This window comes from Rattus rattus, chromosome 2, assembly GCF_011064425.1.
Source record: "Rattus rattus isolate New Zealand chromosome 2, Rrattus_CSIRO_v1, whole genome shotgun sequence".
NCBI lineage: Eukaryota > Metazoa > Chordata > Mammalia > Rodentia > Muridae > Rattus > Rattus rattus.
In genome coordinates, this window is record NC_046155.1 from 208,160,797 (window position 1) to 208,232,885 (window position 72,089).

General features: G+C 42.7%; 1 protein-coding gene across 2 annotated transcripts; it reads left to right on the forward strand.

Annotated features, from left to right (window-relative positions):
- The first annotated feature begins 2,227 nt into the window (after nt 1–2,227).
- On the forward strand, nt 2,228–35,190 carry LOC116894656 (zinc finger protein 773-like). Of its 2 annotated transcripts, none has more exons than XM_032896361.1 (2): nt 2,228–2,411; nt 35,111–35,190. In XM_032896361.1, exons 1-2 carry the CDS (start codon nt 2,228–2,230, stop codon nt 35,188–35,190), a joined length of 264 nt encoding a protein of 87 aa, XP_032752252.1. The 2 variants fall into 2 exon arrangements, 1 of the variants encoding a protein (XP_032752252.1); XR_004387035.1 differs by lacking the exon at nt 35,111–35,190 and adding an exon at nt 10,386–10,593 and having other exon boundaries at nt 2,245–2,411.
- The last annotated feature ends 36,899 nt before the right edge of the window (nt 35,191–72,089 follow it).

A 72,089-nucleotide genomic window follows, 5' to 3' on the forward strand; every position in this document is an offset into this window, starting at 1 on the left:
CTCAATTCACTGATGGTACAGTTTGAATACTCAGCCATTAAAAAAAAAAACTATTCCACTTGTAGGAAAATGATTAGAATTGAAAATTATCATCTAAATACATATAAGCTAAAACGGAAAGATACATTTGCTCTCACATGCAGAATCTGGGCATCATGATGATGATGATGGTGATGATGATGATGGTGATGATGATAGTGATGATGATGATAATGATAACAATGGTGGTGGTGGTGGTGGTGGTGGTGGTGGTGGTGGTGGTGGTGGTAATGGCAGTAGAAGGGAGACTATTTGGGAAGAGGAAAGGAACCACAATTGTAGGGGACCGTGGTGGTTTGAATACGAAGAATAGCCCCCACAGGCTTATATAGTTGAATGCTTGATCATCAGGGAATACTAGTACTTAGAAGGGATTAGGAGGTGTGGCCTTGTTGAAGTAGGTGGGGCCTGGTTGGAGGAAGTGTGTTACTAGGGCTGGGCTTTTGGGGTTTCAAAAGCCCAAGCCAATCCAATGGTCTACCGTCCCTGCTGTTGGCAAATCAGCATGCAGAGCTCTCAGCTCCTATTCCAGCACTGAGTTAGCCTGGGTATTGTCACGTTCCCAGCCATGAAAACAATGGCCTAAACCTCTGAAACTGCAAGCAAGCTCTAATTAAATGCTTTCTTTTGTAAGAGTTTCTGTGGTCGAGGTGTCTCTTCACAGCAATAGAACACTATTACAGGGACAAAAGATAGTAATGGAAGGATATGTTTAAAATATATCACAACATATACAGGAACGAAACCGCCAATGAGACCCATTATTCTAAAGATTTATCTAAAATAATGCCTAAAGTGAGAAAAATAAGATTAACCGAATTGGTGTCAACAAACTGCTCAGTAGTATCAGGCAACTAATTATCATTTTAAAAGCCAGCCTGGTGTTGAAGGGACTGAGGTAGCAGAATATACTCCATTTTCTTCTTAAGACTCCATTCTGAGTTAACTTGCCCTTTAAAAGGCGTGGCCAATAAAGAGGCAAAAAACAAAAACAAACAAAAAACCCAAAACAACAAAACAGTTTGTCCTCCAAACTCTATTTTAAACTACTGTCCTTGGAGAAAGCTACTGTCTAGAAAGCTACTGTCTGCTGTCCTTGGAAGTGATATGGCCCCCACCCTTGGGCTCTGAAAAAGAGACTAACATTCCTTTACCCTTTCATGTAATGTCAAGGCTTAGAAACCCCCACTTACGGGTTTTTTTCCTTTATAAATCCCTTTCACCTAGGCCTGGGGGGTGGGGGGTGTCACTCTCTTTCCTGTTCCATCAGGAAGGTTTGTAGCCCAAGCTTGAGCTTAAATAAAGACGCATATATTTGCATTGGATTTGGGGACCCTGGGGGTCCCATGAACTGGGTATTACAGTGTGAACAGCTCACACCATTAATCTGCACTTAGGAGGCTGACGCAGGAGAATTGCAGTAAGTCGGAGGTGAGTTTGGGCTACCAAGTGAGTCCTTGCTTAGAAGTGATAAATCTTCCCGAATGTAATTTTCATAAGCATAACAGATACCTATAGTAAGTAGAATAAGGCCGGAGTTTTAATATGTCCCTGTGTGTATGGAAATTCCACATTAACCTATAAGGTCAATGAAAGGAAGAAATAAAAAAACAGAAAACTCTCGTATTCTCCATATTAATGAACAGTATCCTAAAAGTTTGAGACACTGCAATACGTTTTCTAAAAAAGTGGATAGTTTCTGATATTTGCAATGTATGACACATTGCTTGCAGATTAAGTATGATTATACATATCAACTGTCTCAGATAACCAACAATTAGAATGGACCCGCCTAGAACTGAGGCTGAGACCTATGGGTTTTGTAATGTCTCCAGTGGTTCTTCACTGAAGCCTCATGCAAGGACGCCTGCTGCTCCGGGGTTTGCAGCACGCTATGGCAGGGGTAGGGTGGGATTTCCGGTGACGTCACCACAGAATGTCCGTTAAAGCGAGGGTTTTGGTGAGGGTTCTGGAAGTGGGGGCTAAGGTGGGTGGCCTCTGCAGCGTGTGGCTGTGTGACCCGACACAGGTGGCCTCCCAGGTGAGTCCTCCGTGTCCCTCGGTGATGTTCAGTGTGTCCTCCTGAGATGTAGTGTCATGGATACCCGGTGTGTCATCTGTGCTTATCTCTTCCAGCTGAGGTTGAGAACCTATTGAGAGGCTAGGCCTCCACGTATGCACTGACCCAATGGCAGAAGCACCTGTGAACCAAGGCGAGAGCTATGTGAGCCTGGAGGATGTGTGCCTGCGCTTCACTGCAGAGGAGTGGGGTCTCCTTGATGACGCTCAGAAGCTCCTGTACCACAACGTGATGCTGGAGAACTTCTCGCTTGTGCTGTCCCTGGGACTTCCGATTTCCAAATCCTTCCCAGGTACCCCAGTGACAGATGCCAATAGGGATTCCTGATTAACCAAAGCTTTGGTCAAGGGCGTGGTGGTGGAGATCTAAGCTTGCTCCTGTGGTGGTCGTGGAGGATAAAGGGTGTGAGCTGAGCATCTTCAACAGATCCTCCACACCCCTGGAGCTTACCTCCGTAACATTGTTAGACAGAAAATTTTAAAAAAAATTAACCAGTTATCTAGCCTGGAGAACCCCCTGGGCAATGACCATGTAAAATGTCTAATACACAGGAGATGCTTGTTAAGTTAGCAGTAGACTCATAAGACAACATTTGGAAGGGGAAAAAGACCAGCCTTCATTTGTGGAGAGCTGTAGTCCCACATATCAGAGAAGTTCCAGAAGGGCTCAGTCAGCTCCGTGCTTGTCCACTATAATGTAACCACAGAAGTTCAAGAGACCTTTTACACTAGACAAATGTAGAATAATTTTCAATCACAAAAACGAATTTGTTTAGTATGAGCACTTTCACAGCAAAGAAAAGCCTGTGTGTGTGTGTGTGTGTGTGTACATGAAATTATTTAGCACACCTCCAGGCTTCTAAACCTGAGATTTCACACAGGATCAAGGTCTTCTAAATGTGATGGGTATAGGAAAACCTTCTGTTGCAAATACATTACCTGCCAGACTCCTGTAACTTCACAGTGGAAAAAGGTCTCAAATATGCAAGAGTTCTAGTAAAAGTTTAATCTCTAAAACATCCATTGTTGAATATGAGGAAAAAGCCACACCACAGGAATGTGTTTAAGTGATGAATTTGGGGGATCAACTCGTTTTTATAACACTAGGAAACTGACAACAGAATGAAAACCTCCATCAGTCCATCCTACCTCAACACAAGAAAGACCAAATGGGTGAATTTTCAATTGGGTGACTGAAAAATACTTCGGTGGTCACTTCCCTAATAACAGATTTCACATAGCAGTAATGCCTTAAGTACTTGACAAGTGTCAAGTACTCTAGAGAAGATTCAATGTACTTAGCATGTGAAAGTTCACCTGGAGTAAATACCTTGAAAGTATAGGACTTTTAGTGACCTTAGTGACCTTTGAGTTGAATCTTCCAAGCCCATTTAATACCAGAGATTTCACAGTGCAAGAGAGAGAGATTTAGAGTTTGGAAAATGCTTGCTTTGCTTGACATCTCATTAATCACAAAATAGTTACTAGTAGTAATAACTTTCCTGTTGAAGCTGGTGATTAGAAGTTGAACTCTGTATCTTGGTTGTCTGCTGAGGAGAAGTGTCCTACTTGAGTCATGTGATGCAGAATGGTTTCAGGAGGACTCTGGTCCCCAGGGTATGGGTCATCTGTCACTACTTAACTCTCTTTTGTTTTTTTGTTTGTTTGTTTGTTTGGGTTTATGTTTGTTTTGTTTTTTCAGAAACTGACTTCTACCTGCATTCAGTTCTGCAGTTTACCTCAGCCCCTCCAAAATACCCAGGGAAGGTAGACTCTACACTTCCTCCTGATTCCTGGGAAGGAACTGAGGGGTCTGAGTTTGCTGGAAGTCCTCACTCCCTCCTCCTGATTTCTTTAGTGAATATATGACATAGCTTCTAAAAGAAACCTTTGAGCTGGGATCTACTGCAAGTGTCTAAAGGTTTTTCATTGTCAAGGTTTCTTGACTGTGTGTGACTGCTGGAATGGATTCCTCAGGCTCCAAACCATCTACCCTTGGAATTTCTGGCCTTGATTGACCTGTTGATGCAGTGACTTAATGTAATTATTTGTGTCCTACCTAAACCTTTGTACTGTTCTTTTCAGTACATGAGAGTGACTTAGGAAAAGAGTTGACCTTTACCACCGTGCAGGAAGGGTCCCCTTTTGTGGGGAACTCAAAGTTAATCTTAGCTAGAACAGTAATATGGCAGACAATACTCCATCATCTAATTTGGCCTAATTGACACTGCTGCCTAAGGGGTTTGGTAGAACCAATTTTGTGACCTAGCGGCTGGCTGTTGGTTTCTCAAAAGCCTCTCCCAAGTTTATCCCAGTGAAGGGGATTGTTGGTATGACAACATCTAATGCTTTAGTCCCTTAATTTAGGGAATAATCAGCATTCCCAGTCTTAGTCAGTGTTCTATTGCTGTGAAGAGACACCATGAGCATGGCAACTCTTATAAAGGAAAGCATTTAACTGAAACTTATATTTAGAGATTTGGTCCATTTTCATCATGGCGGGAGCATAGCAGCACACACAGCAATGGAACAGTAGCTGAGAGTTACATCCTGATTGAAAGTCTGAGAGAGTGAGACACTGGCCTTGGCATAAGTCCATGCCTAGTGACATACATTCTCCAGCAAGGCCACATCTTCTAACCTTTCAAATAGTGCTACTTTCTAGTGACTAAGCCTTCCAATATATAGCTTATGGGGGCCATTCTTACATAGGCCACTACAGACATTTAGCACATATGCACATGTGATAGACACCATTATAGAATTGGGGCAATGAACACATCCTCACCCATCTTATGCCACTTCATATCTCCCCCTCTTACTCCTGTGTGATTCCTATTCTATTTAAATTGCTCTGTTTTATGTCACTGTACACTGATTTTGCCTCTGCTGAATTTTATATAAATGTTAGAGTACATGCCTGGTTTTGTTAACTTTGGTTTGTAAACATAACTTTTAATCAACTTTGTTGAAAATATCAGTAAATGATTCCTTTAAATTCCCAAGTCATATTTCACTCTATTGATAGGCTACAAAGTTTTATCACATTAATTATTTAAGAAAGTCTATGGAGCGGATAGGTATGGAGAAACTCTAGAACCTAGGTCACAGTATGGAGCTTACTGTGTCAGTCTGGGGACACTAGAGACAACTAACTGCCAACCTACTATGCACTCTGTCCCTGAACTGAATTCTACTTTTCCACCATGATTCCTTCTTACCCCTCCTTCTGTGCATGACATAGAGAAAAAGAGGCCCCATGAGCCCCAAGGATGAATCCACTTTACAATGGAGCCATAACCCATTTCTAACCAGTGAGATATAATGGTAGCCTTTTAGGGACCCTTTAGGAAGTGTCCTCTCCATTTGAAAAAGAAACTTGAAGAGAGGTGGTCTTTTCTGCTAAAATTGGTTGTCTCCAGGCAACACTTGACATCTTCATACCAGCCTTCTGCCATTGTAAGAGGAACTGCTCTGTGGCAAAGCTGCCATCCAAGAGTCTGATTCCTTGGTGTAACGGAGAGTGCTTGCTTTCAGACATCTGGTCTATGAGAAAGAAATATTCCTATCCATGCCACAGGACTTAGCATTTTCTAATATCGGTGGCATGAAATAAACCATGTTAAATCAAGAAGTAGTCAGATTTTGAATTACACCTAAAGTGGAAGGGATATAGTGGATAAATATGAGATCAGACACAGATTTGCTGAGGTGGAATCTATAAGACTAGACAAAAGGGGGAAAAAATCTGAGGTTCTTGGACTCCTCGGTTTCCAGAGAGAGAGAGGTAAAAAACACAGAAAACAGGAAGCACTTGGGGAAGAAACTGTTTAGTTAGAATTTGATTATTAGTTAGCTAGAAACATATGTATTTGTTTTGAGTGTGAGAGAATATTTACAAAGTTTAGGGTTGGCGTGCTTTAAGAAATGAGGCCATTTCTTAAATGGAGGGATACATCAGTACGTAAGAGTGGTTTACGCAAGAGCATGAGGACCTGAGTTTAAATACCTAGCATCATGTAAAAGGATAGGTATGGCGCCTGGACCTGTAACCCCAGCCCCGGGGAGGATGGAGACAGGGTGATCGCTGGAGTGCACTGGATGCTGTCCTAGCTCCCGGTGGGCAACAGAGCCTGTCCAAAATGAATGAGGCAGAGGACAGAATGAGACACGTGTGCTCTGGCCTCCACAACACTCTGTGCCTACACAACACACACACACACACACACACACACACACACACACACACACACAGAGGAAAAGAAGGCCAATAAACAACTCTTTCTTGCTGTAGGTGTAGGGGTTTTCCTTCCATTGTGAATGCTTGCTCCTTACTGTATCTTCCCGTTAATTATTCATGTTTTCATAAGCACAATTAATGCAATTTATATCAGTAAAGGAGAACACATCATGCAATGTGCTTGGGAAATTCCATTAAGGCTTTCCCAATACTGATTTTGGCAAAGTGTTCTGACTTGGTTTTACTTCACAGACATGCACGTGTGAAGTGTGGGGGAGAAAGAGCACAACCTTGAGCTACTCCTACACTGGGTTGCTGTTTGGCAAGTGACTTAATTGCTCTAGACCTCAGTTTGATTGCATTTTAAGTAGGCTTCATAAAACAGACTCCGCAAAGCTTCTGCTTGGCAATTGTCTTTCCTGTACTTGCCCAAATTCTCAAAATTGCCATTTATGTTTGTATCTCAAAGTACCCGTAAGTTGTGGATTGTGAGTATCTGGATTGGGTGTAAAGTGGATTGAATTCCACTTTAGTTGCCCCTCTATCGTAGTTATTGCTATCTTAAAAACCTTTGAGGAGAGGGGGCCCAAAGGTCTGATACACATAGGAATGGTCACTGCATTGGAAGTGCAGACTCAGCCGTATAGCTTTCCCTCCTACTGTGGGAGTAAATGTCAGTGTTCTTGAGACTGTCTTTTCAGACTCTGTAATTAGTGTGTCCAGAAGACGCCTTAGAGTACGGGATCCCCCTCCCCCACCCATGGAACCTACAGTAAGGCATCAGCCAGAGGGATTGCTAGTGAGACACCCACCGGAGTCTGGGTATTTTCAGCTTGTTTGTTGTGTTTGTTTCACCTATCTATAGTTCCCCTAGGAAACTTCCTAGGGGGGATTAATTACACCACTATAGGGTTTGAGCCCTCCTTGTGATATTGACTAATCTCACAATAAGATTTACCAAGAACTTTAATATTTGTACATTCTCACTTTAGATTTTTACCAGTCTTGTTTGTTTTGCTTAAGTGGAGTCTTGTGCTTTGAGAAGGCAAGATGCTGATGTGTTTGGGGCACATTTAGCACATCAGAAAGTTTTCAACTGTTGGATTCTCAACAAGGCTAAATCTAAGTTCTAGGCGTGTCTGTGCACTGTTTGTGAGTTCAGCATTGTAAGCATCAGTGTAAGGTAAAGCCCATCCCTCTGTGACGTCAGCGATTAAAGAACCTAAAGAAAAAGGTTATACCTGGTTTGCTCTTAACTCCACGTGAGCCCTGCAACCCAGCCGTCTCAGCCACACCCTGGTTTCCAATGATTCAGATGCAGCCAGGTCTTTGCCTTGGTTGTGATGTTCATGTCTCAGCGACTGATTGAGTTGGGATTAGACTAAGCACAATCTCGACAGTGTTCCTGGATAATGTTAAATGCATAAGCAAAGTGTCCCTCCCAATATTTAAAATTGAAGTTTCACACATAACTTTGAGTCAATACTCCCTGCCCCTCCCACCATCTCCGTCTGTCTGTGCTTGTATCCTTCTGTCATGTTCTTCATCCACACTCATCCCATCTAGCTATGTCTATAGAAAAGTTAGAGCTAGGATCTGCATATGAGAACAAGTTGTATTTGGCTTTTAGGCCATTAAGTGATTTGGTACAATCTTAGTATTTCATTGAGAAGGGAGAAAACCTATGTCCAGCTTCTTCTTCTAGAAGTAGCCCAAGAAAAAATTTTATTTATACTTGATAGACTCATAAGGTAAGAGGGGCTAACTGTAATATTTTATCTCCTAGATCATACATACACATTGCAGGTGTACTTGGACTCCCTTCAGTATCAGTTACTTTCCTGTCACTTTGATAAAACACCTTGACCAAGGCCACTTAAAGAAGGAAGGGTTAGTTATGGGGTTGCAGTTCCAGAGACATCATTATTAGTGTGGAGAATCGTGGCAGCAGGCAGCCATAACTGGGGCAGCAGCCAGGAGCTCACATCTTGAACCACAAACAAGAACTAGAGACAGCAAACTGGGGATGCTGAGAGGCTCTTAAACCTCACAACCCTCTGCCCCCAGTGATGAACTTTCTTCTCCTTGACCACACCTCCTAAGCCTCCGCAAACAGTCAGTCCCAATTGGGAATCAGGCATTCAAATTCCTAAGATCATGAGGGACTTCTCATTTAAGCCACCAGTGTCGGTGATACTGTTTGGACAGGCTTAAGAAGTGTGGCCAAGATGGGGGATGTCTGTCCTCAGGGGCTGGGCTTAAATAATGCATCTTCCAGTTTAAAGCTTCATTGGCATAGAGATATTCTAGGTGAATTGTGCTGAGGTATTTTATAAGAGAGTCCATGTTGAATACTGAATTTTGCATACCTACCCAGAAGCAAATCTGCTTCTGCAGCTTGTGGTCATAACAGCTAAAGCTCTGAGTGAGCAGACTCCTTACCTCAGGGCCTCTCTCTTCAGCTGCCTCTGCTCCATCTGTCCAGGCACGCTATTCCCCCCACCCCACCCCCTCTTCAAGCCATTCCACTTCCGGTTCTTTACAAATGATCCTTTTTTTTTTCTTTTTTCTTTTTTTTCCGGAGCTGGGGACCAAACCCAGGGCCTTGCGCTTGCTAGGCAAGCACTCTACCACTGAGCAAATCCCCAACCCCCTTTACAAATGATCTTACCCATGAAGGTCTCCTAGACCGTCACATGACCATTCTCTTCTCATGTGTTCTCACCTCCACATGTAGTGCTTCCTGGTTATGCTGTCATCTAATGTATAAGGTGGGTCTCACGAGTGGGCTTTATGTAGCAACATTAGCATTCTTAAAAGATAATTCAGTAATATTTTGGCTTAGTCCAATATATCTAAAATAGTATTCTCTCAAAAGTTGAGTATGAAATTGCGTGCATGATAAGCTCACAGGTGCATGCACATGTGTGTGCCCATTTGCAGTCACATGAATGCCAGAGGAGGACATCACATATCCTTTTGCACATCTTTCTTACTTTTTGAGACAGGGTCTCTCACTGCTTTAGCTAGCAGCGAATTCTAGGTACCTACCTGTCTCCACTCCCTAATACTGGTGGTGTAGGCATGCACAGCCATGCTGGGCTTTTATGTGGATGCAGTGGTCTCAAATATAGGCCTTTGTGCTTGAATAGCAGATGCTCTTCTCCACTGAACCATCCCCCCTGCCTTGTTAAAGACACTATTAGGAGATACTTTGTATTCTTTTGTTTTGCACAGTAAGTCTAACCATCTCTTAAAGCAAGCACAGTTCAATCTGGACTAGTGATGGGAAATCTTTAGGTTTTATTAATGTGTATAAATGTTTTGCCTGCGTGTGTTATGTCCGCAGTGTATGCCCTGGTACCTGCAGAGGTCAGCAGAGTGTGTCAGATCCCGGGAACTGGAGCTGCACATTGGCGTGTCCTGAAAACCGAACCTGGATTCTCCACAAGAACAAATGTTTTTAACCACTGAACTACCTTTCCAGCCCCCACTAGCAACATTTTAAATGTGCTAAGTCACATGTAGCTCATGGCTACTGCAGGAGACAGCACAGATCTGAAACCACCATCTACTCACTCTGTCCCGCTACTCCATCCCTACAGAACTTGTTAGGCTTTGGAGTTTTCCTGTCTGTGTCTTGACCAAATTCTATTATTTTCCTGCTTTTGAAATGTAAAGTCCCTATGACCGAGGGCTTCATTTTATTATGTCATGACCACTGAACTCAGTCCACTGTCAATCTTTTTCTTTTTTTTTTTTTGGAGCTGGGGACCGAACCCAGGGCCTTGCGCTTGCTAGGCAAGCGCTCTACCACTGAGCTAAATCCCCAACCCCCACTGTCAATCTTAAATACTTGGCAAAAGGATTTCAGTAAGAAACCATTCGTTGTATTGTTAAACCAATGGAATTTGCATATGCTTTCTGTTTCTCAGTCTTTCCTCCCTACTGATATCTTCCAGATAGGGAGGGGAAGGCTTACACATAATACTGACTGTGCAGAGTGGCATTTCCCTTCACATTTCAGGCTTTAGCAGAAGTGGCCTGTGTTGTCTGGACCTCCCACGGCCTCCAGTGTTGATTGGACTTGAGATTGATCGGTAGGGAAAGGACTCTCTGCTCCGCCTTTGAAGTTACTCTCCAGTCCACACTCCTCTTGCACCAAGCAAGAAGAAAAACTTCAGAGCAGCCCTCAGGGATTTTCCTATCTTCCCCATTAAACATTACAGAGGTAACTGTCTATTGTTGTCATTTTAACCAACGGGCTGTGGTCGGTTGTAAGCCTCGCAAACTACTAGAAGGCCTGGAGTTCTGGGGATTTCCCTCCATTGCTGCTCTGGAGCGGATCCAGGTTGGCTGTTAACCTTTGTGTGGCAGTGGACAATGGGCTCAGATCTGTTTGTGCTCTTTGCTTTCATTGTAAAAGGAAAGTCACAACTACAGTTTACGCCCAGGGTAGGAGTATGGAGAACAGAACCACAGAGGCCCTCATGCTTAGTCAGGCAATACGGTGGCTTGACTACCACCTAAGCTGCTGTCCAAAGTGCAGACAGAGTGTTGGAGGAAAATCCAGTATTATAAGTAGAATGGGACAAGCAAGTGGGCTTTAGAAAGAATTCCTGCTCTTTCTATACTTAGGTTTACGGAAGTGTTTCCTGATTCATCCTGCCCTTCCTTCCCACCTCTTCTTCCCCCATTCTGTGATCTCTGAATTATACTGCAGAGCAAGCTTAGCTTGCGATTGACTGAAAACCTAATAGAAAAATGGCCACATTTAATATTGGTCTATTCAACTTAGAGCTCATCCATTTACTAAGAGATAGACCTTTGTACTCCTACTGTGTGTAAGAATTGGAGATGAGAACAGAAAGAAACCCTTGAAGGGGCTTCCATTTCAACATGTGGCACGTTCAGTGAATAACAGTTTAATCATTCAGTTAGCCATGATGAGTTCCCTGAGCCAAGTCATTGTTTGCAGTAGCAGGCTGTGTGCACTAGGGGGCAAGGAAACATTTTCCTACATTTCTTTTGGTAAACCACTGAATGGTGAAAAAAAAACCCCAATGTCTGTGAGCTTTGACCTTTGACCTTCACGTTGAATGAATGAGGAATTAACAAATGAAATCATACCATGTTCGGAGGCCATCGCCTTTCTAATCTTATTGAAGCATTACAAAACCAAACAAGCCAATCTCTTAGTGAGTTTCTAGGTATAATTTAATGTACTCTGAATTAAAGAAGCAGCATTAACCTGTCAGTGAAGTCTCAAGATGACGGTGTACAAATAGAAGCAAAACATATTTCAGGGGATTTCTCAACTTCTTTAACTCTAGTCTCAGGGACTAAAAGGGGACACACAGTATAGGAAACAGGTCCTCAGCATCCTCCAAGGCTGCTTCCCTACTAGCATGGGTAGGGAACAACCAAAGAGAGACGTTGGAATCTTAACTATGTGACTGGTAGGTCGATGCCATCTGACTTGATAAGCCATTGGTGGGAACAGAGTGAGATTTCCTCCTGCAGTTAGGTGTTACTAGGTTTTTGCTGAACTTCTGGACGCTGTGTTTCCAACACATGATAAATAATGATACCCCTAGGGGAAACAGAAAAATAGACAAGGCTACTCATTACTGCAAATTGGTCGTGGACCGGGCGGTGTAAGCCTCACACTGATCATATTACAGCGATTGCTGCAGATGGCAGTCCTCTGCCAGTCACGAGGAAAAGCAAATAATTAGCAGATGTCACCAGTGCCAATCTGTTGGTGTTCAAAAATGGAACGAGTGAATCAGCAAACTATTTAGGAAAGTAAGGCTGTGCCAGTCATTCTGTCATGAGAAGCCTTGTGTGAACAGTATGGCCTATGTGTCATTAGGGTGCTTGAGCATGACCATGAGAAAGAAAATGGAGGCCTGTACGTCCAGCGTAATGAGGAGAACCAGCTATGCTTATAAGTACCACACTGTGCAGATGCCTTTTAACTCTCACACAGTATGTAAAGCAAATGACTAAGGCAGTGTCTCACTGTGATTATTGTCACTGTCACCATTAAAAGCAAATGACACAGTTTAAAGTGAGACACAGCTCTCCTCTCTAGATGCGCCGATGACAGACGATGAGCAGGCGTGGACATGAGAGGCACGTAATAAGATGGATGTGATAAAAATAAGAGCACCATTAATGGAAGGGACTACAGCAGCTGTAGGACTAACACTGAGGGACACTTCCTAAGCGTCATTGCCTTTACACCTCAGAGCAATCCTGTGGCATTGGGCTTCCTATCATCCTGTCTTCTAGTAGACGTAGGGGCGGAGACTGGGGAAAGTGATTCCAGATGTGAAAACACATCTGCCCTCTGTGGTGGAGCACTGTTCCTTCTGAACACTTTGTCCCTGCACATGCATCCCGCACTTCCTGTGGAGTCTTTGCTGCTTGCATGGCAAACAAGCACAGCTCCTGTCTGTGTAACAACACTGTATCCTCTAGGTGGATTACTGTTACCACTTATACTATTTCTAACAACAAGCGTAAAGGCTCTTGTGTTTGTTTAAGGCCAGTTCTACATTCCGTTATAATCCTACCAAGTCCTTACTGCCTGCTATGAACTGTGCTAAATGCCTCACGTATAGTGGCTATGTGGAGTAAATTATTCCCATTTCTCACAGGAAGAAACTGAGGTTTAAGAGAAATTGACTTTCAAATAGTAACAGATTTAGGAAACAATTAAACAAGCCCCTGAACCTGATCTCTCTGCACCCAAAGAGCTATGTATTCCCTCAGAGCCGCGCTGCTCAAGTGCTTACTGAACACTAAGGTGCTTCATTCAGTGTGGACATCACCACCATCTTGTCTGTGGATAAGATAATTAACACTAGAAGTAGTTCTGCATCTCCCCACAGCGACCCAGACGGTGTCTGAGTCAGTGTGCAATGAAGAGATCTTTGTCATTTTTCAAATTATCTGCATGGAGCTGCCTTCCCTATTAGCTCTCCAGCTATGGGAACTGCTGAGAACCATACTCACGGCAAATCGATGGAGTGGATAGGCGTTCCCCAGTGCAGCACACACTCCAGGCACACAGAGTGCCTCAACAACAACTGATTTTGAAAGCTATCCTGTCGCGCAACTGATGCTCAACTGTATGAGCTTTCCCTGAAGCGAGTGAGTAAAACCATGGACTTACCCATAAGCCATTACTAGGAACACAGTGAGATTTTCATTTGCAGCATCAAGGACAAACCAAAGAAACAACTGAGTGTCACTGGACTTACTTGTGAGAGTAATGGAGCAATGACTACTTACAGGAGAGGAGCAAGGTGACATAGGAATGACCATCCCACCAAAGATAGTCTTCCTTCAAGCAACCATTAGCTGCCTGTAAATCCCCTGGTAGGAACAGGGTCTCTAAAGCTCCGCCCCTTTATCCTCTGTGGTGGAACCTTAATGGTCTCAACCTTGGGTAGTCCCCCTGTGGTAATTACAGCTTCTGGTAGTCCCAAGAGGACAGTGGGCACACCATGTCCATAGGACAACATAGATAAGTAGGGACTGGCACAGGATAACCAACATGTTAAAATCTTAGTCCTCACTGAATGTTCTCTACACAAACTCCTCAAGTCGTAAGGGGAGGTAAGGTGACTTATTTCACTCATTTCAGTGGGGGAGAGTAAAGGCAGAGACATCCACAGTTGCAGAATTTCTGAATGGCAAATGGGATTTGAGTAGGGGAAAGCCAATTCTCAGGTGAGTGCTCTTTCCACAACAAGCCATTTCCTCCCTTGGGTGCAATTTAAAAGTAAAACACAAACTACCTTCAGTGATCTGATTAGATAATTAAGTTTTGATTTTATCTATCTATCTATCTATCTATCTGTCTACTGACTTTTCAAAATAGGGATTTCTCTGTGTGACCTTGGCTCCCTAGTGCTAGAATTAAAGACATGTGCCACTAGGTCTTTATATTTTTAATATAAAGCCACTTTTGCATTAAACATATCCTAGGAGCATGGAATCAGACACATCTTAGGGTTGTCTGACTTGGAGAATGAATGCTTGATGGATAATTAACAGACTGTTATCAGGGAAAGGGACAGCATAATGGAGGTGGTGGGAGAGACAGAAATGGGGGCTGCCCACTCGCACTCCTACCTCTTCATATTTGGGAAAGCCAGTAGGTCTTCTCCCTCAGCTCAGCTCACTAAGTGATTCCGTTCTCTTCTCTTCCTTCCCTGCTAAGTAATCATGAAGAGACGTTGATTGGCAGCTTGCTTCAGGCTTCCCACACAGCTATGTGGAACGCCTGCTCATCCCTAAAATGAGCCCTGCATTTGATATGTCTTACTTTCCGCTTCGGTCTCACGTTTAGATATCTGGCAATTCTTACAGGACAGTGTCTGCGTTCTTTTCCTTGCACAGCTTCTTGCACTATGTCAATTATAAACACCGTGAAGGGAAAATAGCATGATCCTGGCCCACAAGACAGCGTGAGCATAAGAATTAACTGTCTTCATTTTTTTTTAAGTGCAGGGGAAATAGAAGGAATGGGTACCATATGTTTTCCCGGAATGTTTCTTCTTAATAGTCCATAAACTGCATCCTGTAACCCAGTGGAGTCCACTGTGGTGGATACTGGCGCTGGACAGCAGTGTAGACTGCAGAAGACCTTTGGACCTGAAGCACTCACCCTGCAGCTGGATGGGGAAATCTGTGGATAAGAGCCAACCGGTATCTTTTGCTGATGCTGTCAATGACACGTTATTGCAAGTCCCTCCCCCTTTCTTTCCTGCACTGTGGGAGATTGACATGAATTTGTTTTGTCTACCCCCATTCTCCATGCCCTTCTGTCTCCCCCACTGCCCAGGGCTCCTTGCCATTCAGATGGCCAGCCTGGCAGGCCACCTGAGGAGAATTGCCTGTGGCACTGAGCCTAGACATCGAGAGTCAGTTAGACTCTGAATTTTTGGATCCTGACTTCTGTCCTGATGTTTCCCAATAGCACTCACTTGAGCAGAGACAGATGGTTTGCAGCGAGCTCTGGGAGCAGAAGTTGCCTGGCTTTGCAGTTTGACTATTGAAGGCCCTGTGCTTAGCCAAGAGCCCTGAGCTGGCTGTTGGGACTGATTTGATTCTCAGAGGTCTCCTAATGACCAAAGCGTGGAGGGCTCCATTTCAAAGAATAAGTCTTGAAGGAGCAGCTCCAAAGTCCCAGTGTCAGAGAAGGAGCAGGAGCGTCAAAGGTGCATATGTATATGGTGCAGCAGTGGGGATGGGGACCTTTTAGGACAGCCCATGCAATGCTAATTGCCTTCTAGTTAGAAATTTCTTGTGAATCTCCAAGTCACAGGCATGAGAGACTGTGTCATGGGCTTCAGATGTCAAACGCAGGGGTAGGCACGAGTGCTGGGGCTGAGTAGACTAACAGCAACTCTGTCACCACTGACAAGAAAGGGAAATGTGGTGGCACAGCACAGGCCTGTGGTCCTAGCATCCAGAATGCCGGGGTGTGAGGACCCTGAGTGTAAGGCCAGCCTGGGCTATCTAGAAAGACCCTGTCTCCAAGAGCTGGAGATGCAGCTCACTGACAGGACACACGTGCACTGACTCTTGAGACTTCTGCTCAGACGCCAAGACTTGCAGAGGGAAGCTTTATCCTTGCCATGATAATACTTAGATTTTGATGTGACTAGGCTGTTATCCTCAGATTGTTGGTCCTTTGTAAATCTAATGTTCTCATCTTTGTAAACAATCAGAGCTCTGAAGATATCAGTTGATATCACAATAAAATGCTTTGAATGACGTTTTAAGTCCTGACCCACCTTCATACTTTCTTAAGATTTCCTACCTTATAAAATTAGTGAGCCAATGTATGGTCGTCATGAAAAGACACATTGCATAAATAGTAAGAATCTCATTTCATACTGTTTTATACATCTAAAATAATATGGTTAGGCAAGTTGTCTTCGACACTAATTCCCACGTTTGTATGTCTGTTCAAGCATATGTCCGGGTGTATTGTGTGTGTGCATACCTGCACACGGAGGGGGGAGGAGAGAGATCGTGTTATTTTTTAAAGAAAAAAAATAGCATTAATTTCTGTAGGCATTCCTCTTTAGCTTTGTTGTTTTTTTCTCTTATTTTTACTTAATTATATAAATCTTCAGTATGAACCTACACCTTCTTTCCAATGAGCACATAAGTATTGCACAAGTGACCCGGGTGTCCCCTTACCAGTAGAGACTCCACCCCCCAACTAGCTTATAAGCAGCTTCCCACTTGATCTACACATAGCCCGATTGCTTGGATATCCTTTCCTATTTTTATAACTGGAGATGGGTCATATCCAAACTAAAGTCATCTACAATCTGGGCACATTTCCTCCAATACTACAGGGAACAGGTTTTCTATACATAAAAATTACTATCCTAAATATATTAGTATTTTTTTGTATTTGATTACTAAGACTGGAGTGTGACTGTTCTAGATACCATTGTCTCTTGGAAGTGCTTCTTCTAATGACAGTATTTAATGTTTACTTGGTAACAGAATACATCATATGACTTGGTAACTCAGGAGACTCTAGTATTTTGTGGTAGCTTCAGATATGCATGCATTGGTTTTGTGTAAATTCTACCCAATTTACTGTGACAAGAGAACTCCAGACTGCTCTCTTGTTTGGTTTACCCTGTTCAGGTTGTGAATCTGTCATAGCGTAAGTTCCATAAGGCTGGAGAGTTGAGTGACTCAAAGTGACCCTGGCACGCCACCAGTGGCTGCACAAATACTAGCTGAGTGAATGAAAATGTGCTCTTAAGGTTCATACTTTGCATCTCTCTGCTCAGAAGAAAGTTAGGTTCTGACATAGGCTGTGGTTTTCCCTTTCTAAGTGACATCAGGTGACTTGGATGGCGTTTGACTCCAGGGCCTAATTAACTCCCAAATGTCTACCTCTGGGAACAGCAGAGGTTCAGACTCACACTGCTGCCGGAAATCAGAGCTTCCAAGACAACCTAGACAGGGAGAGATCACCTAAAGCCCAAGCTCTCGAGACAGTCTGTATACAGGTTCCACAAAACTGGGCCTCCGTTGGCTAAATAGACCCCGATAGAGCAGAGACGACTCTGCCATTAGAAATGATAATGGAGAAACACTGGGGTGAGCCGTGCCTCCATCCCAGTCAGCAGACCACAGCCATGTGTGCCTGCACAGAAGCAGAAAGGCACGTGGCTATCAGCAGTGTTTCTGCAGGAAGCCATGGCACCTGGGGTATTTTTATTCTAATTAGCTAATTCATTCATGTTTTTATTTTGGTATTGACGGTTAAACCACTCTACCACTAAGCTACATCCTCTGTCACTTGGTCATGAGTAGTATTTTTAAAATTCTTTTCACTTCTTTTTCTACCTATAATTTTTGGGGACCAAAGTAAGATAGCTCTTCAGGTAGAGGAACTTGCCACACCAGCCTACAAGTCTCTGGAACCTACAGTGGACAGAGAACTGGCTTCTAAAAGGCGTCCTCTGTGCCCCCACATCCCCCCACACACACACACAACAGAGAGGAATAATTAATTTCTAGGACTATGAACATTATTTCTCCTGTTTCTCATCTTAGATTAAAGCAGTTGTTTCTTCAAGTGAAACAGCCACTTGAAAATGTTTGCTAAAAAGAAAGGATAGTACACGTTCCCCAAAACAGAGCAAGACTCTCATTCCAAACGAATTGGGAGCACCAGTCCTGGCAGTCCACGCAGTCTCTATTTGCTAAAGGATTGGTAGTTGTCATTACCTCAGTGTTATGGGGACAGGGTCCATTTCTGACCATTGTAACAAAGTCTGCCTTGTGAAACTGGCAGGTGTTACAGAACACCTCTTCCTTAGCTGTGACGTAGGGGAACAGAGCAGCTGTGGATTTTGTAAAAGTTTGAGTAGGAACAGGCACTAGCAAACCACAGTAGGGACTGAGAACACAGATGTCTCAAACTGGGCGAGCAAACCTTCCTCCTCTAAGTGGCTGTCCCGGGACCGGTCTCACATAGTGGGATTGCCCCTACTGTTTGCAGATGTGACTTGACCATCACTCTTAGGGCCTCTGATCATCATTACCTCAATCTCATTACATTCTGGAAAGTTGTGCATGTTGTAAAGTATCATATGGGTCCCAGACAGTGACACTTAATGGAAAAGGAGAATGTAGCTAGGAAGTGTGGTCATTTGTGGTTCTTGCCCAATGGCTGTGTGCAATTAGTGTCTTGAGTTCCCTCAAGACACTCATATGGTCCTGGCACATGGTTAGAGCCCCGGCCCAGCACATGACATTTCTGCAGTCAGCCTGTGTTAGATGAGTAAGTCTGCAGTGTGTCTGTTCTTACAGGATGGATGCAGCTATAGCACTCTGCACACAGTCATATTTCTTGTCAGTCTCCTCTGCCCTACTTATTTCCACAGATTAGCTCCATGAAACTGAGCCATCTCTTCAGGCAATCATAATAAAGTCCTAAAGATAGTTCTCTTTTTTTTTTTATCTTTTGAAAGATGCCTAGGGATTTTTATTTCCTAAGTTACTATTTCCTTAATTCTTTTAATAGAAAAAATAACAAATACAAAAGTGAATGTGAAACACATGCAGGAAAAACTTGCACTTGAACAATCTAGTAACCACACACACACACACACACACACACACACACACACACACAGAGACAGAGACAGACAGACACACACACACACACAGAGACAGAGACAGAGACAGAGAGACAGACAGAGACAGATAGACACACACACAGAGACAGAGACAGAGACACAGAGAGATACAGACACACACACACACAGAGAGAGAGAGAGAGACAGAGACAGAGATAGAGACAGACAGACACACACACACAGAGACAGAGACAGAGACAGACAGACACACACACACAGAGAGACAGAGACAGACAGAGACAGACAGATACACAGAGAGAGACAGAGAGACAGAGACAGACATACATACACACACAGAGAGACAGAGACAGAGACACAGAGAGATACAGACACACAGACACACACACAGAGGCTGGGGGTAGAAGTAAACAGCAGAGGTTCAGAGATCTTTTTATTGGGATGGTTTTATGACATCTGAGCTCCGTAAAATCTTCTTCTCTGTGCTCCTGGTCTTTCTCTGAGTGTTTTAGGCAGTGACTAGGTAGACAAGTACCTGGAGAAGGTGCAGAAAGGGAGGCATAGACGGACCTGAGCGTCATTAGACACCTGCTGTGTGCCAGGCCTTCTGCATTGCATATTTCTTTTGCTCCAGTAAGTTGCCAAGTAGATATTAACACCACTTTGTGGATCAGGCCATGTAGCCAGCAAGAGCGAGAGGCTCCTGTGGAAATGGTAAGTGAATGAGTGCCTGTGCTTGGTCAGCATGCCGCTCTTTCTGTCTTAAACGTCTGAAGTTTTTCGCTGAGCCTATCAGTAGCGCAGAAATAGAAACAGTCTGGGTCTTTTACAGTCCTCTCCTTGGAGGACTGGGTGACTTGGAAGGCCAAGGTTAATCATCATTTAACCCACGGAACAGTCTTTCCCTGGCCTCCACCTACTTGGCTATGGCCTCTAGTTTTGAGCAAGTGAACCCTGTAGCTTAAGCAATGCAAGGGCTGTTCTGTCTGAGGCTGCCCAGCTGACTCAACCCTTGTCTGGGTCAGTGTCCTTATTTACTTCTTCCTCTTCTTAGTTTTGGATCCCAGCCCCACTGTCTGTGTCCTTTGTACGAAGAGCAGGTGTCCCTCCACGCTTGCACAGTTCACAACATTTATAGCAAGTCAGCTCATGATGTACAGTACATTTTTTATTGCCCCAGAGATCTGTGGGAACACGGGTTTTGTACATAAAGGTGAAAGATCTATCTGGCAGGAGCCTGGAAAGCTCTGGGCATTTCCTTTAGCCAGTTTTCCTTTGATTCGTGTTCCTTAGCGATGGTCCAGATTTAAATGGTATGTTTATGTTTCATTTAAACTGCACAATAGTTAACATTGTTCCGATGGTGTAAATTCATTTTAATGAGGTGATGATGTCAGTAATACATTGGGACTATTTATTTATGGCCCTCCTTTCTCAAATGTTTTATCAACTTTAACTTACTCTGGGAGCTAAGAAGGTGCCACTGATAGATTCATTTGGCATCTATAAAAATTGTTCGTTTTTCTTTTTTTAAACATGGTATTACTATGTAGCCCTTGCCGCCCCAAAACTCACTGAATAGATCAGGCTGGTCTTGAAAACACAGATCATCTTCCCTCTGCCTACTAAGTGCTAAGGTTGAAAGGCATGTGCCACCGTGTTCAACGGAATTAATCTTTTTAATTCTGGTTTTCGGAGATCTCAGAAAAGGGAATTGGAAGTCTTTAAGGACCATCTCCCTATTGTGATCTTCCTAAGAGCCATCAGACCAGTCTCTGCCTTGAGACCTGGCCTTGCCAGTGGATAAGGGGGGAATTCTATTTTTCTAGCATATCCATATTTATAGTCAACTGTTAATATGCTTTTATAGCTCTCACCTTACTTAATAAAACCACATATTTTCCTCATTAATAAATACTTTTCCTGAAGTATAATTGTATATGTAATATACCATTCCCTTCCAAGCTGTTATATGACTTACATTCCCCTGTTCTTGAAATTCAAATTGTTTGCAATTTGTTTTCGCTATTGAAAAGTTAAATATATTCCCGCTATGAATTTTTAGATATAGTCACCCTGATTAAAATTTTCTGTTATTACAAGCTTATCAAGTGAAATGTCTAAGTATCTTAAGGAGTTTTGCTGCATTCTGGGAAAGGATGACTGTGTCAGTTTTGCTTTCTGCAACCTCTTGGTTCCTCCCCCTCCTTGCTTCTGTGTGTGTCTGGTGTAGCCTTTCACCCTGGCACCTGCTCTGTCTTTCCTCAAGACCACGGAACGTACTCTCTTCAGCTTCACTCCGATCACCAACACCTCTATCGTCCTTAGAATCACGTTCCCCGGGTTGAGAGGAAGCTGTGGCTCGCCCTGAGCATGCTCCACATCTGTACGAAAAGTCAGATGGTCGCACACGTGAGCTTCATCAGGTTCAGACCCTCATTGACCTTAGCAGCATGCTGGGAGGCGCTTCCTAGAAAAGGTTTCTCCTGCGGGTGATTCCCTCTTCTGTGTGTGGAGTTAGCATTATACCTTTTCCATGCAAGGCATATGGGGAGTTCTTCTATACGTATTCAGGATTTATTGGAAATAGTTTTGAGTTTGCTTGTATATTTAAAATGAATAAGTATATTGACCTTACATTTTTGGGATGCCAGTTACATATAAGTATAACATCAATTCATTTCCTTACATTAGATTTTAGTCTGTTCTTTATTGTTGCCTAACTCAAGATTTTCAGATGTTAGCTGTACTGGTAATATAGTGTTCCAGATATATAGCAGGACTTTGGCATCACACTAAGACTATGTCATTTGATTTGGTGTATACACAAAGTTCTGAGCAGTTATATCAGTAATTAATTTTTCCATGCTGACATGGGGAATGTTATTAACTCTCGGAAAACTAGCTTCAGCTAGCTTGTAGACTGACCACAGAGAACAAGGCAAGTAAAAATAAGAAAGTCAAGACACTGGTCCTTACAGGTAAACTTTTTAAGGCATCTCTGAGTGGTCAAATGGTTGCTTCTCTCTCTGAAAAGGTAGTGTTGTTCTGTATGAGAGTTCGGTTCACTTAAAACCTTCAGGTTTATCATCTAATGCACGCTGACTGTGCTGCTTGCATTCTGCGTGGCGCTGTGTAGCATGGGTCTGGTTAGAACTTGCTCACGCTCAACACCACCCACTGGTAACCAGTGCTGGAACCCAACTGGAAGCTCTTTGTGCGTCGGGTCAGAGCTTTGAAGACTGCAATAGTGCTTGCAGCAAAGCTTTCACAATGGTGAGTACTTCCATTTTTCAAATATTTACCCAGGCCGCACTCATGACTTGGCCCTACAGTCGTTGGAGGAAGTGTGACAGTCCAACAGACCTTTCGCCAGTAGCGCTTTGGCCTGGTGAGGTAAAGTCTCTTATTCCAGGTCACAGGGCTACAGCTTAGAGAGTAGGGGTTCAAATTCAGGGTCTTTTGTCTTAACATTAGACCTTTCCCTCCAAGGACGCTCCTGTCTTTTAAAGCATCTGTTTATTGTGTTGTTAGGCAGGCACAACGTAGGAAGCCTCAGGGAAAGAAAGGAGCAGCGAACTTGGCCTCTTGGAGCTTCTGGAAATATCTCTGCTGAGGACTGCCAAGCCTTGTCAGGACAGCTGACTCTCCACTTCTCCCCTGAAGAAGGAAAGCCTAAAGACTTGCACATTTCCCTTCCGTTCCACATGTTCCCCTTAGCTGTTCCTGATATATGATGAGTAGAACAAGTAGGAGGAAACGTAGAGAGTAAAGTAACACACATGGAAAATAGATCGTCCCGTGGCCACAGCTAGTGCTAGCAAGGACAGTGGAGGAAAGTGGTGGTCTTTTAAATCCAGACACACTGACCGGAGCTGCTGGAGGTGGTGAGCAGTGTTGGTGGCGGTGAGCAGTGGTAGTGGTGGTGATGTAGCCTGAGTGTCTGGACAGTGGACAAACAGGAGCATATGGATGGCCTGTGTTCTTAAGAACTAATGTTCTTTGAAAGTCTGAGCAAAGTACTCGTTTTATGTTTCTAAATTGTTTACTGAAGAATGTTAAAGATGGTTCATAAGTTAATATTTAATTTTAGTCCTAGTCTTTTGAGCACTTGTTCTCAGCAAAGAATGTCTCTGATGCTAGTGTCTCCCAGAGAAGATAGACAGGTTTCAGCATTTCAGACTTCCCTAAGGCGATATCAGCTGAGCATATCCCTTCCGAGATCACTGCTGTTGTATACCTCATTTTCACATGAGGAAACTGAGGCCAGCGTGTTCACTAACAGGGAAGTCATACAGTCAGGATTCAGATCCTTGTGGCTTGCTGCGGTATCCAGGTACTTAAAAGCCAACTGTCCAACAAAGAGAGGTAAGCAGCAGTTAGCAAGTTAATTGTTCACTAAGTAAGAAGCGGTGGTCAAGGTCAAAGAAAGGATCCTAACTGAGGCTTTATAAAAAGGCCAGTCTTCAGCAGTGTTCCAATAACATCATAAAGCTAAAGAAATAAACAAGGAAATTGCTTAAGGTCAGGCCTGTGGCTCTGTGAAGCTCTTCACAACATTTGAGATTTGAGGGCTCTTGCCAGGCATCACCTCCTCTAAGAGCAGGGCAGAGCATGGCCATGTTTCCTCATGGAAAATTGCTTCAGGTTTCACATAAGGTTTCCATTAGCAGAGGAATCGCTTGTCCATTGGTCTCTTGATGCTCTGCTTAGGTCTGTGAAGTGACCTTGACCTTGACCTTGGCTTGTGGCACATGCAGGGCAAGGCATGAATGCTTACCACAGCACAGATCTTTCCCACATTAAGCTGCCATTTTAGGCACATCCACACAGCTTCAGTGCTTTTCCCTTGTAACACATAGAGCTTCAAAGGTCAGTGGCTTCAGTTGGTCCTCCTCTAGGTGGAGTTCTGTGTCTCCCAAGGCAAAATTGTTCCTTTTTACACTGACTAGTAAGGCTGTGGTTGGATCAGGCCCATCAGTCACCCACTTTACCATATTTGTGGAATTCATTTTCTCCTTGTGGGCTCCTTTCTATTGCCCAGGCCTGAGGGGCAATGAGAAGCAGGTTAAGTTGTAGACATCACTTAGAAGTGATTCACTGCAGTATGTTTTATCCATAGTAGCTTCCTCACTGTACTAGTGTGTCTTCTGATGCTAACTACCTTTAAAGTCCTGATACTAAAATGTTGGCATCTTGAGTCATTGACCTGAGTCTTTGGGGTACTTCCTAGTGAGAAGTATCCCACTGTGTGAACAAAACGAGCTAGCAGCTCCCCTCAGTGGCTTGGGTTTGCTAAGAAAGGTCATCCTGTGGGATGACCAGGGAGCCAGGAGCGTGAATACCAGAGAAGGCGTTCACTAGAAAACTGGGACGTAAGTTGGCCAGAAGACCCCAGAAGGAGGACGTTTAAACAAAATGTGTGGTGATAGCTACAAACTTCAGCACTTTGGGCTGTGAAGCCCTGCTCTTCAGTGTGTATTTTGAGATTACTTTAACTCTTTCCTTTATGCTGAGATGTTAGAAAAAAGTCTACTCTGGTCTACCTGGACATTCTATTTTTTGCTGACTTCCAAAAGGGATTTTATTGTTGGTTCCCTAAAGAAGCATTGAGAAGCTGACAGTCTGGCTTCAGTGTGCTTTCTGAATTGACTTATTGAGAACGTCAGAGTTTACAAGCAGCAAGCTGCTCCAGCCAGTTTAACGTGGCATCAGGACTCTTTCCAGAGAGGGAGTGTTAATATGGAAGCCTAGGCTGCCTGCCGGGTTGGCACAAAGACACAGGTCACCCCACCTGTCCTCCTGGATGATCTTGTTGTGTTAATAGACGTGACTTCCCCAGTGTGGACAATGCATGTTCTTGGCGCTCTACACAGTGCCTAAGGCCTGACAAAAACTGGTCAAGCATCCAATTGTTGCTAGAGCTCCTTGACCAGTGAGTAGCCCAAGCTGAACTGGAGTGAGAGCTCTCAGAGCTCGTAAAAAGCCTGCTCCCGGAAAACAGCTCTGAACTAAAGACGGGAACCTCAGGTTTGGTTTCTAGAAAATATTTTACCATCTTTAAGGCACCATGGCCACTTTTTCCTCTCCGAAGAAGAGCATAAATTCTCTGATCTGTGTGGTGCCTGGATGTGGTGTCGAAGCCAGAGAGCACTGATACATTCACGTCCATCTGAAGATGCTCCCCCGGCCCCACTATGAGATTGAGCTGCCAAGGACCTTTATGGAACATCTAGTATACAAAGTGACAGGCAAAGGCCTAGGTGGAAGGAAGTTCATCAGACCTGAGGACAGTGCAACCACAACAACAGGGGCTCATTTAGCATCATCTCTGCTGTGTAAGCTCACTCTCAAAAGCATGTCAAGCCTCACCTGGCAGTCTGCAAGGCCTGATAGGACGCCTGGCTGCCACAGCTGTTTGAAAAGATGGTCCACCAAGTGCAGGAAAAAAGTCAGCATTATTGTTCTTGGTCTCACTTGGAACGCATAATATGCTTAGGAGAACGCTTATAGACATTCAAGTTTGGCTTCCTGTCTTAGAAAAGAACAAAAATAAAATAAACTTGAAGCACATTGTTGTGTTGAAAAGCTGGATCATTTTAAAAGAGGATTTGAGTACATACCATATACACAGAGGTGAATACAACACACACATACAGATATACACATACAGACATATAGACACAGACACACACACACAGACACACACATGCACAGGTTGGGAAGGAAGAGAGAGAGAGAGAGAGAGAGAGAGAGAGAGAGAGAGAGAGAGAGAGAGAGAGAGAGAGAGAGAGAGAGAACAAACAAGGAGCTGACTGAAGCAGTTCCTGTTTGCTATTAATCAAGGTGGTTATTCCTCGGGAGGTTGGAATCCTAGCCAGCACCTCTCTGAAGAGAGAACGCTTGGGTAATATGCTCAAGCTTCCAAAAGCCACCTCACTGGGGTGAAGTGAAAACACAAGATCATATTTGCAACGTGGCTTAGCCAAGCCTGCCACATAGTAGGCCAACACAGAACATACAGATTCCTGTCAACACTTGAGCAGAAGTTGTTAGTCGTTTTTTTCCAGAAACAATTTCTGGATTTCTTCCTAGCAGACTCTTGAAACCACAAAAGAAGAGGATAGAACTTATAATGCTTGAAATGCAAAGAATTCAAAAACAAAACAAAACCCTCCAGAGCTTGGGTTTGGAAGAGCTCAGTGGTGACACGCTTGCTTGGAGAAGGCCCCCCAGTTGTCTCTGTTAGGAATATTATGTTGCTCATTGTGGGCCCAACATTCAAAGCCCAAACTTGTTTTCTAGGCATCTTTGAAGCTGGAATCTTTGGGAAGTCAGGGTGGCTGTGGAGTCATAATGGTCACTTTGGGTCATTCCCAAGTCACAGGGTTATTCTGCTCTGCAGTAACAGCCATTTACATTAACATACACTGGAATGTCCCTTATCGTTGAATCCTTGACCCTACCAGTTTGGTAACAGATGTTAATTATTTGGGTACTGTAAATACAAGTAACCCCTGACCTGTCCAGGATTGCTGAGGGTGCCCCTAAGCTGCACAGTGTGCCCAAATTCTACACCTCTTCCCATAGATGCTGGCTCAAGATGACGGGTTCAACTCTCACGTGTTTCTGATGTTAGATGTACATGTTTGTACAAAGGTGGTTAACCTTAGCTTCAGTTTCTTAATCTCTAAATCAGTGGGAGAAGTGGCCTGCAGTCCCTCCTGAGGGTGGTGTAGATTAAATGATCATAGAGATGGCCACGTGGTTCTGGACATACACCAACAGATCTGTAACGTTCTAGCATGACTGTTGACTCAGATGAGATTAAACTTTTGAAATGTAGATTTATTGTGGTTAAGCCACAGCCCTCCTTATTGAAATCTTTACCTACCTGATGTCTTAACCTAGAGGCTTCGATGGAGCAGGAGAAAACTGCCCTGACTGGCCCCACTTTAAATCCCTGCTGTCCCCCTACTCCCCAGGGTGAGTAGTGTACACTGTCTCCTCCAACCTCAAACATCCCCAGTTCTGGATCTTCCCTAACACCCTCACTGCTGGGTCATCGGTTTAGAGAAAGGGAGGAAGCAAGGAGGCGGGTGACTTGTGTCAAGGCTATGTTTCATTTCCTTAACTAAGAACAGACTCTGTACCCCTGGCAAAAGTCACCCTTTCTTTCCATGTTAGCACTAGATCACTGTGCGTGAACCAAACACCAGGCTTTAATTTTGGATATCATTAGATTTTCCTGCAATGTCGCTTTTCACTTGAGACTTATGGGCATAATCCCATATTGTATTGTATGGTTTATTCATAACACGTTCTTTAGTCGCAGACAGTTTCTCAGCCCTTCCTTGCTTTTCAGGACTGTTTTGAAGAACATTAGTTTACGGCACAGTCCCCCATTTATATTTGTCTCTTTTCTTGCAATTAAACTTGAATTGGATTTTGGAAAGCATTGCCCAGAAGCGCAGTGGCTTGTGAATCATCACTGTGGGGGACCCTTGCCAGACACAGGACATTGGAGATGTTAGCCTATCACCTGGCTCAGTTGATATTTGCTCCAGAGTCTTACATAGTTTACTTACTTAACCTGAGCCTTTTTGCTTTAACGTGGTTTCAGTTTTGCCTTATTTCTGTCTTTTTAGAAAATAAGTAACAAAACTTTCAACATTTTTCCCACTGATAGCAGAACGGTATGAACTATATAGTAGACATCCAATAACTATTTATTCAATAAAGGAGATTTTTGGCACCAACAATTCATGATTTCTGGCAAAATTTCAAATTGCTTACATTAATTTAAGATGTGGGAATGTAGCTGATTGATAATTGTCCTAACATTTCAGTGAGATTGCGTTAAACAAAACAAAAACTAAAGAATATCATTCCGAGCCCCCCAGACACCAGTGAGAATATTATTAATGGAAATGGCACATTTGAAGATGGAAAATCCTGTAGTGTGAAATATTAATAAAGCAATCCACGCTGCCAGTGGCAAGGCACCAGCAGACAGGCCAACCTGCGCAGACCCCAGCAGACTCTCTGACCCAGAGTTCTGAAATCTCTCCACCTGTCTCACCAAGTTCCCATGGCGGGTCACTGCCATATCAGCCCCACGGTTCCAAATTCCCATGGCTAGTTCAGGTACACTTCTCGCAAACCCTTCCTCTCTGTAACCCAGGTGAGTCACTGGTGAAGGAAAACATCACACAAACTTAGTTCAGAGTCAACAGGTAACACAGTCGCTGGGCACAGCCACTAGCATCCTAATTTGTATATTTTCTAAGTTACAAATCCTCCGGTAGCGGATTCCGGTGGATCTGCCACCTGAATTTGGGGCCTCCCCTACCTACATTTTGTCCTCCCGCATCTCTCCCATCCAAAACCCAAGTCTTTCTCCTGCCTCCCCCTTTCTCACTCCGACCCAGAAATCCTGCCTACTCCTCACCCAGTGATTGGTCCCCTGAAATCTTTATTCATGACAGAAATTCTTTGCCACAAAATACAGAAGTTACACAGGAGTACTTTTAAACTATTTTAGTTGACAAAATAATACATCTATACAGTATGTGATACCATTGTGAAATGTATATGCATTATTGAGTGCTAAGCCAAGAGACCGTGTAGCTCACTTCATATTTTATAAATGATTTTATTTCTATTTTATGTACACTTGTATCTTCCCTTCATGTATGTCTGTGTGAAAGTGTTAGATCCCCTAGAACTCGAGTTACACACATTTGTGAACTACCATTTGGGTGATGGGAATTGAACCTGGGTCCTCCGATGAGCAGCCAGTGCTCTTAACTACTAAGCCATCTCTCCAGTCCTCACTTCACATTTTTAATGGTGAGAACAGTTTTCAAGTATATGATATGTTATTATCATTAAAGTCCATGTGATACAGAGTGAATCTATTGAATGTTTCCATCCTGTCTATCTAGCTGAATTTTTGAGCTGAGTAACTTGTCCCCAGTCTTCTTTGGCCTTCATTTATGCTGGTCTCAATCTTGAGATCACAGTAGTATTTTAGGAAAAGGAAACCGTTGGATGATTCCATTTATACTCCGAATGTCTTAGAAACCAAATACATGCACATGACTTACTGGATTCTTGAAGCATCATTTCTTAACTCTTCCCCCCTCTAGGCTGTGCTCTTCATATAGACAAGTAATGAGCTTTCCTTAGGGCAGTGATTCTCAACCCCATTGGGGATGCCATATCAGATATCCTGAACATCATATATCTACATTATAATTCATAACAGAAGCAAAATTAGTTAAGAAGTAGCAATGTAATAATCTTATGGTCAGGGTCACCACAGCATGAGGAAATGTATTAAAGGGTCTGCATTAGAAAGGTTGAGAACCACTACCTTAAGGTTTAGGATTTTGTCCTTCCAGCCACCTTTCTTAAGTTTGTATTTTGTTTGTTAGTTCGTTCGTTTGTTTTCCTTGTCGCACTTTAACCTTTTGCTCGAATACCATTTCTCTTTCCCCATGTTCTCATAGGATTAGCACCTACTCCTATGACTAGCACCTCCTCCAGGAAGCCTCCTTACAATGCCTGTACATTGTGCCTGATGCCCCTGAATGTGCCTGTAGCTCCCACACTTGCTCTCTCAAAACATTTGGCAGCCGCACCATGACCCTGTACTCACTTGCCTACTGTTAGGTAGGAAGCTTGTTTACTCTTTTATCTGTGTTGAACAAGGACTTGCTTAACCTGTAGATCAAGAATCTCATATATTGACCAAAAACCAGGTGTAGAATGATAGATTGCCATGAGATCAATGAAGCATGATAGCTTTTATATCACATATCATTTTATGCAACATATTGTTATGTAATGAGAAAAGAGATTAGGGATTAAGACACATGTGTGAGAAGATTTCCCTAACCAGGTAGGTACCTTTGCCTGTAGTCCATTTGATCTAATTTTTGATCTAATTTCTTGTGTTGAAAAGCATTGTTTCAGCCCCCCTTTTTTCAATCATCATACTTAGTCATAGGATGTGGGCAGAACTGTGCAATTACCTGATCAATATGCATCATAGTTAACCAACAATGTAGTTTGTTAAAGTAACTATTTCAAAACGTTTAAAAAAAAACCTTGGCTACTTGCATGTTAAATTCTTTGCCTGTATCATGTTGATTTACAATATGTCTTTTTCAAAGAGTTCTGTAATATATCATATACTGAGAGGCTGAATATTTGTGTTCCCTTCCCAAATGCATGTGTTTGAGTCTTGCCCTTCGCTGTGATGGTGCACAGAGATGGAACCTTTAGGAAGTCTCAGGTTTCGATTAGGTCATAAAGATGTTGCTTTTATGGTTGGATCAGTTGGCTTAAAGAGACAAGAGGCTTTCTGTCTTCTCATAACCATCAAAGAAAGACTATTTGTGTATACAGTTTGATGACAGCTGTGTAAAAGTCAGAAGGAATTGATCATCAGAACCTGACCATGGCAACACCATGATCCTGGATTTCCAGCCCCAGAACATTTGAGAAATGAGTATCTACTCTTCAAGTATCTATTGTATTACTGCAGGGTGTTGGTACGTCTTCATCCACTAGACTCACCTGGGAAGAAGGAATCTCAGTTGAAAACTTGTCTCTATCTGACCGGCCTGTCGCATGTCTGTAGAGAATCTTCTTGATTGGTAATTGATGTTGGAGGGTAGGTGGCTCTGATATGTGTCAAAACCATGTTGAGGAAGCCAGGAAGCCAGGAAGCAGCTGCTCTGTGAGTTCTGCTTCAAGCTCCTGTCATGAGCTCCTGCCATAGCTCTACTCTGTGACAGACTGTCATGTGCTGTCTCAGTGTATCATCATAGCAACAGAAAAGCAAACTACACCAAGCAGTCTGAGCCAACAGGTCCTAGCGCATCTATTCTTCAAAATGCTAAGAATTTCTAAGGGTCTTTCAATTTTCCAAAAAGATGTAGCTAATGAGAATGAGACAGGCATACAGAAGACACCCACAGTATCCACGCTATGGTTCAGCATGTTTACCCTCCTTCATAATTCCCCACTGTAGCAATAGGTCAATAGGTACAGTGTTGAAACACTTGAGAAGTTTTCACAAGGCTTTTATTTAAGGTATGTGCTAGGCATGGTGACACAAGATTGTAATGTTATCCCTCATCAGTAGGTGCAGGTGGGTGAAATTGAGGCCATCCTAGACTATATAGTGGGAACTTGTCTAACCTCTCTTTCTTCCTTCTTTGTGTACACACACACACACACACACACACACAAACACATACACACACACAGACACACACACACACACAAACACATACACACACACAGACATGACAAACATACACATACACACACAAACACACACACAGACATGCACAAACGTACACATATGTATACAGGTATATAAAATTATGTAACAGTATACAAAAACTCTTAGGAAACTCATTTCTAACATGAATTAATAGAATTCTGCCATTTTTATAGGTCAATATTATAGAACTTACCTAAGTTAATAGGAAATTAACAATAGTGACCTGTTATAACATGGTAATACTTAGTTAATATGTAGTGATGATAGAAGTAATATAATGTTAACTTCTTGTAAACTTTTCCTACTTTTATTTTACCACACCAAGTGTATTTTACCATCCACTTAGATAGTACCCTGCATAGTTTGTAGCCATTAGTAGTCCAGAGGATGCTCAGAGATTTAAAGTATACTCTAAATTGAGTCCATGTTTTAAAACTGAAAATGAAAGCACAGTCCTCAGCCAACCATTAAGCTCCCATTTTAAAAATGAAAATAAGGGCAGACATCTCCAACTGCTCCCCCTAGAGCTGGAATTTATACCCAGGATGGCACAGATAGCAGGAGTGCTTGTTTAACTCTGTAGATGACGTCATTCACTCTCAGGTATTACTTATGTAATACCAAGGGCTTCAGAACCTAAGAGGATGTACTCTGAATTGGCTAGAATATTATTATTCCTCTGTCTATTAGAAGCAGCTGGGTAGTGGTGTGCTTAGAATTTCCAAGTTCATTGACTTTATACAGCAACCATTCATTCTTCTCCTGTGTTCATGCCTCATGCACATCAGCAAATTCCGCTGAGTCTCTCAGGATCCCAGAGTCAAAAGGAAAACTTGGTAAAGTATATGCTAGCTTTAAACACTGCCAGGCATTGCACAAGTGCTGTCTCTTCACACCTATTCCATTGTCAAAAGCAAGAAAATGGCCACTCTTTGTTTAAATATAAAGGGGTGTGGCAGCTGAATTCTAGGATGTGTCCAGAGGAGCAACAGGAATATTTGCAAAGAGTTCTGATGACTAACTCAAGGTTCTGTTGCCATGTGATGAGAACCCCACACCCCAGAGTTTCCCATGTTTCTGATATGTGTATATGTATGTGTCTGTGTGCCTGGGTTTGTATGCACACATGTAGAATTACAGCAATCATAAAGTCAGAATTATAACAGTTGGAAAGCAGCTATCTCAATTAGAAATTTGAATACATAGCTATAAAGGATAGTATGTCTGTTATAAGTTTTTATAATATAGCCTCAGTCTATCAAATATTAGGGGATAAATCTTAGGATTCAGAGCCTTGTTAGAAAGCATTGGGAGCACAGTAGGGAGCAGATTGAAATGCAGTCCTGTAGGGTCTTAGCACTGGCTAAGCAGAGACTGAAATACCAAGAAGATGTGAGCTCTCCAGACCGATCAGCAAGTCTTGACCCCAGGGAGCAGAAAGTCTGCAGATATAAGAAGGAGCTGGCTGCATCAGATACGGCAGAATAGTCCAGGCAGCCCGGTGATAAGAGGTCTTTGAAGTAGGCACTGGATGCCAGTGCTGGTGGTGATGGTTCTTGGCAGTACATCTTCTGGAAACCTCAGTATGTCTCAATTTCAAAGTCATATTTCTGCATATCAACCTCTCCCAAGGTCTGCCAACAAAGCTAGAAAGCTAAGAAGAATCGCATGTGTCTTGAACACCCCACATCCTCTCCTCTTCCTGCAGATTCCCGTTCCTAAATATCATTAGGATCTGTCCTGGCTATGCAGCTGTAGCTCACAGGATCCAGGCCCTTAACGGCACATGCCTGGATACTTGTGACCTCCAGCTGGTCACCGGGCTCTGGTCTTCTTCTATTAAGCCCATCTATATCTATGACTGCAATATAAATTACCTTAAAATGATGTGAATTAAAATCATAATAAGTACTTACAGTTGCTTCCTTCTCCTTTGGGCCAGAGGTGCAGAGGACACATGGTCGTGTGTTTCTATCATGGAGGCTTACAGCTTGGCTTACATCAAAGGGATTTGCCTGGGTTCCACTTTCAAGGTGGTTCTATCACTTGCCTTGTATACTAGTGTGCACTGGTGCCCAGGGTCTCGTTCCTCCTTGTGATCTTCTCCAGAGAGTGGCTTATGTGAAACCAGTCATGGTGGCACAAGCCTTGAGTCCTGGCAGGTAGGAGACAGTAGGGCAAGTGTATGTGAGTTTGAGGCCAGACTGGTCTACATAGTGAGTTCCGTACCAGCCAGAACTTAATGGTGAGACTTTATCCTCCCCCGAAAAAAAACAGAATAAAGCTTTCCATACAGAATAGCTTATGTGACCTCATGGCCCAGTAACTTAACCAGAGTAATCCTAACCAGAGTTGACAAGACAAAAGCTTCAATTTCTTTTATATCCTAACTTTGAGAGTCACCTGTTAATACCTAGAGTGCTAGGGTGACCATGGAATCTGTTGGAAAAAGGACACTGCATAGGACCATAAATAGTGGAAGACCGACACCACCCTTCTTACTTGTAGCAGCTTGATCCCTTTTATGTTGGCCTGATTAGTTAAGGGGCTACAGTGACTGTGTAATATGGATAGAAAGATGAGAAGAGAAAGGGTGTGATACTATTACAGAGAATGATGGGAGAAGACGCAGGAGACTACCCTGCCAAGCAAAGGAAGCTGTTAAATGACGCCAGCAGTCAGCTGAAGATTTGTGCTAAGCATTCTTGATGTAGAACCCGTGCAGAATTTGGGTGTGATGCAAGGTTGAAATTTTACTTTTTTTTTTTTTTTTTTTTTTTTTTTGAGACTAGGTGCTCCTTTGTAGCCCAGGGCAGCACACTCCCACCTTAGTTAAGTGTTGGGATTGCAGGCACCCGCCACCATGTTTGCCACAGTAGCACACAGGGTAAGAGGAGGAGTGTCTGCCCGGGAGCTGGCTTGCAAGGACAAGTTGGAGCCATGGACCATTCCTAGGCTAGTTTGGCTAGAAATCAAGTGATTTTAGGGAAGACATTGATTATCAGGGGAAAATAGAGAACCAGAGGAGCATAACATTGACATAATTAACTTTTGGGGAATACATTCAAGCCATAAAAATGTCCTGATCTTCAAGTTTTAAGAGAGAAAATACTTTTTTTTAAAACTAAGAAGGTACTAGAAGATTAAGAGCTGAAGAAGGTTTTGATTAATCGTTAAGGAGTGTGGGTTCAAATCTAAATATGGCCTGTCTTCCAGGCAATGAGAGTGTACTAAGATCTGTTTCTTAGTCCTGATAAATGAGACTCATATAAAGTTTTGCAATTAGAGACAGCTGGTTGAAGACCCATCTGTCTCTTTTCTGAAAGTTTCTGAGCAATCATTTCACAATAAAAAGTTCGGGGCTCAGGATATAGCTTAGCTGTATAACGTTTGCCTTGTACATACAAGGCCTTTGGGTTCAACCCTTGGTTCTACCAAAATCAGTCCATCAACAGCTATCAAAGACATACATATAAAACTCAGTTCATAGTCTCTTGAGTGTACATCACGGGTCCAGTGAGCATGACCAGCAGACAGAGATGCCATTTAAATTTCTGTGGGAGGGAGGCACAGAGAGCTGGCTCAGTGACTCTGACAGAATGTGGCACCCAAGCTCCCTGAGGATGACATCTAACTGCCTCTGTTGGTGACATCCGAGTCTCCAGCTCCTGGGACCATTAGTACTGGGTGCAAATAGCCCTCCATTGTCTAGATGAATAAATGCTACCATAGGAACCGGAGTGTGGATTCTACATGTTATTTATCTATTTGTTCCCATTTCCCTCTATTTTCCAGGAACCCAAGTTTATCCATCATGGCCTTATTTGTTCCAGAAAGATAAACATACGACTGTGGAACCATCCATCAATATTTAGAGAATTGAGAAGAATTCATAGAGGAAATTAAATTTTGCTGAGGAAGTGAAAGATATGTCTTCATTTTTATAAGGCGCCAGTATTCTTCACAAGCTCCCCAATAAAACTCTTATTTCCCATTTAAAGGAGAAACCATATAACTCTGTTTAGAAACCTCTTCCTTAAATAATCTCCTAACTCTTTAGTGAGGGATAAAGGCAGCAGTAAGTACCATTTATAGAGTTCTGTGATGGTCTGGCATTACTGTAAACAATTAGGTACATTATTTTATCCACGTTTTCCCAGCAGCCTCCACAGTTATTAGCTCTGTTTTATAGGTCAAGAAAATGAGACTCGGAAAGGTTCTATACCTTGTGGTCATGTGTAACCAAAATGCTGGGCTACAGTGCGAATGCAGCCTGGTTCTCCAACCTTCCCTCTGAAACATCTTTCTAACAGCGTGCAGTGTATATGCAGTCTGATCCACTGTCTGCACGCACAGATCTGTGAGTTGTGGAAGGCACTTATTACTGGACGGAAATCACCACCACGATCCAGACATGAGGAGGTTCCCAGGCTCAAAAATGTTCTTTTGTGGTCCTTTGTGCTCAGCCCTTGACAACTACTGCTCAGCTTTCTTGGCCCAAATATGACAGAAAGATCATAAAGTATGTGTGGACTCTGTCTTATTTCAGTTCTAGAGATCCTCATCCACAGCGTCATGTGCATCGGCAATTCTTTCCCATCCTCAGCAGCAGTCCACTGTGCTGGTGTCAATATGGTGACATTCACTAAGTAAAGAAAGGTTGGATTATTTCTAGCTTCAAGCAGAAGTGGTGTGTGCGGGGTGGGGTGCATAGTTTTTATTACTCCCAGGTCAGATTATGAGTTGGTTGCTGGTTTATATAGAAAGGATACATTTGACTTTGTAAGAATCCTGAACTCGAGAATTCTTTAGTGGTTTGAGTCATTTTCCTATAACTGTTCAGGAAGGAGCTGATCAGGCAAGCTAAAGACAGAAAGATTGAAAGCTGAACATGTGTCCTGTGTGTCTTGTGACACTGTCCTTTCATCTGAAGGCTAATAACAGAATAATTAACAGGGCATAGGAAAGGTCATTTCTGCAGGACAGGTCACTTCATGGGAGACCCAATGGTATGTGTTGACAGCTGTCTTCTTTCCACCCATGTTCCCTTCCTGTCACTTTATAAGTTAAGACAAAATAGCAGTTTGGAGATGATCAGTAATCCAGAATAAAACAGAAAGGAAGCAACCATGGAGATCTACTTAAATAATAGGGTGAAGATATATGCGAGCTAAAAGTACAAAATGATTTTTTTTAAACCTAGGGAAATAAAGCAACAACAGCAAAAGTTATCAATAATGCAGAAAGCCTAGGTACAAAATCCTTTTGGAGAAACACTAGATTCTGTTCATTGGACAAGGCTTAATGCTTTTCTACTGCTCACTACAGCCACATGGCAGTGAATCTTGAAACCTGGAGCAAGAACCACTGATAGACCATGTTTATATACCAGAATCTAAAAAATTCTGGTTGCCTCTCTGGTTGATTTACTTTTTTCATTAACATCATCCTTGGGTCATTTTATTTATGATACCAGTCCATAAGTCAATATTACTAGAGAACTGTCTTAGGGTTTCTATTGCTGTGATGAAACACCATGACCAAAACTGGAGAGGAAAGGGTTTATTCCGCTTACACTTCCACATTGCAGCCCATCGTTGAAGGGAATCAAGACAGGAACGTTCAAGCAGGGCAGGAACCTAGACGCAGGAGCTGATGCAGATGCCATGGAGAGAGCTAACTTGACAGGACTTGTTCATCCTGCTTTCTTATAAAACCCAAGACCAACAGCCCAGGGATGGCATCACCCACAGTGGGCTGGTCCCTCTTCCATTGGTCACTAATTAAGAAATGCTTTACCACTAGATCTCATGGAGGCATTTTCTTTATTGAAGTTCCCTCCCCTCAAATGACTTTAGCTTATGTCAAGTTGACATAAAGCTATCCAGCATTCCAACACATAAGCGATTTTCACTTTAGCTATCTGCAATCTAATCAGCCTTGGCTGGATGCAGAAGGCAAGGGAAGGACAGGAAAAGGTGACACAGAATATGGGTTCCTGCAAATCACCAGGATTAAGTGTAGTTGATACAGACTGGGAAGGTGATTCAGTCAGTAGGGTGTTTGCCATGCAGGCATGAAGACCCGAGCTTCCTGGCCCAACAGGCGAGCTGAGAAAAATATGGTCTGAGTATAGTAGGAGGCAAAACCCAGGTAAATGGGAAGATGGATTAAATATAAGAACTGCCTTACTCAGATACCCCCAAACTGGCCATTTCTTCTTTTTTTTTTTTTTAATTTCATTTATAAGACTGCACTGTCTGTCTTCATGCACACCAGAAGAGGGCATCAGATCTCATTACAGATGGTTGTAAGCCACCATGTGGTTGCTGGGAATTGAACTCAGGACCTCTGGAAGAGCCAGTTCAGTGCTCTTAACCACTGAGCCATCTCTCCAACCCTTGGCCATTTATTTTTTGAGGTCACTTTTTTTGCATTAAAAAAATGTAAATTGGAAAGAGAATGGCACCTCCAGCCTTCACACATGGGTAAGCACACAGTTGTCATATACACACAGCAGCAACGATCCTATAGCTAGTTAATACAAACATACTAAAACATACTAGTTCACCGTGCCTTGGGCCTTTTTTTTTTTCTGCAAATACACTGTTTCACTACAGCTAACAGTAATGGCCTGGACTGTGCTATTTAGTCGTTGACAAGCTTCAGCCATTTTTTTGCTTTTTTTTTTTTTTTTTTTTTTTTGCTTATGAGATAATGTACTAAAAATACTACTGGCACTTACTACCCACTGATTATCTGCAAAGTGCTTAGAATAGCTCCGTTCAAACTTCCCGCATTTTTATCCTTTGAGCGTTGGCTTGAGAATAAGATGAAATGCAGTGAGATTAGTAAAAAGCCCCTGCCCCTGTCTCCTCTGAGAAGTCAACTAGAAGCACATGGGAAGAACGTGCCAATTTCTTCCTGACTGGCAGCCTCCATCTGCTTTCAAAGGAGCCCAAATTAAGGTACCTACTATGTGTTTGCCACTGTGCCCACTTGGAATATGTAATGTTCTACCCTACATGCATGGACTGAAATGGTATGACAGCTCTGTTTTAATACAAGACTGCTTCATCTTTAAGATCTGGCTTCAAGATGAAAAAGATTATAGCTCCGTGATCAAGGAAATAATATGCCTTGCGCCGGTAATAGAGTGTGTCCACTTTGGCACGGTCATTTGAGTTCCACACTTAGTAGATGTGGGAGCACACAGCATCTGTACATGGCATGAACATCAAGGTGAAGCTGGGATGGGATGTGGTGGCCATGAGAAAAACCTCCTCACTTCTAATCAGTTAAAATGTCAAACAGTTCCTCCAGTTCCAACAGCAGTGGCACCTACTTGGTAGAGTTGAGTTTGTTCTGACAGGGTTACCGCTTCTTTGTGTGCTGTTCTCTCTGTAACTGGCTGAATAGCCAGTGGTGAATCTGTGTGTTGATCTAAGCATCTCACAGAGGCATCTACCAAGAGCTTGTGCTAAACAACTCAGAGGTACCAAGGGCCAGGAACAGAAGGTGCACGGAGGGCCTGTTGGGGAGCGGCTGCTGAGTAGCTGTGTGCTCGTGCGTCTTGGAGCTGCTTCTCAGCACTGTGAGTCTCAGTTCGGAGGAAGCCTCACCATGGTGCTGCAAGATGACTGACAGCCAGAGGCCCTTGGACTTCCCAAACGGATTTACCAACTTACACGGCTAGCGGCACAGTGAGAATCAGAGTAAGGCATAGAAATGGTCCCTCTCACAGGACAAACTCATAACTGTCTTAGTAATGGACCAGGCCTATTGACCTCCCACTTAATGTCCACAGAATGACCACTTCCCCAGGGAAATCAGAGCCTTCTATTCAGAAAACAACAAATGGGATATAGAGCCCTAGAGCCGTTCTGAAGACAAGGGAAAGTGTATACCTGATACTGCAAATACTGATGTCTCTCTTTTCCAGCCCACATGAGGCAGCTGCATCCCAAAAGAATGAACTGAGTCTTCGATACTTGCTCCCACCTTTGGAATGCAGGCCTACTGCATAGTTTAGAGCGCTGGTCTAAAGGCCATGAGAGTAGTCTAGGGGACCCTCTCGGGATGGACTTGCTCATGAAGTGACACCCAAAGCAACCTGGCAGGGTTTCCAGCATGAGAGGCTTGAACTGTCTGCTATCCTGTTTCCTTTCTCCACTGGGCTCTGTGCCTTCTTTGCCTGAAACCTGAGCCCTTCCTACTGCTACCTGTCTATTGCATATATAACTGCGCCCTTGCTCTCTGTATAAAATGAAAACTGGCTGGCCAGGGTGAGATCCTGCCCCAGCCTCCCAGTCAAAGTGTGTTTTCTGGCTTGGGTTTGCTCCTGTCTGGCAATGTCAGGTCACCTTTCAGAAGCTGAAGTACGGAGGCTCTTGTGGCTTTGTGCCAGAGGGCTGTTCATCCAGCCACACAAGTCTCATTTACCCTTGACTTGTCTGACCTCCTAAGCCTTGTCCTCCTTGCCAATCCCCTGTCCAAACCCCGGTGGCCAGAAAAAGGAGGCAGAGTCTGTCCTAGGAGTACGAGGTTCTCCTGCAGCACAGCCCTGCCCTGGCACAGCTTGGCAGGAAGGACAGTGTGGGAATCCGCCTCAGAGATCTCATACTAGGTTTTCATTTTTAACTGGCATTTGCATCTCTCTGTTTTTAATCTATATGTGCACCCCAACTCTGTTTCTCTTATTAATCACCATCCACATCGTTAATAATGAGCCACTTTTAGGGCCATGCTCTTAGCCAGAGTTTGTAATAAAAGTTGGCAAGGTAGACACGGTACCTTGGAAACTACCAGACTGATTTTTTTTTCCCCTGAGAAGTTAAATAGAAAGGACTCTTTCCCCCACTGGTAATTTTCATTTATAGCTTGATTTATGAGGTTAGCCCAGAGTTTGAAGGAGACTATAAACCACACAGGTTCTTTAGTACCCAGATTGATTTCCTATGAAGAAAGAGAAAATTTGGCATCACGAGGTCAACTAAGCTGCACAAAATAAATGATAAGTTGTCTGATTTTGAGTTATTTAAACATAGAAAAAATGCTACATGACTTTTTAAAAAAAAATAACCTCCAAACAGAAAAAAATATGACAGGAACGAAAATATTTCGAGGGAAGGGAAAACATGAACTTTTTGTAATTTTAAATTGTCTAAAGACGGGTGGGAGTCCATGGCACAGGAGTCCTGTTGAAAGGTAAACCAACCCCATTTAAAGGCACAACAACAACAACAACAACAAAACCTTTCTCCTGTCTGGCTCTACTATGCACTCGGTCCCCAGAATGGTTCAGGTATGTCCAAGTGTGTCCCACAAAGAGCCATGTGCTGTAATAGAAGCTTGGTCTGCATTGTAATACTCTGTCTCTTTAAAGGGCAGGCTTAGTGCAAGGTGATTAGGTCATAGCAGCAGCACCTTGGAAGGGCATGGAGGTAGTTGTTCTGGGAATGAGTCTCACACAGTGAGACCCTACCATGTACTTGATCTCTTACACCCACAGACATTTTTAATTTTCACTTCTCCACAATACTGTGACAGAGTCATGGGGGCGGGGGGAGAGGCACCGCACCCTTGAAACATTAATGTTCTATTTGGACATTGTGGCCCCAGAATTGAGTCAAATCCCTTTTCTTCATAAGGCTCCTCTCATAAAGTAATCTGTTGTGGCAACACAAAATGAACAAAGACACCCACTTGCCTCTTAACATTTCACAAGGTCAACAAGGCAGACTGACCCGCCACAGCAAAAGCACAGGTGAAGACTTGTCCCTGTGGCATCATGGCTCATAATTACCAGTATGAATCAGAGGAAACCCAAGTGGCACCGTGTGCGTATTTCAACTTTCTGGAGCCTTCTATTCCCTGTTTGGGTGGGCCATGGGCTTTCTGTTGACTCTAGTGTGGAGAGAAAGAAACTGCCTGTGTTGCTGAGCTGGGGCTGACCTCACAGCTGTTTACTCATGGGGCTGGCTCGGCCAGGCTCCAGCCTCGGATTGCTTGTTTGCACGGGCTGGTCCAGAACGTCCTTTTTGGCAAGAACATTACTCATGTTTTCCATCCTCTGACATAAATTCTGCCAGTTTCGAGTGACCGTTTTTTATAAGTTGGTACTGAACACTCCTTTACATTTTGGTCCAATCCCTCTAGTTTCCTGTACCTTTTAGGACATAACCGTTTATAAGTTTGTTTGTTTGTTTTTCAGTTATAAATCTACTTTCCTGTCTCTTACATGTGCCAAGACCAGAATGGAAGCTAGGCTTTTGCAGTGAAGTCAAGAAGAAAAACCGGTTTCATTTTAATAATCTATGACTCGCAGGAGAGAAAGAAGGGAAGGGGGGAAGAGGAAGAGGATTAGGTGGAATCAGCATTTTTCTCCTTAGAGGGGTTGACAGGCATTAGAGATGCTCTTGGCTTGAGGACATCAAACAAGAAATGCCTTTTCTCCATCTTCCAAGACACTGTATCTGGATGACGTATGGTCTCTCGTCGCCTCTGTCCTTCATCTGCTTTTATTCCTGTTTTTGCAATCCTGTCCATGAGGAGATTTCATTTTTCAGTCATGTGGTACATATAGTTAACCACAGCTCTCGTCTCTTCATGAGTAAATGAAAGGCATTTTGAATGCCTGCAGCCAAATAAGTTTGATTTCCCAGTGAGGCATCTCGAAAAGCAGAAAGGCAAGATGAGATCCGGTTACTGCAGAGCTCTGCAGCCCTGCTTTGCAATCCCCTAAACTGCTGAGCATGGGCTCTGCGCACCCTCGCCCTGAGCCCTGGCAGGAGGCTCAGGTCAGGAGTTCAGAATGTTTTCCCAAGGAATAAATAGACTCTAGACATCATCTGAGCATTCAGCTGGGCAACACAGGAGGAGCCACAGGGAGCTCCGTCCCCTATGGTAGGCATAGTTAACTCCAGTGTTGGCTTTTAGAGAATTCAATTCAAGGATAGCATAGGAGCTTATTTCGTTGTTACCCAACCTTTCAAAATGAAAAGCTGATGATAGGAAGTGACCTGGGAATGTCTATGATGAAATGTTAATAAAGAATCAGAATGGCAAAGTACCTGTAGTCAGGGAGAAGGAGCAAGGGACACTGGGAGAGAACGGAGAGGGAAGATGAGCAGGGTTTTCTGTTCCCATCTGTCTATGCTACTGGTTATAATGTTTCCACATTATTTTTTAAGTACAGTGTAGTTTTTTTTTTCTTTTTCTTCTTTTCCTTTTTCTTTTTTTCGGAGCTGGGGACCGAACCCAGGGCCTTGTGCTTGCTAGGCAAGCTCTCTACCACTGAGCTAAATCCCCAACCCCTACAGTGTAGTTTTGATGGGTTTGCCGTTAGATGGTTTATCTGTTATAATTAATGCTAACACTTGATAAAACGGCGAGAACCCTGAGCAGCACCTGCTCCCCATTTTACCCTGCACTTCAGTCCAGAGCCTCCAGGGGACATATAAGGCATCAGAGCTTCGGACACTCCAAGGATTTCCAGGACAATCTTGGTGTAATGCCAGAAGTACGACACTCAAAGATCCCAGGGAAAACAAACACAACAAACCAAAAGAGTCTTTCTTCAACTTTTTTTTCTAACACATGATTTTGTAAATACAATTTATTTTTGGATAGGTAGGTCATGATTTACTGAAAAGTTTAAAAGATGGTAAAATTTCTATATGCCCTAGATTCAGCCTCCCCGTAAGTATTAATGCCATGCATTAATGTAATTATATTTGTTTAAATATGTATGGATTATTATTGGCTAAAGTATACTCTTTATCTGTATGTCCTTATCTTTATATCAGTGGCCCCTCTCTACACAAGAACTGCATCCATGTAGATATCACATGCTTATTTATCTCCTCAGGCTGGGACAGTTTCTAAGATTCCTCTTGATTTATAGCCTTGACTATCTTAAGCCAAGGAAATTGGCTATCTCAAACTTAAGGAAATTTGTTAGCCAGTTTCACTTCTTGGACAGAATACCCAAACTTTTTTTTTTTTTTTTGCTTAGACTGCAAGTGAATGAGGCCCCGATCTTAGGCGGAAGACCACAGAGGTCAAGGGTTGTTTTTACTCATTTCTTCACAGGTGTACACAATAAATATGAACGAATGTCAGATGGTGAGTATTGACTTTGACCTCCTAGGGGAGGTACCAGGATATCTCTTTAAGATGGTTCACCACTTGAGTATCTGCCAAAGAAAAGAGGTTTTTGTTGTTGTTGCTTTGTTTTGTTTTTTAATGTGGCAAAAAGCTTATAAGGGCTAAGTCCTTAACCTATGACAAGCAGAATTCATTCTCTGTCTCCTCTTCTTCCCATATACCCATCTGCCCCAGCTCTCCCTTCTAGTATGCTTTTATTTATATTTTCATGCAACGGTACTTATGCATGATTATAAATTCATATAATCTCATAGATGAAAGTGCCGTAACCATTCAGAACCACTCAGATGTGTTGCCAAGATGTGTGTGGTGAAGATAAGCCTGGGTCTTTGTGAAGGCAGCTGTGCATAAAAAGCATCATTCCATCCTACTGACAGGGGAGATAACTCTCAGAGAGGTGATAAATCAAAACCAAGCTATAAGTGATGTATGGGAACCATGGGGCAAGGGCACGCTGGGGATCCAATATTTCTAAACAAGCCATTTTCTATTTCTTTCTCTCCTAGATCAGAACCATTCAGATCATTGAATGAAAACTTGTTGAATTAATAACTAAAAATTTAATAAGAGACCTGAGATCACATCAAAAGTCGTTTCCAGATTACAACTTTACCCCATAGCTATGCATAATTGTAATTTGTGAATCAAAATTGAATTTGTAAATATGTACAAACACAGTCAACCTGACTGCTAGTCTTTCCTGAGAATATGTCCATAATCTTCCATAATCTTTTGTTTCCCAAAAATCTTGAACTTCATTTCTGTGGCAAAGAATGTACAAGCCTGACCTCAGAACCATCTCACAGCTTTGCCCTTCCCTATCCTTGGCCTGAAATATGGAAAAGAGTTGAACCAACTACAGCTTTCCTCTGGAAAGTTGGACTAAGAAATGAGGAGTAAATTAACAAGAAGCAGTTTTACTGGAATTGTCAAATTGCCACAGGCATAAGTAAGCCAGAGGCGTGCAAAAGCTTACAAGCTGTTACAGAGAGGAAAGGCCAGATTGGTCAGGAGCAATGTCCTTGAGGGAGACTGCCCTAGAGGCCACACAAGACACATAAAGTAGACCAAGAAAGAAAAAAGACAAGGGGCTAAAACTGAGAGAGACCAAGGGCCTTATGACTCCCTGATCCATTTGGGTTTGTGTGACTAGTTTCAGATAATACTTCCTCACTTTCCAAAAGTAGAGTTGGTCTCTATTCCCTAGAGGTCACATGACTTTATCTAGAATAGCTTCCATAAGTCTCTGCCTACTCAGCCTCCTAAGCTTTTCAGATTCGGTGTCCTTTGCAAAAGAAACATTTTAAGTGTGGTGAGACTCTCAAATTTTTATTTTTCTGTTTCTCACAAGGTCTGTTTAGATGCAGCATAGAGAGGGTGGACCAGCCGGATGCCAGCATAGGCTAGTGCAGACAGGCGTCTGTCCCAGCTTCACCATGCTCATGAGGCATCGGTGATGCTACAGCCTTCTTAAGAAATAAGAAACAAGTCCGTTTATGACTATGCAGAAACATTATCTGAGAATGTGAAAAACATAGAGCTAGATGGTGCTGTGTCATCGGCTGGGAGAGAACAGCTGACGACGTACTATCCAACTTTGAATCCTGTGAGCTACAGTGATGACCAGCCTGCAAAAACCTGCCTTTCAGTGCAGTAGTGGAGTGAATGCTATGGAGGAGTCAGCCACTTTCTGGTTAGACTTGAGGCCAACCCCAGAGGACAGAATTCATGCCTGACACTCTAAACCCAGCCAAGAACAAGTGGCTGGCAAGGTCAGATGGGAGAACCTACTTCTACTTTACTGAATAGGCACAGCCTCAAATTTCCTGCTAAATACCTGTCTGTGTACCATAGACTAAGGCGGCGCTCAACCCTCATTAGAAAAGCTCCCGTTTTCACAGTAGATGGCACTTAATAAATAATCAAGAGACAGATTAATATAGCTAGACAGAGTGCTGAGAATGAGTGACTATGGAAAACTCAGCCCCAAATGGCACACACACACACACACACACACACGCACACACGCACACACGCACACACGAATGCATGCACTCACACCCCAGAGCTCAGGGAACATTGGGAAAGAGGAAGCAGCAAGACCGTTAGAGCCAGAGGTTGGGAGGACCACAGCAGTGTCTTCTGGTCGTGAGAGAGCTGTCAAACTCCGGAACTCACAGCAGCTGCCACTCTTGTCACCCTTGTGGGACTATGTAAAACCTACACAAGTTCAAGATGGTTAAAATCCAAGCATAGAATTTTAGGGGAGCAGCTCATAAAGCTCACCCCTCGCTGAGGAGTTTCTAGCAGTTGAAAGCAGGAGAATGGAGAGAGTCAGTTTTCTTCAGTGATGTGGCCTCTGGTAGGTTGCCCATGCTCCAGTGGCCAGCCTTATATCCCATGATTCAGTGCTTCCATGAAGGAAGCACTGGGTGGACTCACTAGGGCATAAAAAGAAAACTTGGAGTTGAGAGAAGAACAAGGCAGGGGCTCTAGGAGGAGCCAGAGGGGGAGGGGTAGTCAGGGGGAGGAACCAAACCATGCCTGAGGTAGAAAGTTCTACATAGCAACAGAGTAATAAAACATTAATTAAACGCTGTTAGCTATTCAGACCATCAACCAAAACCATAAATATTTCAGTAATTATGCTTCCCTTGAATATAGTCTCTACTTCTCTTACATAGTAATTTGTTCCTTTCCAAGTACATTTATTGAAGCTTTCTTGAATTTAACTTTCTAATTTGAGAAATGTTTAAAAATAAGCTTATGTTTTTAAAAACATTAATTATATAGAGTCTTCAATGAATTCTCTAAATAACTATTCTTTTATTTTTATAGCATTTTTATTTTATGATTGGAAATAATACAATTCTATACAGTAAATTAACAATGAATAAGTAGTCATGACAATGTAAAAACCTCGACTTGTCACCTGGCAGGATTCTTGTCAGCATAATGACTGTGTAGATGGATATAGTTAGTTGGTCTCAGTGATCCCTCACCAACCTAATATGTCTCAGGGGATACTTTATTTTTAAAAAATCTGCTTCAGTCAGAGAAGACAGCAGCCAACCTTCCCCCGGGTGCTTTCCCATTTATGCCGTGTTATTTGCCTTTGAGAAGTATAATAAATGTTGATTGAGTTCCTGAGCTTTCTAATGTTTATTCTGCTATAAATAAAGTTTCCAGTTCATTCTGGGTAAAGAAAAACCTCAACTGTACCAAGAATGACCTGCGACTAATTAAACAGTATTCTCATATTATAAACAAACTGATTAAAATATTAGAAACTTAGAGTCTTAAAGCAAAACCAAAACATTTTAAAAGATTTCTAGGGCTGGGATTTAGCTCAGTGGTAGAGCGCTTGCCTAGGAAGCGCAAGGCCCTGGGTTCAGTCCCCAGCTCCGGAAAAAAAAAAAAAAAAAAAAAAAAAAAAAAAAAAAAAAAAAAAAAAAAAAAAATTTACTGTCATGTATTTCTCTGCATTTATATTTATTAGTCTCTCTCTCTCATGTATGTGTGTGTGTGTGTGTGTGTATGTGTGTGTGTCTGTGTCTGTATCTGTGTGTCTGTGTGTCTGTGTTAAGAGCTAACATACCATGGCACACACATGGAGGTCAGACTAACATTTAGGAGTGATTTTTTTTCCTTCTACTGTGGAATTCTGGGTTCCAATTCTGCTCATCGGTCCTTCATGGCAAGCTGTCTTACTGCCGAGCCATCTCCTCTGCATGGTATTTGATTTTGTATTTTTAAAAGACAGGCCCCCTATGTGGCCCAGGCTGTCTTGTGATCTTTCCATCCAAACCTTCCAAATGTTAGAATAGGCATGAGTTAACCCATGAGTTACCGGTGTTTTGTTTTGTTTTGTTTGTTTGTTTGTTTAATTAAGAACATTTGACTTTGCTTGTTTTATTGATTTGTCTGATTCTGAGAAGATTTTATTAGGTCATATTTCTGAGGCCAATGAAGTGTCAGCAAATATTGGCTAAATTTGGTCAACACTGAAATACATTTTTCAGGCCTAGCATGGGGGTGCATGTGTATAATCTTAGAATTTGAAAGGTGAAGACAGGAAGTCTAAAGCCATTCTGGACCTCAGGGTGATTCTTTGTCTCATAAATACACACTCACACACTCCCGACACGTACTTACCTACAGGAAAAGTAAAAGGATTTGTATTGCCTTTTGCTTTCTGAAGAAAACCTGATCAAAGACAAGACTATGATATAAACCGTAGTGAGAAAAGAGCAAAGACAGTGGATTTGATGGAATGTTTCATGTTGGGAAGTGAGATTTCACTAACATTTGGGACCAATTTAACATTTAACTGGAAATCTCAGCACACTGCTCTCCTCTCCCTAGGACAGCAGAATATTGCATGTTTTCCCAGGATGACCTGTGTACCCTGCACTGCTGAGAGGAGCTCTCACTGGACACTGATCGCAAGAGCACAGGATCAGACAAGGGGGACAGAGCTGGGTGTGAGCATTCATCTAACATCAGAGCCAATGGCCATGATGTATTTAATGCTTTCCCTATGTATTTAATGGTTCCTGATTGAGTGACCATGAAAACAAGCTGAATTCTATTCCTGTGCTCCAGGAACAGGACCCACTTACAGCCTTAATTGCATTGATCCAGAATGCCTCTGTCTATTCTTGCATTCAAACATAAAATTGGTAGATACTGCATTCGTGGGGTGAGCTAAGAATTGATTAGAGCTGCACCAGCTGTTGGGCACTGCAGCTCAAAGTGAATAGATTCAATCCCTGGAGTTCCTCTCTTACAATATGTAATCATATTACCAAATTAGAACTGCTCTCAGCTGCTATATACACTTAACCTCTGTATTTCTACGCATTATAATTTCTGAAATTGTGTTCGTTTCACCCGTACTGTCTCCCTGGAAGCTGCTAGTGGGTTTGGAGCAAGTGTCCTTTCTTTGTTTCTTGGAAGCTGCTCACAGAGCAATATGAGATGTTCGCCCACGAAAATGGTTCAGCAAATACTGGCCCTCAGGAGAAACAGTTGTGAGAGTCTGAGAATAACTACTTTCCTCCTTCTTTCCTCTCTCCTTCATTCACTCTCTTCCTCTCTGTCCCCATGTCTTTCCTTCTTTCTTCCTCAAATCAAGAGGTGATTTTTTTCCCCTCTTCCTGCTCTTTGTAAAATGCATTGTTAATGGCTCTTGAATTAAGAGCTGTTTTTCTATTTTCAATGCTTAATTCTTCTAGCCTTCCTTCTGATTCCCCGAGTCTTAGGAAACTTTATTTTTCACACAGACATTGAACATTCCCTTCTGTCTTAGACTCTCCCATCAGAGCATATCCAAGCTACAGAAGAGAGTCATGAACACAAACCCAGAATCCCAGATGCAGCCTACAGCATAAAGCTACTCGTTAGTAAGCTGGTTCTTGGGTCTCTCCTGATTTCAGCTTTGCTACCTCTCTTCCTGCCTTGTACCAATAGATGTTCACAGCTGCTCTAGCTTCCTGCATCTGCCACAGAAGCACATATGCTCCCCAGAGACATGCTTTGTACCTCCAGCACCCTACAGGCTTCCCTTAAGAAGCACGCTTTGGTTTGAGAAGTGAGAGCTGGAAATACCCAAAGATATCGGGTATGTTAGAGAATAGGTTACTCCACTATGACCAAAACCATTAATTGTATGTGATTTAATTATAAAAACAGAATTATCAAGTTCATGACATCCTGTAATCGAAGTCTATGGCTGAGACAAAAATGACTCATTTTTATATGTTTCACTTAAAAGTTTATTTTAGAATAAAATGAGTTGAAGATATCATTGAAAATGACAGCCTGACCAATGGTAGTCTCTGAGGCCAGGCTTTAAGCTTCTGTTACCACTTATCAGCCATGTGGCCAGCCCATAATACTACATACTTCATAGGAATAGCTATCTACTGATTAAGTAGTAAACATAATACCTACCACATACAATAAAATCAGTAGTCTTGACATTTACATATGTAAACAGAATTGAGATTGACTTATTAAGGAGTAGCATCCAGGCAGGGCTAGCTTCTGAAGGTAGAATGTAGGTCCTGCCCATAATGGAGAAGTACAGAGCTGGCCTGTTACTTTCTTTCTCTCCCTCCATCAAACTGTGACAACAGTTCACAGCTTGTTACTGTTCCTAACCCTCTGTCCCCAAAGATAAGCCACGAGGCCCTTGGAAAGAGTCCATCCATCATGACATCACTTGCTATAATTACTCTTTAGAAACTCACTGTGAGGCGGAAGTGTGCAGGGCCAGACCGTCAGGAAACAGCTGAGCAGGCTCTGTCTTTGTGGTGCTGTCCTGTCTCCACATCTTATTGTTTCAGGACATGTATGGATTTTTGGTTGCTGTCTGTTCCTGCATTCAGACTGGGAAACTTTAACCTTTCAAAAAGGTGATGATGATGATGATGATGATGATGATGATGATGATGATGATGATGATGATGACTGTTGACCATGACCTCAGAGACAACCTCTCAGTGGAACCAGTACTGCCCCCATTCCCTCGATCAGATTATTTCCTAGTGACAAACTGTGTGGATATTATTCATTGCGTGAATAACCAGGCGTTAAGAGCTCCTGTTTATTCTGTTCACAACAAGCCTACTTTTCAGCTGAACCTGTTCCCAATGGAGCCTGTGATACTGACTCAGAATGTAAAAGGCCTCCTTGGTTGCAGGAATGTGTAAGAGACATAAGTTTCATAAACCAAAGTAACTGTGGGGATTGTATATGGGAAAGAACAATAAGAACAAAGCTCTCAGGAATGTTTCTATCAGGGAGCTCTAAAGAGAAAGCGGAAGTGTGGACATTTGGAATTCAGAGAGTCCGTTGTGCACAAGAGTGGGATTCCTGTCTGAGCAGGTCATGGAAGTAAACTTTCAGCTGCTGGATGGTCACCTACCTGACACCCGGGCACTGTTAAGTCACAGAGCCTTCTCTGGAAGCCCCTGGAACTCTTGCTCCCTTTCCAGTGGGCCCATGTGGTAGAGGCATGATCTACAAAGAGAATGCATAGACGGTGGCCGGACAGTCCATCCATGGCCAGTGTGCAGTCTCTCCGCAAATGGTCTACGCTTGCTGGCATTGTCAACCATATGAGTTAATTCACAGTGTCAGCTGCTGGGCTTCTATTGTCCCAAGGTAAGGAACACTGGGGACAGTGAGAGACAAGGAGCTGTTGAAAATAGCATTTCCTATGAGCACTTACAGAATGAAAGCGGCTGTTTCAAGCGAGGGTTTGGGGGCCAATAACCCTGAAGGGACTGTGGCAGCCCTCTCTTTAAATCCTAACTCATTATTTAGTGTGTGAGATTCTTCTGTCTGCTTCCATTCTTAGATTTATCCGGAGAAAACGAGGAGCTTCAAGCACCTATTGTTGGCTACTTGTCAAGAACCCATCGTTTACTAGGTTGACAAGGCTAGACTTCAAATCATCGCATTAGGTTAGACCAGAAGCTTTACTAGATTAAGGCTTTCCTTCATATTTTAACCAGGGTGAACAATATCACTTCACTCATCAAAATATACTTAATGAGTGTAGCCAATAAAATGAATTTCAACAGTATATATTATACAGAGTGTGATTTATAAGTATACAGACTGCTGTGATTAGTGACATCAACTTATACATTTTAAATAATTGTAAACCTATTCAAAGTTAGTTAAAAAGGAAACATTTTAATTTGTTTTCCCTGGGAATTATCTTTAAATTTTCTAATTTTAATATTTATATTTTTTTAAAATTCTCTCATATTTTACATCCTGACTCTAGTCTCCCCTCCCCCCAGGTCCACTCGCCTTCCACTTCCTATCAGAAAAGGGATGGACTCTACAGGATATCAACTAAATACATCAAGTTGCAGTAAGACTAAGCACATCTCTAAGAAAATAGAACCAGTCATTAAAAGTCTCCCAACCAAAATAAGCCTAGGGGCAGACAGTTTTACTGTAGAATTCTACAAGACTTTCAAAGAGCTAGTAACAATACTCCTGAAATTATTCCATCAAATAGAAGCATAAGGATTATAGGCAAATCCATTTTATGAGGCCATAGTCACCCTTATACCCAAACCACACAAACATTTAACAAAGAGAATTACAAACCATTTCCAATGCAAGCCAATAGCCAACACCAAATTGAATGGAGAGAAACTCAAAGCAATTCCACTAAAATCAGGGACAAGTCTATCTATTCTCTCCATATCTATTCAATATAGTACTTGAAGCTCTAACTAGATCAACAAGACAACTAAAGGAGATCAAGTGAATAAACACTGGAAAAAGTCAAAATATCAGTATTTGTAGATGATATGATAGTGTAATAAGTGACCCCAAAACTCTACCAGAGAAGTACTTTAGCTGATAAGCATCTTCAGCAAAGTGGCTGGGTACAAGATGAACAACAACAACAAAATCAGTAGCCCTCCTCTATATAAATAACAAACAGGCTGAGAAAGAAATCAGGAAAACAACACCCTTCATAGTAGCCACAAATAATAAAAATATCTTGGGGTAAATCTAACCAAGCACGTGAAATACATGTATGACAATAACTCCAAGTCCTTGCAGAGAGAAATTGAAGAAGATAACAGAAGATGGAAAGATCTCCCTTGCTCATGGATCGGTGGGATTAACCTAGTAAAAATAGCCATCTTACCAAAAGCAATCTACAGATTAAACACAATCTCCATCAAAATCCCAGCACAATTCTTCACAGACATGGAAAGAGCAATTCTCAATTTCATACGGGAAGACAAAAACTCCAGGATGACCAAAACAGTTCTGCACAATGAAAGAACTTCCGAAGATATCACTGTCCCTTATTTCAAGCTGTGTATACAGAGCCATAGGAATAAAAATTGCATGGTATTGGCATAAAAACTGACAGGTTGATCAATGGAATCAATTCAAAAACCCAGACATAAATTCAAAACACCTATGGACATCTGTTGTTTTTTTTTTATAGAGAAGCCAGAAATAACCAATGGAAAATTATATATATTCTTTGAGAATTTGTATGACATGGTTTAATCACATTCACCGCCCTCCCCTAACTCTTCCCAGATCCACTCTCCCTTGGGTATCTATCCAGATTTGTTTAATTTTTAACTTATCAAGACCAATATTTATGTGTGTGTGGTCTGCCAATGGAATGTGGTTAACTTACCAGGGGCTGCACTCTCAGAGAAAACTGATTCTCTATCTTCCAGTAGCTTACCGATAGCTCTACAGCCACTGGTGGGATTTCCTGCCAGACTCCCATGTTCCCTGTGGGATTTGGTCTGGCTTGTCACAACCACTATGAGTTTATATGCGTAGCCACCACACTGCGTTTAGAAGACACTGTTTCCTTAGATTCAACCACTGCCCCTGGCTTACAGTCTGCCAAAATGATCCCTGGCCCTTGGGGAGGACAGGTGTGTGAGTGCAGCGCCATGTTCCCTACAAGACTGAGCATGCGGTCTCTTATTCTTTGCACCTTGCGAAGTTATGAGTCTCTGTGTCAACCATCATCAGTTGCAAACAGAACCCTCTCAGGTAAATGTTGAGAGTGTGTTGATGTGAAAAAGGGGTTACTGGGTAGGATAAGAAATGCAGGTATGGGGCTTGCGTTCCTCAGGCTGGTAGTAGAGACAAGGATATGTTTTTAATTAGCTTCAGCCAACAAACCATTTATCATGAATTAGAACTCATTTATCTAACATCCTCTTTTCGTTAGTTTATTGAGCACCAGCACCTTTAGCATAACTTTATAGCAAGGGGAGCTAAAGTAAAACTCAGATCAGCAGTTTGTCGTATTAGCTGTTTGCTTCAGAAAGTCTGTTATCAGCAGAAGAGTGGCTGGCTGGCTGATGTGGCTGTTATCTGAATTATCTGAATTAGATCCAGCACTGCTAGCCATGGGACCCACACTCACTTGCGATTGTCAAGGCAAATGTCATCACTCCTAAAAGTTTCAGGCTCTACTTAAAACCAAACAAACAAAAGGTTTTCTCTCCTTGGTAAATCTACCTAACTCCTTTGCCTCCGTCACGATCAGAATACAGATCACTTAAAATCCTCCAACCCTCCCACTTCTGTGTCACGAGGGCCACTGGAGTTCCCTTAAGACGTCTCAGATTGACCAGAATCCAGCTCAGCAGGCTTTTTCTACTCCTTTCTCTGTCCTAACCCACCCCAGTGTTCTCACTTCAGGAAATACCCCAACTGTCAAACACACACACATACACCCCTTTATCATGTACAAGCCCTTATATCAACGAACAAACAAGCTGACTGGAATTTATTATTTTATTTATTTTATTATACTAAAATTAATTTTATTTCCATTGCCAATGGGTGACCCCACAGGAGTAAGACCATTTTTCTTCATAATGGCAGTCATTGCTTAACATTCACAAGTAAAATACATTCCACAAAACAATATTTGTATATCTTCTGTCGCTTGTAATTCTTTTCTTCAATTTTTAGCAATTTTTAAAAGACCAGTACACTTGAAAATACTAGGAGCACACTCAGTGATAATTTTGGAAAGATATTCCATCAGAACACACTAATATTATTGTGATGTTCATTTAAAAGTACTCAGGAGGCAGAGGCGGGACAATGTCTGGGTCTTTTTTAGACCAGTCTGCTCTACAGATCGAGTTCCAAGACAGCCAAGGTTGCACAGAGAAACCCTGCCTTGAAAAACAAAAACAAACCCAAAAGAAATGTGGTACTCTTGGTAAAAACAAATAAATATGAGGGCCTGAGTCCCACCCTAGAGCCCCTATTAAAAATCACAGTGGTGGGGCCTGGAGAGATGGCTCAGCTAAGAACACTGACTGCTCTTTCAGAGGTCCTGAGTTCAAATCCCAGCAACCACATGGAGACTCACAACCATCTATAACGGGACCCGGTGCCTTTTTCTGGTGTGTCTGAAGACAGCTACAGTGTATTCATATACATAAAATAAAATAACTAAGTCTTAAAAAGCAATCGGAATGGTGCATGCTTACATATGCTTATAGTCCCCATGCTAGAGAGATGGGACTGAGCAGATTTCTGGGGCTCCATGACCCCAATGAGCTGCTTGGTAAACTGCAGTCTAGCGAGTCCCCTGTTTTTAAAATCGAGTATGTATTCTAATCCCTTCCTTCCTGTTATAAGCTCTTGCATTTGTTCTGGTATCTGTGGTTCTGTTCTCACGATTCTGAGTTTTGCCCACATGCGTGACACTCACAAGCAGTCTCGCACCATTTGCACGATCCATCACTCCATATACGTAACAGCCTACGAACGCAGGCTCTGGCCATCAGAGTGGGATCCATGAGTTCAATCCCCTATCTGCAACTCACGAGTGTGACGTGATTCCATCTTCTAATCTGTAATCTGCAGGGAACATAATACCAATGCAGCAGAAGAGCGAGGTCCAGATGTGTCTACAGTGTTCTGCAGTTTGCCACACTATGCATGGTTGGCACTTTATTATGATCCCACAGAACTTAATGCCCCCAGTCTTCCCTAGGTCCCCTGCATCACCCTGGTGCAGGTTTAAAGTGCATGTTGACAGCCTCGTGGAGCAGAATAGCTGAGGACCAGACCCAGGAACTTCATTCCAGCAAACGTCCCACGATCTCCAATAGAATACAGAGCTGTACCCACTTTTCTAAACTTGCATCTATTCTGTGTGTCCTCTGTCTAGACTGACCGTCAGGGACCTACAGCCAAACACTCCAGATTTGTGTGACTATGTCTGTTCACAACACTTTCCTTCTTAGTCATCATCATCACCACCACCACCACCATCATCCCCATGGCTCCTGAGGATGTCATTGCTTCTGACATAGTAAATCCCACATTGTATTTTGTGCTTTCCATATTTCCTAAAGACAGCCTCCTTCTTTCTAATCCTGCTGGTGTGAATCATGCCCATGTGTTCACCAGTTAGTAAGCCTCCACTCCTGGTGATGGCTGATGGGCCTTGGTCTCTGCTGAACTCTCGGTTTACACTCCAGGGAGGGTAGAGAGGGGAGGAAAGAGAGCAGTAGTCAGAGTTTGATTTCTCACTAGAACTGTGTGGCCTGAAATAGAAAAGATCTTTAAAATGCTGGGATTTAACGTTTTAGGTAGTTTAAAGAGGCTAGACATTGTGGTGCACAACTATAATGACGACATTCAAGAGGCTGAGATGGGAGGATTATGAGTGTGTATGGGTGTGTAAAGAAATTGAGTCTCAAATTTAAAAGAAAAAACTAAAGAAAAGTGGATTCCTCTTTTCAGGGAACAGTGAGCTATGGCCCTTAAGGTTTCAAATACATATTTTAAATTTAGTCTCAGCTCTATCAGACGAAGGCTTCTTTGAAAGTGACTCTGCCTTTCCATTGAAAAACAAAAAGCATAAACTAATGGGAACCACCTCACAGACGACCGGCAAAGCGTGAACGAGCCAGCAAAGCAGAGGTGATGGCTGATGGCCTTGGTCTCTGTATGCGGGCTGATGTGGGAGTCAGCTCTCACTGGCTGCTGGTGTCTTTGTAATAGGACAGGGTAAGGAGACACCAAGAGTAGACTGATGACCCGCACTCAATAGATAGATAGATAGATAGATAGATAGATAGATAGATAGATAGATAGATGATAGATGGATGGATGGATGGATGGATGGATGGATGGATGGATGGATGGATGGATGGATGGATCTGTGTACATGTGTGTGGCAAAGGGGTTTGGGGCACACATTCCCATGGGTAGCCTAGAGGCTAGTTGAAAATGCCAGCCCATCTGCTATGTGACTGCCTGCCTTGCTCCCTTCTTGGAAGCCCCTTACTAATGCTGGAGCCAGGCCAGCATGAGACTTTGCACACCCCGGCACTTGGTTAGAGTCCTACAAAAGAAGGGCTGTGCCTAACTCTTCCCAGCTGGATGCTGGGGATTTGAACTTGGGTTATCAGACTTGCACGACCAGTGTTTTCATCTACTGTGTAACCTCTTCAGCCCCTTGACCATACTTGGCGACCACTAGACATAATACAGGACTGTCACCAATGACAGTCCTCCCCCACCTGCCTTTCTCTGAATTCTTGAGAGGACAGGCAGGAGGTAACTGTCAAGCAAAGGAGCTTTCTTGGTGAAACTGGTAACTAAGTTCTGCAGGCCAAATGTTAATATGGTTTTAAACCATAAGAAAAATACCCTTCTAGATTTGTATAGCAAAGCCTAGATTTGGTCTTTGAGACAAAAGGTTAGTGTTCCAGTCTACCTTGTGTGGTAAGGAGTATCCTAAAACCAAGATGTGCTGATAGAAGTCTTATCACTTAAAATAGAAAGTAGAAATAGACAGATGGGGGGGGATGGCTCATAAGAAAGCTAATAGTCATTTATATGGTGTGGTAGGCTCTACACCTAGAAAGGCCCAGAAATAAAATTGTCAGCTACAGAGGAATTTCGATTCTGATAGGAGGGGTAGCCAACGCTAGGGTTGGGGTGGGGCACTTGGATATTTCACTTATGTCACTTTAAAATGCCTGTGGCTTGAGCATCACCAACTATGTCCTTGTAGTGTTCTTTCAGTGAAGGAAAATGTAACAGACAGCACACTGACAGCCTGAGCAGGAAGGGAACGAACAGGTTATTCAGTAATTATTTTGTGAATCTTTTGGATTTTGCCCAATTAAATCAAGCACTAGATCTCAACAGAAAATAAATTTCTTTTCATGAATTGTAGTCAAAAAGAGGCGATAGCCACCATCAATCAGGAACCAGACACACCCATCATGCATCTCACTCACAAAGCCTTCTGTGGTTAAGCCTCCATGTGTATTATAGTTTTAAATCTATGCTCAACCCTTCTCACTTAGACATTAGATGAATAATTTCTGCTTTTTCTATTGTTTCAGAATTACTTAGCATTTTCTGTTTTTGTTTGTAGCCTTTCTTTAGGGGTGTGTGTGTGTGTGTGTGTGTGTGTGTGTGTGTGTGTGTGTAGTTTTTTTACTCCCATGTCGACACTGACATGTATAGCCACAAGCTGCCCTGATAAAATAAATCAATAAGACAGCATCTTTGGGAACAGCTTGCAGAAGCAAGGATAGGAAAGCCTGTGTGCTCAGCTACTAAGACAATGACATGATTCATCCTCTCATCCAGATGTAGTTCTGTTGCATTCAACGGTGGCTTTGGAGGGTCAGGAAGCCTCTCCCTTTCCCTTCAATGGCTTTTTTTTTTTTTTTTTTTTTTGCAACTGTTCATTTTGGCTGTTGGTGTCTCCCCAGCTGGGACTGGACACTCGTGTTAGCAGAGAACTGAATGTCTCGGCCCCGCTGCATGAGCCCCATTGTGAGATGTGAGTTGCTGGGTAGGGTGCTGTACCATTGGTGTTTATGGCTGTTTGGGTAACAGGAAGAAACCTGGTACTTTTGTTCTGTTCAAACACTCATCCTATTCATGGGCACTGTTTATATCAGAGGAAAATGTTCTTGCAGAGAGACCAATAATTTAGAAAATACTTGAACAGGAGTTTGAATGGCTTCTGTTGCTGTCTTTATTTGTACTCTACTGCAAAGTACAATGCAAGTCTGTCTTAAAGTGTTCTCTCTCGCGGGCTTGCTTTATTGCGAGCCAAACCTTGTTCCCTGTGCACCGAATAAAGCCACTGTCATGAACAAAAAGGCTGAAACATATAATTCTCAGTCTCGACTTCTCGAATCATAGAAAGAACTACAGTAACAAAAAGCACGTGTGCCCACCTGCAGCTTTCATTTTCAAAACAAGTTAAATAAAATCAAGTAAACCATGAGATGTCGTTACAAATGTATTACGGAGCACTGAAGCTCATTAGCCCCAAACACAGGGAAGTTTTCCAACTGAGAGTGGGGAGTTAAGACTTGGAATGCAGAAGCCTCCGCATGGCTGAAGGTCTGTGCGGTTCCTAGACCCTCCCTCTACTCCCTGTTATGATTAAACCACTACTACTAAAGAGGAGACAACTCTTTGAGATGTTACTTTGGGCAGTGGGCTAAGCCCACGAAGCATTCTTTGTGGAGAAGCGGCAGCTTACATATCTAGCAATTGATTGTTACGTCCTTTCTCAGCCTTCTTGTCCTAAGTTGGGTGTGGAATTTCCCCAGCCAGAACTTGGAGAGCAACAGTGGCATCTCGGTCTGAAAGTCATCTTTGGACATCTGCACTCCCTGAATCCTGCTGGCTTTTCAGTGTCAGCACTAAAGACATGTTGAAGTCTGCCGGATTTTCCTCATGGTCCCAGCCCTAATGGTGATCTAGTCACATTCTCAGCACAATGCGTTCAGCAAACAGATACGGCCAAGGCCCTCTAGGGGGCACAGCGGTCATGCAACTACTTCTGGTTGGTCCATACCAACCATGTGATGCCACCCTTTAAGATCGCACCAAGCGCAAGGGAGATGTATCGCTTTCTGGTAAGGGGAAGTGGATCATGCAGATCTCTAAGCTGGCAACACTGTGCCCTTCCCAGACTCAGTTGTTCCATCAAAACCCAAGCTAAGAAGTCCTAGGCCTTCTCTTCTGCACAGAGCAGGTATCTATCCACCATTCCTGGGTGGAAACAAAGGAAGGCCAGGCCCCTCGGTTCTCAGGTACACAGACCTAAAGAGGTCTGGCTATCACCCTTCCCCGGGGTTTTGCCTTTATTGCGAGTCAAGGCCCAGAACGCGTCATTTGCAGCCATCCGTGTCTTGAGTCCCCTGAGTTCTCCTCCTTCCCTCTGTCAACAGTCCTCACTGGAATCCGAGCTCCATTCTGCATTAAACACCCCACCCCCACCCCAGATACTCCGCCCGACGTTGGAAAGCGAAAAGCCAAAGAAATATCTTACTCTGTACTTCATGCTTTGGTATCAAATCCGGGAGGAATAATCTGAGAAAAGGAAATCAATGGGGGAATCATGGAAACAGGAGGGGGTGGGGGGAAGCAGATGACCAGCTTAGTCTTAACGTGGTTTCAAAATGTTTTGTGCTGTTTGGAGTTTCAGTACCATCAGAGGACCCATAGGGTCCTGGAAACTCTAAGAGTATCAGGACTGTAAGGCTTTCTTCCATGGGAGAAACTGCACACCAGCCTTTACCCGGTATGCTATTTCTATGTTTATTTTTATGCTGCTGAGGATGAAACTGAGGGTCTTGTTCACTTTAGGAGCCTCTGCACTGGAGACGGGGCCTTGCTGTTAGCAGTGGTAGGGTTTCACCTCACAGTGTAATGCAGGCTGACCTCAAACTCGGCGTTCACTATCCTCCTGGCTCAGCCTTTTCCAGACTGGGCTTACTGGGATTTGGTTTGGGTTGGTTTGGTTTGGTTTGGTTATGGGGGTTGGTTTGGTTTTTTGGTTCTGGTTTTTTCTACACAAGGTTTCTCTACTTGGGTTTTCTCTGTGTAACTCTGGTTTTCCTGGAACTTGCTCTGAAAACCAAAACCAGGCTTGCTTCTGCCTCTGGAGTGCTGAGATTAAAGGCATGTACCACCAGCAACCAGTGAATGCTGGAATTGTTAGCACAGCACACCCCACCAATGTTCATAGTCTGGCTGTTACCGTTCCTCCAGTACTGGGGTTAAGCCTAGGGCCTTACAAAAACTAGACAAGTGACCTACTACAGCTGGACTTGCTTCATTGTGGGTTTTTCTTTTTCCTACCCTTTATCCGCCCCCATGTGTCACGCCTATGGAGAAAAAGGATAGGAGAGAGGGAGAGAGATCCCAGAATCTAATTTCTTTCCTTTTGTTTCTTCTTTGATCACAGTTACAAACAAACCACAACCAGCCTCTCTAAACGACAACCAACCACCAACACCAGGGGCGGGGTGATGGGGGTGGTGGGGGTGGTGGGGGTGGTGGGGGGTGGGGTGGTGGGGGGTGGTGGGGGTGGTGGGGGTGGTGGGTGGTGGGGGTGGTGAGGGTGGTGGTTGCATCTATATAACCTCTGAAAATTTCCCAGAACTCCAAAGTCACACAATTGCAAAACTATCTGCAGCTGGCAAAACCACACATCTGCTAGAGCGCAAGACAAATCACAGTCAGCTGCCGCAGTCAGAAGCAGCCCCACATCCCTACATCTGGGATTAAAACCAAAGCACATTCTTATATTTCTCTGGTTTTTAAAGAAACCAGAATTCCAGAGTTATCACTGCAACCTGCCAATAAACTACATCCACAGTCCATATGAAAGTACTTCAAAACATCTCAGGCAAATCATCCTTATAATTTTGTATATATTCACTTTCTAATAGAAGCACCGAGATCCCATAATCCTAGGATTATGGATCCCATAATCCTAAATGTAATTGTAGTTGACTGGAAATTATAATTATTTTCTATGACCTCCAAAAGCAAGGGTGCCATCCCCAACTTCTTAATGTATCTCTAACTTGTTCGGGAATCTATTATTTTATTTTAAAATCTGTTTATATGTCACATTGATCTATTTTCAAGGATAATGCATTCTAAAGCCTTACTAAATAAAGTATAAATTTCTCTCAACCTGAGTAAAAAACATGACTTTGAAATTTCCTTAGGAATTTAGGAGACTAGTCCTTATTTATGATATCTGTAGAAAGCACTCATCATCTGAGCTACAATGTGATATATGCGGATATATGTGTACATACACATATCACATACACATGTCCATAGACATGTCTGGGTAAGGTCATGTGTGTGATGTGTATGCACACAGGTCAGAGAATGGCCTTGGTTGCCTGTCCTTGCCTTTCAACTATCTGGGACAAGGTCTCACTTTGTTGTTCACTGCCAAGTAATGCTGCAATGACCCATGGGCTTCTGGGTATTCTAATGTCTGACCTCCCATCCTGTCCTAAGAGCAATGGGATTACTGTTGTGTGCTACTGTGCCTGGCTTCTCTGTGGGTTGGGGATTCGATCTCCCATCCTCACACTTTCATGGAGAATACTTTACCAGACTGAGCCTGTCTTCCTACCTATGATTGTATTTCTTATAACTGTTCTGTCTTCTTAAAGTATAGGGATGGCAGGGATGAATTCCACAATCAATGTGTGTTCACAAAGATGTTTTTATAATTTTCTTTTTTCTTGTTATGTTTTATTTTTGATAGTTTCATAATACATACAATGTATTGTGATTTTTCTCAGACATAAACAAACAAACTAATGACTGATTGTTGGCTCTTGGGTTTGAAGGAGAGAAGTACCCTATGTTACATGAAATGAAAGACTAGTAGTTACTAATATGATGTTGAAGACACTGACTTTCTTTACATTTGTTAGCAAGAAAAAAGCGCAATCCACTCATCTCTAGCTTAAGTGGGATTCCCTTAATGCCGAGGAATCAAGTAGGAAGTAAGATCATCCACAGGTATGTGGCCGTAGACCCATTGCAGGCAAAGTTCAGCCCGGGTACTTTGGAAGATGTCCAGGAGAATCAGGCAATATAACTACACATATTAGAGTTTAAAGGCTATGCTAAACACTTGGCACATTACAAACCTTAGACAAATCACTTCTGCTTTTTAGTTTTTCAAAATTACTTTCTCTCTATGCTTCAATTAACTCAGTCGTTCACTTTACATGCACACTCATCAAACAATTAGTGAGCATTTTCTGAATACTGAGCCTTGAGGCAAAAAGCCAGACTATGAAGCAATTCTTGTCTTCAGAGTCTGGTGGGAGATGAAAAGAAATATAAACCTAAAGAGATAATTCTGAAAACTGCTGTCTTAGGTAGGGTTTTACTGCTGTGAACAGGCACCATGATCAAGGCATCTCTTATAAGGGACATTTAATTGGGGCTGGCTTACAGGTTCAGAGGCTCAGTCCATTATCATCAAGGCAGGAGCATGGCAGCTTCCGGGCAGGCATAGGGTAGGAGGAGCTGAGAGTTCTACATCTCCAACTGAAGGCCACTAGGAGAACACTGACCTCCAGGCAGCTAGGACGAGGGTCTTAAAGCCCACAGTGATCTCCTACCCCAACAAGGCCACACCTCCTAACAGTGCCCCCCCACCCCGGGCCAAGCATATGCAAATCATTACAACTAAGTTCCTCCATAGTAGTGTATCCCAGGAACAAAACAAACAAACAAACAAACAAAAATCAAGTGCAAAGGGGGAGGATTCTGCCTGGAGCAGTAAAAGAAGTTTTTCAGGAACAAATAAAAGAGGTCCGTGTAGAACAGCAGGGAGGAGGAGTGGTGAGAACTGAGCACACTGTGTTTGGTGAAGTACACGAGTCATCTCTACATCAGTGCCGTCTGTAAATGATGAAGCTCTTTTGCATCCCAGGCCTCTCTGGGTCTCCTTCTCTAGTCTTCCTTCTAGTCTGCTCTCAGAGAGCATCACTGAGGTGTTGATTGGCAGGCGGCCCGGTATATTTAAAGAAAGAATACGTCAATAACTATAATTCCGTTTTGAGTGAGTCAATTGGTTTTTACTGAGGTCCCTCTCCATTCCTCCTGGTGAGGGTTTTTATACGGTGACTACCCATGACTGGGTAAATGTCCTCTGAAGTAGTTTGCCTCTCTAATGTCTATAGAGAACTGAACTAATTTAAAAAGCAGTGTTCTCATCCAGAGAACGAGAGAGAGAGAGAGAGAGAGAGAGAGAGAGAGAGAGAGAGAGAATGAACTGCAGATATAGATTTCACCTCATACCATTGAACAGTTAATGGCTACTTCAAGATTAAAGGACTTTGGGCTGGTATTTAAAGTTTCCTGCCCCCCCCTTTCCTAATATTCTTTGAAATACAATCTACATAAGCAAGTCTCATAACTGTTGACATTCTCAGATTCTATGTAAAGAACAGGCTATAAAAGGCATATCAGGAATCAAATAAAAACTGTGGAATTCATGAGTGTATCTTAATGAGAATTTTCATTCAGTTCTCATCCCTTTATATATTCTGAGCTGTAGTAAGCAGAGATTTATCTCCCAAATGCCACAAAAGCATCTATTTCTTAAGATTATAAAAGAAGAGGAAGAAAACAAGGCAGACATATTCAGCAGCAGATGAGCCACACAGGAAGTTAATGACTCAACACTTTTAACACGCGCAGTTGACTTGCTCTTAGTTCCTAGCATGGGCAAAGGTTTAGTTGGATCTCAGTCTCTCCAAAACAATCCCCCACTGTCTTTGGTTACATCGTGACAGCACTCCCACTACTGTGCCCCAAATACCCAACACTCTGCCAAAGTTCTATTAAAGAACACAGACTGCCAGCAAACATATTCGATACCCCCCAACGTCATGTGCGGATTTCTTCACTGGAGTTGCTTACTTTAGTTCTTGACATTTTCTCTTCTTCAAAGGTTCTTTGGCCCATATGGGGCTCAGCTTGAACAAAGCCACACCTCTTTGTAGCCAGGTCTTTGTAGCGAAGGCATCTGGAAAGAACCAGCATGTTCCATTTGCTGACCGTCTGACTCACAGCAGATCGAAACAGCTGCAGAGGCCAGGCTAGCCCTCACAAGGGTTATTTCTTAGGAAGCATAGCAAGCCTCATCTTTAGACTGAAATTCTTAAAATGTGCAGTCCAAAACTTGCTTCTCCATGAACCTGACACATAAGGATAAAAGTTGCTTCTTCTTGCCCGCGAGCCTGAAGGAGTTCTGCAGATTAAACACCTTTAGGTCCAGCAGGCTGTAGTGCTAATAGATGTGAAGCCACCCTACTGCTCTTCTTCCCACAGGAGACTTGCAAGACTTCATTATCACACTGATTCATTCCCATGACCCTAAACCTCTGCGCTTGTTTTTGCCTTGAAATATTTTTTATGATTTAAATTTTTGACAGTTTCATACCTGTGTATATGACGATGAGGTTCACCCTTTTGCTCTATCTGTTAGTCTTTCCACAGTTGACCTACTTTTTTCAAACTAGCCCCCCTCTTACCTTCGTGTCTTTTTGTGTGTGCGGGTCTTGGGAAGGCAGAGAGCAGCAGTTGTGTTACTGTGGCCAGGTCATGCAGATGACAGTCTTTCACAACACCGTCCCTGGACCCTGGCAGTTTTTCTGCTCCATCTGTAATGTTTCCTGAGCCTTGGCAGAGGTGCACTCGCTGCTACACTCAGGGATGAACACTCAACAGACACTTGCTCTCTGCATCTGACTGGCTATGAAGCCTCTGCATCAACCCTGGCTCACTACAAAACAAGCTTCTAAACAGACAGACAGTAGCACCATTCTAAGTTAATAAATACTTAGAAGGTATGGCAGTGTGGCCATTTAACCTAATACAAACAGCAAATTCCCCCTTGGACCTGTGACTTCCCTAGCCATAGGTTTTTGGTTAAGTTTACAGTATGAGGTGTGAATTCTTCCAGTTAGAACAGGCCACAAATCCAGTTAGGAAGAACCAAAGTCAATCTGCAAGCCACACCCACCGGAAAACAAGGTAACTTCCTGGAATGCTGGGAGTTGTAGTTCTTTTACACTAGACTGCCACATAGGAAATATGGTGGCCTTATGGGTTTGCCCTTAAAAAACCCCTACAACATGTGATTCATTGCCACTCTGGAATTCCAGAGAGGTAATCTGACCAATGTCCATCCTGGTGGGTATTTAATTGACAATTACTTCAAATCTGACTCAAAATTATGGAACTGTTTTTTTCTCTCATGAATCTCAGGATTAACATTGGTTACTTCTAAAACAGTAACACTACTGTTACACCAGTGGATACATCTTGCCAGAAAGGTCAGTACTGACACACTGGCTTAGCTTAATTTTTTTTCCATATGTATATGGTAAATTTGCCTCTTGTTAAACCATTGCACTAGTCTTAATTTCATCCTTAATAATGTATGAAAAGACACCTCATTTCACTTCTGCTCCCAAGTTCTCTACTTGACATGGATCATCCATTCACAAAGGAAGAATTAGATTTTTTTCCTTCACATAGCAATAACCAACCCAAACAAACCATGCATTTGTTGTCCTTTTTTTCAGAGATAGCTTACTTACTCAAAGGTTTTTTACAAGTGGCTAACTACAAAAGCTTCCACGACTGAGCTAATGTAGAGTTGTGAATGTGTAGAGGACCGAAACCAAGGGCACGGAAAAGAAGGGGCCTACTTGGGACCAGAAGCTTAGAACACAATGTTCTACAATAAGTTGTTCCCAGTGAATTCTAATCAGGGCAGGACTGAAGACCTAATGAAGATCATAAAGGGTTCAGAGTAGCAGAAAGGCATTCCACACTTTTGAACTATTCCCAACTACTACACAGAGTAACGAGTCCAATAAAGACAACACGAGCCATATAGTTCTATCAGTGACAATTATAGCTACTTTCTATGTGTGGTCGTGGAAGGCCAAGTGCAAGACTACCATTTTCTACCCATTTGTGTCAAAAGGCCACCTGAGGTTTTTCTCATTGCTGTGGATAAGTTTGTGGTATAAGCTTGGTCAACCACATGACGATGTTCTGTTCTAAATAACCATCCCAGAGACTGCTGCACTACAGAAACACAATGTGCTACATCATGCAGCAAGACTGTCAAAGTCTACAGCTGCTCTACAAGCAACAGCTCCTACCAGGCTGCAAATGACCAACAGCCACACGGCTTCTGTTCATACTTGGTCAGAGTCTTGATGACGGTCGCACAGGTGCCAGTGAAAATGAACTAGTTTTTGCTATGTACAGTGAATAGGAGTTAGGACACAATGGTGGGCATAAGGGCACAGAGAAGGGAGCCTTCCTCAATAACGCAAGTTACACAGGTGAGAAACTTATCTAAGAAATGTTCCGATCTTGGTTTCAAGCAGTCTTTGACTTTGAAGTTTCTAGCTTCCAGAAAATGTATTTTCTGTGGACTGCCTACCTGGTAGTCACAGTGACAAACTCCACCAATCTGGGAGAGTGGATGGAGTCCTAAGCAAATGTGTTCCGTTCACAGGAGTACAGCCGTGTTAAAGACCCCAGCGCCTTCCCCTACTCAGCATATGTATATTGGCCGTATTTGTAGAAACTACTGACCACAGCTTCCTCCTCCCAGAAGACACACACCTAAGGCCTTCCCCCAACAGAGACTCCCTACAGAGATTAGCTAACCCACCTCCTCATTCAGGTATGTAGAATAAATGTGCAGAATTTCCAGTCACTAGTAGATATCCATCAAAGTGCACAGTGCTGCATCTGACCTGAGCTTTTCTCTACATGTGTCTGACATTCCTAGCCCTCAGCCAAGTCAATCTCAACATTGTGCTGGTCAAGGCAATCAATTATATCACCTTTCTTCTGAAGTTGTTAAAATTGTATTCAGAGGAATAATTCTGGAATAGTTTGTGTCTACCAAAAATCTACAATGCCAATGAGTCTTCAAAGCATTATTGAAATTACTCTCTTTTCATAAAGAACAAAGGGGAGGCTATTGTTGTAGTTGAGTAGTTCTAAGACAGAACTCTTCCGATTAAAACTGTCCATGAAGATACTGCATAGAAAATTCTACAATGTATTACTCAAGGCATCTGTGAAAGATATATCTAAATCATGGCCTCAACCTCTATCACGTTATTTATATGTGCATATAATAGACTAGCATAATGATTTGAGATAAATGCATAGAGTAAAATAGAAAGCAAGTGACACAAGTCTTCAATAAAAGAAAACGGATTGAATGTTTTAACTTGGTTTTCCCTCTGACCCCGAGAACACTGAGGTTGGGGAATGCGTACCATTAATCAGAGATGTTAAGTGGAAAAGTTGAGGCACCACAGTGCGCTATCCTTTCCCAGTACATAAGAAGCAAAGTGGGTGGAATAATCCGTCAAACACCGAGAGCTTTGAAATTCAATTTCCTATCAAATCCAGCGAGACTCTTTCCATATTACCTAGATGAAAGCTTGGAAAATGAGTCAGTTCTTTGAAATGATTCAGCTGCTGGATACCAAATATCTGAACAGAGTGTAGATAGAAATCCTGCCATGTACCCACTGGAGAGGTGAGTCAGACGCCCCTCCTTGGCCTACTGGGGTGTATACCTTATTTCTAGATGACTGAAGGAGGAAGCTTGCACTCACACTGCTTACAGATCCTATTGAAGAGACAGAACTATAAACAATCAGCTTTATCTGTCCTAGCTATCACTGCTCACCCAGCCAATTGCTGTCAAGACACAGGAAACTTTCCTGCCAGTGAAATAAGAGACTATCCATACAGATGGTAGAGCACTGAAAGTGCAGGTGAAGGAGAGATTTGTCAAAAGAACATTCCAGTAAAATCAAGGACAAAGGGGTAGCATGAGTGGGCCTCCAATCAACCACTCTGGAAACATGAAGACTAGTTAATAGAGTTGGATGTCTATAATGTTTTTACCTGGAAACATGAAGACTAGTTAAAAGAGTTGGATGTCTATAATATTTTTTTACCTATTTCTGTTTAAACCATGCCTCATTGTTCTAGAAGCAAATATCTTGCAAAATCTAAGCTATGCTTAAAAATGACTTTCCATTCCTGTGGTCGTCTGCTGTGCTGGCCTTCATGGTCTTCACATTGAGAGCAGCATTGAGAGTTACTGTATCCGTGGTCTTGCTTTTCACTTGAGAGCTATGGGAAAAATACCCAGAGTCCCTTGCCTACAGCTAAGAAAGACAAGACTCTACACGTTTTCTAGAAGCAAAGTCCCACAGCAAATGGCGGCTGGCCCAATGGTGGGACATAATTTTAGAATACTATAAGTTTTAACTTATTTAAATGTGTGTGTGTATATGTATGACCAAGGCAACGTGGAGAAGAGAGGCTTTACTAGGGGCTCAGAGCTCTAGAGGAGAAGGAGCCCACCACCATCACAGAGGGCAAGTGGAAGCTTCTCAGTGTGCACCACACTTGGCAACTTCGTGTCTTGTAAAATTGGAGGTTCTCATGAAGCTTGGACTTGGATCATCTGACTTCTCTCAACTGAGGTGTTAAAACTTCACACAGATGAATGCTTAAAACGGATCACCAATTAGATTTGTTCCTTGAATTAGTCCCCAGATAATCCAGATTCTTTGAGAGAGGGGGGGGAGAGACAGAGAGACAGAGAGACAGAGAAAGAGAACACTAGGCACTGGAGAAGAGTGAGTGTTCAGAGGACAGAGCTCAGAGATGATTTTCTTCATTAATTGCTCCCCACTATTTATTGAGAAAGAGTCTCTGGCATCCTTTGGTCTTTGCCTCTCCGTGTTGGGATTATAGGCACGTGCTGCTATGTTGGGTTCTTAAATACATACTGTCAGTCAAAGTAATGTTCTCAAATTTGTGTGGTGAAAACCTTACTGACTGGGGCATTTCCTTAGGACTTCTTAAGTGAAACTGTAGAAGAAACAGTGGATTGCGATAAATGTATAGGAACTTATCCGAGTCCCTTTATGCTTTTAATTTAGGAAAGGATTTTGTTTTACCATTGTGCTTGGTTTTTTATATTTTGTCCTAAAAATCCATCTGATTCATGTCCCTCTTTCCATCTCTGCCAGTCATTGTTTTCTCCTGGAGGGTCTGCTAATTCATATATAATTTCAGAGTTAATGATTAATTAATCATTTCAGAAAGCATGCTTACTTACTGTTGGTGAGAGTCCGGAGCAATGAAGACATAAGAAAGGAATCAGTGTGGAGACCTCTCAAAAAAAACCAAACACAACTGCACCATGCTTTATACCACTGGGTCATATATAAATTAGTATATACTCAATAACAGACTCTACATTCTATCACACGGAATTGGACATTCATATTTATTGTTATTGCTTTCACAGTAGCAAGGAAATAGAATTAGGCTAGATGTCCATCAACGGATGGCTAATGAAAACATACACAGGTACATGTACATATATATGAATGTAGACATACACATATATGCAGTGTCCCCTCTGTCGCTCTGCAAGCCTCCAGTCAGCTTCGCCTTAGAGAAGCTGTTTAAAACGCTTCGTGGCTAAGAAGTTATGCCTGTGTGTTGCTGAACAAAATTGCTGCAAAGTTAAATGTGGTAGAGATGGAAGGCAATAGGCTTTACTTCAGTGCAGTGTGATTTTTAGAGAGAGAGAGAGAGAGAGAGAGAGAGAGAGAGAGAGAGAGAGAGAGAGAGATGATTTTTATACTATTTAGTGCATCCTGAGCTAACTGGGCAAAGAAAGCTGAGGTGATTTCTGTTTGGAAACCCTGACGTAGACAGACTCTTCCAACCCTGGCTGCAAACTCCTCAAACGACTACAGACACACCACCCCTATTGCCTGGTTTCTCTGCACGTCATTTAACCCTTTGCATCCTTGCTGCATGGAACTTACTCTGATGATTCCTTCCCAGATCTCTCTCTCTCTCTCTCTCTCTCTCTCTCTCTCTCTCTCTCTCTTTCTCTCTCTCTCTCTCTCTCTCTCTCTCTCTCTCTCTCTCCAAAGAAAATGAAATCCTGAAAGCTGCAGGAAAATTGAAATGGAATATATTATAATATATTATGCTGGTTAGTTTTATATCAACCTGACACACGCTAAAGTCATCTGAGAGGAGGGAACTCACTTCAACTAAGAAAGTGACAAGACTGTGAACAAACCTGTAAGCATTTTCTTAATTAATTAGTGATTGATGGGCAGGTACTATCCCTATGCATTGTGGGTGGTGCTATCCCTGGGCTGGTAGTCCTGGAGCCTATAAGAAAGCAGGCTGAGCAAGCCATGAGGAGCAGGGCAGTAAGAAGCACCCGCCATGGCCTCGGCATCAGCTTCTGCCTCAAGGTCCCTGCCCTGCTTGAGTTCCTGCCCTGACTTCCTTCACTAATGAACAGCAATGTGGAAGCATAAAGCAAATAAACCTTTTCGTCCCGAATATGTGTATTTGGTCGTGGTGTTTCATCACAGCAAGAGAAACCCTAACTTAGACAGTAGCCAGACTCAGAAAGAAAAACACTGCTGCTTCTTTCTCCTGTGTGGATTGTAGCCTCTGGCTGCTGAATATGTGTATTGAGTAAGTGTGGGTAGAGGCCAGGAAACTAGAAAGGGACTCACAAGACAGAGTTAAAAGAAGCTGTTGTGTTGAAGACAGCTACACTGTACTCATATAAATAAAATAAATAAATCTCAAAAAAAAGAAAGAATGGAAGCCACATGTGGTGGTGGGCTCCTTAAAACCCAGCCCTCAGGAGGCAGAGGCAGGGGGATATCTGTGAGTTTGAGGCCAGCCTGATCTACATAGAGAGGAGACAGAGCAACATAACAGAAAGACCGTGATAGGGGTGGTGGGGGTGGGGGGAATGGGTGGGGGGTTGGGAAGAGGAGTGGGGGTAGGAAGAGTAGGAAATGGGTGAACAATTGAACAGGTGCCATTTGAAAGTGGAAGGGAAATAAACCAACAGAAAAAGAAGTTTCTCTATTCTAATGAACTTTCTAGAATGCAAATGTATTTGTCTCCAGATTTTCTTCAGATGGACTTCCTGCTACAGTTGGTAATCCCAACCTAACATGTCTTCCTAGTCTCTCTGGAAATCCTTCAAAAATGACAAAAAGAGAGTCTGAAAGCTGTGTGTTCATGAGTGCTCAAGCACGTGTGTGTGTGTGTGTGTGTGTGTGTGTGTGTGTGTGTGTGTGTGTGTGTGTTTGCTTGTTCAATGTTGGTGATAGAGTCCACAGCCTCCTATATACTGGCAAGTTTTAGGTCAACTCCTAAAACTAAACTCCTAAAACCCTTTATATTTTAAAATACTAATGCGTTCACTACTGTTGTAAGATAAGATACAGGAAGATCCTTCTTATCCTAAAGATTCATTTATTATCTTATTTTATCCATGTGAATGCTTGCCTGCATGTATGTACGCATGTATGTACTACATGTATGCCTCGTGTCCTCAGAGACCAGGAGAAGGCATCAGATTCCACAGAATCGGACGGCTGTGAGCTGCCATGTGGTGGCAGCAGCTGAATTTGGAGCAGTTAGAGTTCTGACACCCCAGCCATTTCTACATTCCCCCTTTATAGCTTTTAATTGATTTTCTTTATTAAAAATAATATACTCAACTAAACTGACATCGATACCACTCATGAAACATTTCAGACCCATCCATTTTGTTACATTCTATTTCCTGTGTACATGTGCCTTATTGTATATTCATGCCATATATATTTTTGTGAAGCAGCCTCTCGTCTAGCCTACCTCGAGCATGTTATATAGCAGAGGATAACCTTGAACTCCTGGTCCTCCTCTTCCGTCTTCCCAGTGTTGAGATAGTAGACATGTTTAGATATTGATACATCTGATTAATTTTTAGTTTCAAATTTCTGTTTTTACTTCCTATAGAATTCTTAGTTTGACCTAAGAAGGAAATACCGGGAAAAAGGAGCCAAGTTCTGAACTGCTATAAAGACCGTTCCTCTGGCTTTACATTAGTTCGTGGGTGGGAGGCAATGGCAAACAAACAAACATTTTGCCAAGAAAATGATGGGTTTCCGTGTATCTGACACACACATAAACACATGTCAGTTTTTTCCTGTTTTAGGAATCACAGTTGAAACGCCCGGCTCCAGGGAGACGGCGCTGACTGGCGCTGACTGGCGTGCGCATGAAACTGACTTCTGCACAGGAAGAAGCCGCGGCTGGTCCTGACCCTGCCTGGTTTTCTTTTCTGAAA

Bases quoted from the DNA above. Each gene is read 5' to 3' on its own strand.
- LOC116894656 (XM_032896361.1), top strand. From the start codon at position 2,228: ATGGCAGAAGCACCTGTGAACCAAGGCGAGAGCTATGTGAGCCTGGAG. The intron at 2,412-35,110 runs GTACCCCAGTGA...TCTATTTTCCAG, and splicing joins GATTTCCAAATCCTTCCCAG to GAACCCAAGTTTATCCATCA.